Genomic DNA, 72089 nt, shown 5'->3' with positions numbered 1-72089 from the left:
TGCTGAGCCTTTCGCCAAATTAAATTCTTGAGGTAGAGTAACTCTGCAAGATCATGGTCGAACCAGGGGATGAACCTGTTTAAATTCAAATTTTCTTTCATCACTAATGTCATTACAGAAAACACCACACTGCTACCTATCAGGATTAGTTGTGAGGATAACATCAAGGAGAGTGGCCTTTTCTGTGTGTTTGGAGTCATACCTTGTGGGATTGGTAATAATCTGTGAAATATTTAAGGAGTCCCATTGCTTTAGGACTTGGTCAGGTGGTTTAATCATGTTCCAGTTTAAGCATGTCCCATATCCCACCTGGTAAAGATTGCCACTCCCCCACCTTTGGAGGATCTGTCTTGCCGAAAAAGGTTATAACCAGAAAGGTTAACATCACTTCCTTAACTTCGTCTCAGTAATGACCAACACATCTGGATTGGAGCTGTAAACCCACACTTTCAATTGATCCATTTGAGGTATTAAGCTTCTATTGTTAACGTGCAGAAAACACAGGCTTTACAAGAGCAGAAATCAGTGAAGCAGATATCAGAGCACAAGTCAAAATTGGGGCTAGCAGCAGTAGATGGGCCAGGGTGTCACAGGCAACATTCGCACTGAGCTAAAGGGTAGAGCTGCCGCTTTCAAGGTGCGGGACTCTAACCCGGAAGCTTACAAGAAATCCCGCTATGCCCTGCGACGAACCATCAAACAGGCAAAGCATCAATACAGGGCTAAGATTGAATCGTACTACACCGGCTCTGACTCTCGTCGGATGTGGCAGGGCTTGCAAACTATTACAGACTACAAAGGGAAGCACTGCCGTGAGCTGCCCAGTGACACGAGCCTACCAGATGAGCTAAATCACTTCTATGGTCGCTTCGAGACAAGCAACACTGAGGCATGCATGAGAGCATCAGCTGTTCCCGACGACTGTGTGATCACGCTCTCCGTAGCCGAAGTGAGTAAGACCTTTAAACAGGTCAACATACACAAGGCTGCGGGGCCAGACGGATTACCAGGACGTTTGCTCCGGGCATGTGCTGACCAACTGGCAAGTGTCTTCACTGACATTTTCAACATGTCCCTGATTGAGTCTGTAATACCAACATTCTTCAAGCAGACCACCATAGTCCCTGTGCCCAAGACCATAAAGGCAACCTGCCTAAATTACTACAGACCCGTAGCACTCACGTACGTAGCCATGAAGTGCTTTGAAAGGTTGGTAATGGCTCACATCAACACCATTATCCTAGAAACCTTAGACCCACTCCAATTTGCATAACACCCTAACAGATCCACAGATGATGCAATCTCTATTGCACTCCACACTACCCTTTCCCACCTGGACAAAAGCTCAGCGTTCAACACCATAGTATCCTCAAAGCTCATCACCAAGCTAGGAACCTGGGACTAAACACCTCCCTCTGCAACTGGATCCTGGACTTCCTGACAGGCCGCCCCCAGGTGGTTAGGGTAGGTAGCAACACATCTGCCACGCTGATCCTCAACACTGGAGCTCCCCAGGGGTGCGTGCTCAGTCTCCTCCTGTACTCCCTGTTCACCAACGACTGCATGGTCAGGCACGACTCCAACACCATCATTAAGTTTGCTGATGACACAACAGTGGTAGGCCTGATCATCGACAATGACGAGACAGCCTCTCAACGTAACCAAGACTAAGGAGATGATTGTGGACTACAGGAAAAGGAGCACCGAGCACGTCCCCATTCTCATCGACGGGGCTGTAGTGGAGCAGGTTGATAGCTTCAAATTCCTCAGTGTCCACATCAACAACAAACTAGATTGGTCCAAACACACTAAGACAGTCGTGAAGAGGGCACGACAAAGCATATTCCCCCTCAGGAAAATAAAAAGATTTGGCATTGGTCCTGAGATCCTCAAAAGGTTCTACAGCTGCAACATCGAGAGCATCCTGACCGGTTGCATCACTGCCTGGTACGGCAATTGCTCGGCCTCCGACCGCAAGGCACTTCAGAGGGTAGTGCGTACAGCCCAGTACATCACTGGGGAAAAGCTGCCTGCCATCCAGGACCTCTACACCAGGCGGTGTCAGAGGAAGGCCCTAAAAATTGTCAAAGACCCCAGCCACCCCAGTCATAGACTGTTCTTTCTACTACTGCATGGCAAGCGGTACCCGGAGTGCCAAGTCTAGGACAAACAGGCTCTCAACAGTTTTTACCCCCAAGCCATAATACTCCTGAACAGGTAACCAAATGGTTACACAGACTATTTGCATTGTGTGCCCCCTTCCCAGGCCCTCTTTTATGCTGCTGCTACTCTCTGTTTATCTTATATGCATAGTCACTTTAACTATACATTCATGTACATACTACCTAAATTGGCCCGACCAACCAGTGCTCCCACACTTTGGCTAGCCGGGCTATCTGCATTGTGTCCCACCACCCACCAACCCCTCTTTTTACGCTTCTGCTACTCTCTGTTCATCATATATGCATAGTCACTTTAACGATACCTACATGTACATACTACCTCAATAAGCCTGACTAACAGGTGTATGTACATAGCCTTGCTACTCTTTTTTTCAAATGTCTTTTTACTGTTGTTTTATTTCTTTACTTTACTTTACTTTACACACACACACACACACACACACATACACACACACACCTTTTTTCCCGCACCATTGGTTAGAGCCTGTAAGTAAGAATTTCACTGTAAGGTCTGTTGTATTCGGCGCACGTGACAAATAAACTTTGATTTGAATTGATTTGTGTACATGCATATTTCCAGATATCATCAACAGTAATACAATCAAGGCACAGGACAGGACAGGGAGAGATCTGCAGTGCTGATCTGAATGTGCATCAGATGGCAACAAGATCATATTGTACAGCAATTTCATCAGGTAACATGAATACAAAGCCGGTGAAAGGTGGTTAGAATAGGATGGAAGGCCAAAAGTGTGTAACCAATAGAGAGTCAGAGTCCCGAGTGTGGGAGCCCAACTTATAGCCCAACTAGTATCTTTCTTTTACAATTAAAAAATATTTAGCATAGACAATGTAATTGTTGCGCTAGTCTTAGACAAACCATCTTCGTTATCACAGTGGCACCTCCAACAGCCACTCAGACCTTCTGGGATTAAAGTATCTGGCATTGAACTTGGTAGTAGTAGTTGTACGTTTTAAATTTCCAGACATTTCACCACCTAGATTACAAGGTATCGGTCGACCGATTAATCGGAATGGCCGATTAATTAGGGGCGATTTCAAGTTTTCATAACAATCGGTAATCTGCATTTTTGGACACCGATTATGGCCGATTACACTGCACTCCACGAGGAGACTGCTTGGCAGGCTGACTACCTGTTATGCGAGTGCAGAAAGGAGCCAAGGTAAGTTGCTAGCTAGCCATAAACTTATCTTATAAAAAACAATCAATCTTAACATAATCACTAGTTAACTACACATGGTTGATGATATTACTAGTTTATCTAGCTTGTCCTGCGTTGCATATAATTGATGCGGTGCCTGTTAATTTATCATCGAATCACAGCCTACTTCACCAAACGGGTGGTGATTTAACAAGCGCATTCGCGAAAAAAGCACTGTTGTTGCACCAATGTGTACCTAACCATAAACACCAAGGCCTTTCTTAAAATCAATACACAAGTATATATTTTTAAACCTGCATATTTAGTTAATATTGCCTGCTAACATGAATTTCTTTTAACGAGGGAAATTGTGTAACTTCTCTTGCATTCTGTGCAAGCAGTTTGGCCCGCCAGGCTCGTTGCGAACTGTGAGAAGACCATTTCTTCCTAACAAAGACTGTAATTAATTTGCCAGAATTGTACATAATTATGACATAACATTGAAGGTTGTGCAATGTAACAGCACTATGTAGACTTAGGTATGCCGCCCGTTAGATAGAATATGGAACGGTTCGGTATTTCACTGAAAGAATAAACATTTTGTTTTCGAAATGATAGTTTCCGGATATGACCAAATTAATGACCTAAGGCGCGTATTTCTATGTGTTATTATATTATAATTAAGTCTATGATTTGATATTTGATAGAGCAGTCTGACTGAGCGGTGGTAGGCAGCAGCAGTCTCGTAAGCATTCATTCAAACAGCACTTTCCTGCATTTGCCAGCAGCTCTTCGCTGTGCTTTAAGCATTGCACTGTTTAGGACTTCAAGCCTATCAACTCCCGAGATTAGGCTGGCAATACTATAGTGCCTATAAGAACATCCAATAGTCAAAGGTATATGAAATACAAATGGTATAGAGAGAAATAATTACTAAAGTCCTATAATTACTACAACCTAAAACTTCTTACCTGGGAATATTGAAGACTCATGTTAAAAGGAACCACCAGCTTTCATATGTTCTCATGTTCTGAGCAAGGAACTTAAACGTTAGCTTTTTTACATGGCACATATTGCACTTTTACTTTCTTCTCCAACACTTTGTTTTTGCATTATTTAACCAAATTGAACATGTTTCATTATTTATTTGAGACTAAATTGATTTTATTTATGTACTACATTAAGTTAAAATAAAAGTGTTCATTCAGTATTGTTGTAATTGTCATTATTACAAATTAGTATATAAAAATCGTCCGATTAATCGGTATCGGCTTTTTGGTTCTCCAATAATCGGTATCGGCATTGAAAAATCATAATCAGTCGACCTCTATTACAGGGGTTGGATTTGCACTAAACAATTTCATATTAGAACAAGGCATTGACAAAATATAGTATAATAATTAGCCTCATACATTGTCTACTGGTATCGTTTTTAAATTGAGAACATATAACCGAACAATGTAAACAATGTGTGAGCTAAGCTATTCTCTACTTCAGATGCACAATGTCAAGGGGTGCATTGCACATGCCCATAAGGTTAATGCCATCATACTGTAGGCCAGTGGTTCCCAACTCCGGTCCCCAAGTACCCTCAACAGTGCAGTTTTAGTGTAGCCCAGGACAAACACACCTGATTCAACTTGTCAACTAATTATCAGGCCCTTAATGAGTTGAATCAGGTATGTTTGTTTTTCAAGATGAAAACTAGTTCAGCTTGAATAATAGTTAAGTTAACAATTAAGACAAGTTTAAAACACTTAACTTCAACGAATCAACACTATTTCATATAATGTCAAGGTGTACAAGAAAGCTAACTCACATGTAAAGGTTAGACATTTTAGTTACAAGTAGGCTATTACTAGTAAAGCATAATTTCAGGTGAACAAAAAAAGTCAATACCAGAGGTGGCCAACCTCACTCCACTGATTCCTGATCTACTGGGTAGGCAGACCTCCGTTCCAGCCCAGCAATAGCACACTTGATTATTAACTAATTAGGTTTGATACATTGAATCAGGTGTGTTAGTGATGCGCTGGAACAGAAGCAGGGTTGGCCTACTCCAGTTGTAATAGGTTTATACATTGTATATAACTTTTAAACTGTATTTTAGTTCACAAAATCTGCCAACATAGGTACACATATAATCCATGGTATACAAGAAGGTACCCTTATTCTCTTGGGACATTCATTGGGACCTCTTCATCTACAGCCAGGGTTTCACAGCTCTCTATCTGAGGACAGAAAACATCACAAAGAAACAGGCTGCATTATAGTAAAATTAGACAGCCCTGAATATTATGCTGCTCTATCCAGAGTAGCCTAATCTCCCTTCTCTGACAGCTGGAACTGCTAGATAATACTTTCACTCCCTTCCATGGTTGTTAGCTAGCTAACTACCTAGCTAAAGATGCATTTAGTTACAACAATAAGTACATCAATATTTTTATTTTATTTTTTATTTCACCTTTATTTAACCAGGTAGGCTAGTTGAGAACAAGTTCTCATTTGCAACTGCGACCTGGCCAAGATAAAGCATAGCAGTGTGAACAGACAACACAGAGTTACACATGGAGTAAACAATTAACAAGTCAATAACACAGTAGAAAAAAAGGTAGTCTATACACATTGTGTGCAAAAGGCATGAGGAGGTAGGCGAATGATTACAATTTTGCAGATTAACACTGGAGTGATAAATGATCAGATGGTCATGTACAGGTAGAGATATTGGTGTGCAAAAGAGCAGAAAAGTAAATAAATAAAAACAGTATGGGGATGAGGTAGGTAAAAATGGGTGGGCTATTTACCGATAGACTATGTACAGCTGCAGCGATCGGTTAGCTGCTCAGCTAGCAGATGTTTGAAGTTGGTGAGGGAGATAAAAGTCTCCAACTTCAGCGATTTTTGCAATTCGTTCCAGTCACAGGCAGCAGAGAACTGGAATGAAAGGCGGCCAAATGAGGTGTTGGCTTTAGGGATGATCAGTGAGATACACCTGCTGGAGCGCGTGCTACGGGTGGGTGTTGCCATCGTGACCAGTGAACTGAGATAAGGTGGAGCTTTACCTAGCATTGACTTGTAGATGACCTGGAGCCAGCTAACTAGCTAATGTAAACTCACCCCATTCCGTACAAATGTGCGCAACCGCAACATTCAAACGAGGCTACAAAGAAAACTAATGGGACTGTAGTGACTTTGTTGACTTCAAAATCTGGGGTGTGAACTACGTTGTGAACTATGTTTCTATTCAAGCGTTGATCAACATGGTAATGGCTCTATAGTATTGGAGAAAAGTTGCACGCATAAAGCTACTATTTCTGTCTTACAATCTCTCTCCACCAGGTGTAGCACTTCTCTCATCGTTTAAAAACAAGAAATGAACAGTGACGGGGGTAAGGGGGGGATACCTAGTCATCACTTTCAAAGCCGCTGTTTACTTCTGAAGATCACTTTAGCACCGCCCTAAAAAACAGATTCAAATTCGACACAAACCTTCAAATAGGTATGTAATGACACATTATATAAACTCTTTATAGTGTTTTATTTACACTTTAAAGGTGATAAGGTGATAAATTGGATAGATCGAGAGAGAAAAAAATCTCCTCTCCTTCTCACTATCGCGCATTAGTTTTGCTTCCCCACCCTCCATTTTTAAAAAGACCAGAAGGAGCTCATTGCCTTCTTGAATTTTGCAGAAACGGGCAGCGTGGAGGTCATGTCATTAATTTTGTTGGAAAGGGGAGAAATTGTGCTTTACAATGGTGTTGATCTGGAGGTATTACGTTTTTGGAGCACTAAAATAAGGTCAATTGTATGGACCAAGACGATGTACAAAAGTGAGTGAGTTTACGTTAATATGAAGTTAGCAAGCTGGTGATATTTAATTCACTTAGTTAGCTATGCTGTATGTAACGTTAGCTGACTACGGTAGCGATTTGACTTAGCCTGCACACTACGTTTCTGTAGCAAGCTAGCTAATACATTGTTTTTGATCATTTTCAAAATATATTAACTTACTCGAATAGGTTTTCTGGGTCCTTAGAAAAAATAACTAATGAGTAATCTTCCCGAAGTTTCTGGTGGTAGCAGAATGCAGCCAGCCATGTGAACGATTGGAGGCAGCCAACAGACTGACAGCGGTTTTCCAACGTGGCGTCTGGTGTTGTCACGCCCTGGTCAAAGTATTTTGTGTTCATCTTTATGTATTTGGTCAGGCCAGGGTGTGGCATGGGGTTTTTGTAATTGTGGTGTGTTTGTCTTGGGGTTTTGGTGGTGGTATTGGGATTGTAGCTTAGTGGGTTGTCTAGCAAAGTCTATGGCTGTCTGGAGTGGTTCTCAATCAGAGGCAGATGCTTATCGTTGTCTCTGATTGGGAACCATATTTAGGCAGCCATATTCTTTGAGTTTGTCGTGGGTGATTGTCCTTAGTGTCCTATGTGTACTCGTTGTTAGTTTGCACCAGATAGGCTGTTTCGGTTTCGTTTATTGTTTTTTGTAAGTTCGTGTTTTTTTGTTATATTAAACATGGATCGCAATCGACACGCTGCAGTTTGGTCCGACTCTCTTTCATCACCACTAGAAAACCGTTACAGAATCACCCACCACCAACGGACCAAGCGGCGTGTCAACAGGCAGGAGCAGCCGAAAAAGGAGATGCTCACCAAGGATTTCTGGTCATGGGAGGAGATCTTCGACGGGAGAGGACCCTGGGCTAAACCAGGGGAGTGTAGCCGCCCAAAGGAGCAACAGGAGAAGAGGCAACAGAGGCAGCAGCAGCAGGAGCAGCAGCAGCTACAGTGGGAGAGGTTGCACCACCTGGAGTTATGGACATGGGAGGAGGAATTGGACGGTAAAGGACCCTGGAATGAGCCTGGAGATTATTGTCGCCCCAAAGCCGAGCTGGAGGCAGCAAAAGCAGAGAGGCGGCATTATGAGGAGCTAGCACGGCAGAGCGGATGGAAGCCCGAGAGTCAGCCCCAAAAATTTCTTGGGGGGCTTACAGGGAGTATGGCTATGCCAGGTAGGAGACCTGCGCAAACTCCCTGTGCTTACCGGGGGCTGGAGAGACCGGGCAGGCACCGTGTTATGCTGTGGAGCGCACGGTGTCTCCAGTGCGGGTGCACAGCCCGGTTCGGTATATTCCAGCTCCGCGTATCGGCCGGGCTAGATTGAGCGTCGAGCCAAATGCCATGAAGCCGGCTCTACGCATCTGGTCCCCAGTGCGTCTCCTTGGGCCGGCTTACATGGCACCAGCCTTGCGCTCGGTGTCTCCGGTTCGCCTGCATAGCCCAGTGCAGGCTATTCCACCTCGCCGCACTGGCAGGGCAACCGGGAGCATTCAACCAGGTAAGGTTGGGCAGGCTCGGTGCTCAAGAGCTCCAGTGCGCCTGCACGGTCCGGTCTATCCAGTACCACCTCCACACCCCAGCCCTCCGGTAGCAGCTCCCCGCACCAGGCTTCCTGTGCGTGTCCTCGGTCCAGTACCACCAGTACCAGCACCACGCATCAGGCCTACAGTGCGCCTCGCCTCTCCAGCGCTGTCGGAGCCTTTCTCCTCTCCTGCGCTGCCGAAGTCTCCCGCCTATCTAGCGCTGTCGGAGCTTTCCTCATCTCCAGCGCTGCCGGAGTCTCCCGCCTGTTCAGCGCAGCCAGAGCTGTCAGTCCGCATGGAGCAGCCAGAGCTGTCAGTCCGCATGGAGCAGCCAGAGCTGTCAGTCCGCATGGAGCAGCCAGAGCTGTCAGTCCGCATGGAGCAGCCAGAGCTGTCAGTCTACATGAAGCAGCCCGAGCTGCCAGTCTGCATGAAGCAGTCAGTCTACATGGAGCAGCCAGAGCTGTCAGTCCGCATGGAGCAGCCAGAGCTGTCAGTCTACATGAAGCAGCCCGAGCTGCCAGTCTGCATGAAGCAGCCAGTCTACATGGAGCAGCCAGAGCTGTCAGTCTGCATGAAGCAGCCAGAGATGTCAGTCTGCATAGAGCAGCCAGTCTGCATGGAGCAGCCAGTCTGCATGGAGCTGCCAGTCTGCATGGAGCTGCCAGTCTGCACGGAGCTGCCAGTCTGCACGGAGCTGTCCGTCTGCACGGAGCTGTCAGTCTGCACGGAGCTGTCAGTCTGTAAGGAGCTGCCAGTCTGCAAGGAGCTGCCAGTCAGCACGGAGCCGCCAGAGCGGTCAGTCTGTAAGAAGCCGCCAGAGCTGTCAGCCTATATGGGGCAGCTAGTGCCGCCAGTCTGCCCAGCGCCGCCAGTGCCCCCAGTCTGCCCAGCGCCGCCAGTCTGTCCAGCGTCGCCAGTCTGCCCAGCGTCGCCAGTCTGCCCAGCGTCGCCAGTCTGCCCAGCGTCGCCAGTCTGCCCAGCACCGCCAGTCTGCCCAGCACCGCCAGTCTGCCCAGCGCCGCCAGTCTGCCCAGCGTCGTCAGTCTGCCCAGCGCCGCCAGTCTGCCCAGCGCCGCCAGTCTGCCCAGCGCCGCCAGTCTGCCCAGCATCGCCAGTCTGCCCAGCGCCGCCAGTCTGCCCAGCGCCGCCAGATCTGCCAGTCTGCCCAGCGCCGCCAGATCTGCCAGTCAGCCAGACTCTTCCAGATCTGCCAGTCAACCAGACTCTTCCAGATCTGCCAGTCAGCCAGACTCTTCCAGATCTGCCAGTCAGCCAGACTCTTCCAGATCTGCCAGTCAGCCAGACCCTTCCAGATCTGCCAGTCAACCAGACTCTTCCAGATCTGCCAGTCAACCAGACTCTTCCAGATCTGCCAGTCAACCAGACTCTTCCAGATCTGCCAGTCAGCCAGGATCTGCCAGTCAGCCAGGATCTGCCAGTCAGCCAGGATCTGCTGAGACCACCAGCCAGCCAGGAGCTGGTAGATCTATTTACCGGCCTGAGCTTCCTCTCACTCCTGAGCTTCCTCTCACTCCTGAGCTTCCTCTCACTCCTGAGCTTCCTCTCACTCCTGAGCTTCCTCTCACTCCTGAGCTTCCTCTCACTCCTGAGCTTCCTCTCACTCCTGAGCTTTCTCTCACTCCTGAGCTTTCTCTCACTCCCGAGCTTCCCCTCAGTCCCGAGCTGCCTCGGTCCCGAGCTGTCCTTCAGTCCCGATCTGCTCCTCAGTCCAGTGGGGTTCTGGGTGAGGACTACTAGGCCATGGTCGGCGGCGAGGGTGGACTATCCAGGGACGAAGGGAGAGGGGACTAAGACATTAAAGGAGTGGGGTCCACGTCCCGCGCCGGAGCCGCCACCATGGACAGACGCCCACCCGGACCCTCCCTATTGTTTTGAGGTGCGTTCGGGAGTCCGCACCTTAGGGGGGTTCTGTCACGCCCTGGTCAAAGTATTTTGTGTTCATCTTTATGTATTTGGTCAGGCCAGGGTGTGGCATGGGGTTTTTGTAATTGTGGTGTGTTTGTCTTGGGGTTTTGGTGGTGGTATTGGGATTGTAGCTTAGTGGGTTGTCTAGCAAAGTCTATGGCTGTCTGGAGTGGTTCTCAATCAGAGGCAGATGCTTATCGTTGTCTCTGATTGGGAACCATATTTAGGCAGCCATATTCTTTGAGTTTGTCGTGGGTGATTGTCCTTAGTGTCCTATGTGTACTCGTTGTTAGTTTGCACCAGATAGGCTGTTTCGGTTTCGTTTATTGTTTTTTGTAAGTTCGTGTTTTTTGTTATATTAAACATGGATCGCAATCGACACGCTGCAGTTTGGTCCGACTCTCTTTCATCACCACTAGAAAACCGTTACAGGTGTGATTGCTAGGTGATTTGTGACACAACACAAAAGTCCTCTATAGATAAGTACAATGCTGATTTGTCTGTTTTTTTTGTGGTATCGATGAAGGTATTTGATTGGGGAATGGGGATACATTTTCATGATGGGAATTTAATTAATCAATAAATGTGGGGAAACAGTGTCACGCCCTGGTCTTAGTATTTTGTGTTTATATATTTATTTGGTCAGGCCAGGGTGTGACATGGGGTTATTTTGTGTTGTGTTGTGGTATTGGGGGTTTTAGTAGGTATTGGGATTGTGGCTGAGTAGGGGTGTCTCGCATAGTCTATGGCTGCCTGAGGTTCTCAATCAGAGTCAGGTGATTCTCGTTGTCTCTGATTGGGAACCATATTTAGGTAGCCTTGGTTTCACTGTGTGTTTGTGGGTGATTGTTCCTGTCTTTGTGTTTGCACCAGATAGGGCTGTTTCGGTTTTCATTATTTCATTTCGTTAGTTTTGTAGTTTCTGTATGTATAGGTTTTCCTTCATTAAAATATATCATGAATCATCATCATGCTGCATTTTGGTCCGATCCTTGTTCTACCTCTTCGTCAGAGGAGGAGATAGAAGAGAGCCGTTACAGAATCACCCACCACACCCGGACCAAGTGGCGTGGTAACAGGCAACAGCGGCAGCAGGAGCAGCGCGACAAGAATTTCTGGACTTGGGAGGAAATCCTCGACGGGAGAGGACGCTGGGCTAAACCAGGGGAGTGTAGCCGCACCAAGGTGCAGCGAGAGAGGGACTGGACATGGGAAGACGAACTGGACGGTGAAGGACCCTGGGATCAGCCTGGAGAATATCGCCGCCCCCAAAGAAGAACTGGAGGCAGCGAGAGCCGAGAGGCGCTGGTATGAGGAGAAGCAACAGCGGCAGCAGGAGCAACAATATCAGGACTACACTACTTGGGAGGAAATAGACAGGTGGGCTGTCGACCCAGAGAAAGTGCCAGAGCCCGCCTGGGATTCGCTGGAGCAGTGCGAAGCAGGCTATAGGAGAATGGAGTTGAAGAGAAAAGCACGGCGGCGCAGAGGGAAACCCGAAAGTCAGCCCCAAAAATGTATTGGGGGGGGGGGCTCAGGGAGAGAGTGGCAGAGTCAGGAGTCAGACCTGAGCCAACTCTCCCTGTTTATCGTGAGGAGCCAAGGAGGAGACCAGAACCAGAGCCGGTGTTAGAGGTGAGCGAAGCAGAGACTGTGAAGGAGTTAATGGGGAAATTGGAGGAGAGAGTAATGAGGGAGTTGCTAGTTTGGTGCTTTAGATATGATATTCGTCCGACGGAGCGTGTCAGGGATTTGATGGCACCTGGGTCAGCGCTCCATACTCGTCCTGAGGTGCGTGTTAGTCGGCTGGTGAAGAGTGTGCCAGCCTCACGCATTAGGCCTCCTGTGTACCTACCTAGCCTTGCACGTCCTGTGCCAGTCCTGCTCTCAGGCTCTCCAGTACACCTTCACGGTCCGGTCCATCCAGTGCCACCTCCACACACCAGTCCTCCGGTGGCAGCTCCCCGCACCAGGCTTCCTGTGCATGTCCTCTACCCAGTGCCAGCACCACGCACCAGGCCTTCAGTGCGCCTCGCCTGTTTAGCGCCCCCGGAGCCTCCCGCCTGTTTAGCGCTGCCAGAGCCTTTCTCCTCTCTAGCGCTGCCGGAGCCTCCCGCTTGTTCAGCGCAGCCAGAGCCTTCCTCCTCTACAGCGCTGCCGGAGCCTCCCGCCTGTTCAGCGCAGCCAGAGCCTTCCTCCTCTACAGCGCTGCCGGAGCCTCCCGCCTGTTCAGCGCTGCCAGAGCCTTCCTCCTCTCTTGCGCTGCCAGAGCCTTCCTCCTCTACAGCGCTGCTGGAGTCTCCTGCCTGTTCAGCGCAGCCAGAGCTGCCAGCCTGCATGGAGCAGCCTGAGCTGCCAGTCTGCATGGAGCAGCCAGAGCTGCCAGGCTACATGGAGCAGCCAGAGATGCCAGTCTGCATGGAGCAGCCAGAGCAGCCAGAGCTGCCAGTCTGCATGGAGCAGCCAGAGCTGCCAGTCTGCATGGAGCAGCCAGAGCTGTCAGCCTGCAAGCAGCCAGAGCTGTCAGCCTGCAAGCAGCCAGAGCTTCCAGTCTGCATGGAGCTGCCAGTCTGCATAGAGCAGCCAGAGCTGTCAGTCTGCATGGAGCAGTCAGAGCAGCCAGATCTGCCAGTCAGCCAGACTCTTCCAGATCTGCCAGTCAGCCAGACTCTTCCAGATCTGCCAGTCAGCCAGACTCTTCCAGATCGGCCAGTCAACCAGACTCTTCCAGATCTGCCAGTCAACCAGACTCTTCCAGATCCGCCAGCCAGCCAGGATCTGCCGGAGCAAACTACCTGCCTGAGCTTCCTCTCAGTGCTGAGCTTCCTCTCAGTGCTGAGCTTCCCCTCTGTGCTGAGCTTCCCCTCAGTGCTGGGCTTTCCCTCAGTGCTGGGCTTTCCCTCAGTGCTGGGCTTCCCCTCAGTTCTGGGCTTCCCCTCAGTGCTGGGCTTCCCCTCAGTGCTGGGCTTCCCCTCAGTGCTGGGCTTCCCCTCAGTGCTGGGCTTCCCCTCAGTGCCGAGCTTCCCCTCAGTGCCGGGCTTCCCCTCAGTCCCGAGCTGCCCCTCAGTCCCGAGCTGCCCCTCAGTCCCGAGCTTCCCCTCAGTCCCGAGCTTCCCCTCAGTCCCGAGCTTCCCCTCAGTCCCGAGCTTCCCCTCAGTCCCGAGCTTCTACCTCAGTCCCGAGCTGCCCCTCAGTCCAGTGGGGTCCTTTGTGAGGGTTATTAGGCCTAGGTCGGCGGCGAGGGTCGCCAATCAAAGGACGCGTTACAGGGGGACTAAGACTTGGTTGGAGTGGGGTCCACGCGCCCACCCGGACCCTCCCCTATGGGTTTTAGTGTGCGGCCGGGAGTCCGCACCTTGGGGGGGGGGTTCTGTCACGCCCTGGTCTTAGTATTTTGTGTTTATATATTTATTTGGTCAGGACAGGGTGTGACATGGGGTTATTTTGTGTTGTGTTGTGGTATTGGGGGTTTTAGTAGGTATTGGGATTGTTTTATTGGGGCTGTTTCGGTTTTCATTATTCCATTTCGTTAGTTTTGTAGTTTCTGTATGTATGGGTTTTCCTTCATTAAAATATATCATGAATCATCATCACGCTGCATTTTGGTCCGATCCTTGTTCTACCTCTTCGTCAGAGGAGGAGATAGAAGAGAGCCGTTACAAACAGAAGACCTGCAAAAATAATATATTTTGTTTAAATTCCCTTGGTGCAACTGCATAGTATTTACAACTATAATGAGTCAAACAGGAAAACGCTCATAAAGAGACGGCACTGGGAACTTTAATACAGGGAAACTTAAGTTAGTTTTATCTAATTTCTATCAGCATGTTAAGTGTGCAACCAGAGGAAAAAAATTCTAGACCACCTTTACTCCACACACTGAGACGCACACAAAGCTCTTCCACCATTTGGCAAATCTGACCATAATTCTATCCTCCTCATTCCTGTTTACAAGCAAAAATTAAAGCAGGAAGCAGCAGTGACTTGGTCTATAAAAAAGTTGTCAGATGGAGCAGATCAATACATGACTAAGATCGAAATGATTATACATGCAATACATCATCCAAATTGCATGATAGCCCATGACTACTGTAAGTGGCTAAATGAACATTTTCTATTTTTTTTAAAATCCTAAAACAACACATTAGGCCAACCTTATTATAAATTAGGCCATTATCACAGTCAATCATGAATAGTAATAATTCTTCACATTTTACAGGTGAAACATCCATGCTGAATGCATGCTAACCATTTGATCCCAATCAGTTTCATGAGAATATGCCTTCTGGTCTTCTTGAAAGATGTAAGAGTGGCTAACCAGCTGAACTAACCAAATTTTAGAGCAGATTGAGTGAGACACATCCACCGCACGAGAAACAAAAAATCTACATTTAAGCACAATCATCCTAAATTGTCATAAGAAATGACATGGTGTTTTTGGTATAACAGTAGCCTGACATTATCATGCTATTCTATTCGGGTTGTTAAGTGGAATATGAAAGTGATTTTGTGAGACATAGCACCAGTGGCAATTTTAACATGTAAATCTTGGAGAGGCAAACACATTTTTTTTTTTTAGATGCATGACAGCAAAGCAACTACACAACACTAAACAATACATTAATTGCACTATAACGGTGACAAACGGTGCTCACAAACTGTTATGGCCTACATAAAGCTGACCCAACAGCAGAGTCCCAACCGCAGTCCCAACACCTTACCACTGCTACACCTGGCTATCAGCGGAGCCTTGTCTGGCAGCGAAACAGTTCATTTAGCCTCATTTACTGCCTTTTAAAAACCATAGCTGATATGGCTGACTTACTTAAACATGTGGTTTCTACTGGTAATTGAGATGTACAAACTATGGCATAAAGGGAAGACAAGCGGGTAAGAGGCAATCCGTCATTTCAATTAAGACTATGAGCAAGCAAGGACGGATGTAGTCAATATAACTATTTGTTCAGCACTTTTCAAATGTACAGTGACAGAATTCAGAACATGGGCCGTTCTTACATTATTCTCCATGTACACCAAGTCAGAACATTGGATGAATAAAGGGGACATATACGCAGACAATGACAGCGCTTACAATATTTAATAATGACTGTCAAGTGTCAGTGTAATGCGGGTAGGACAAAGTCAGGCGCAGGACACAGAACTGAGTAAAAACGTACTTTACTCTGAAAAATCACAAACTAGTTCCATACAGGGAAAAATATTCCAGCTCGACACAAAAGAGCGACCACTTTATACACCTGTTTTATACACCTGTCAGCAACGGGTGTGACTGAAATAGCCAAATCCACTCATTTGAAGCGTCCACATACTTTTGGCCATGTAGTGTATGTCTGGTGGAATGATGAAATAGTATTAATACATTTATCAAAGTAACGTTTTTAATGAAAATATGTCAATCATTGTTTGAATATGTCGGTAATATGTTGTATGAAAGTGATAATGCCCTCAAAGCCAGCGTTTTGGACGATTTATTGGCATGGTTTGCCGGCCTCAGACAAAAAACACCCATGCCAATATATCCTCCAAACTCCGTCCTCTCGGCGTGTTATCACTAAAATAAGAGTTCTGCATAATATGAAAATTGTGATCATGGCAAATCATCTCTTTCACAAAACAAAGAATTGTATTCAATTAAAACACTATATTTCCAGATGCCATATTTATCTAGGATGCAGTTAATCAGAGTACATATTTTTTCTCCATGTTTCAATAAAGTAGCTGATGTGCCATTTGCGGCCTGACAATGAGTGAGGCATCACAAACCAGATATGACAGCCTCACAAGGAAAAGCCCAAGCCCATACTTTCTCTTCCTTGCATTAACAAAGCCAATCCAAATCTTCCCCCAGATCTACAGCACCTGGCCTGTCCTCCCCCTCCATCTCCTCCCACGTCATTGATAACAATCCCTCATTTCCTGAATAGGACCTGCTCAGACAGAGTCTGGAATGCTGTAGTGCTCAATCATGCATGCAGTGCCAGGGCCCTTCGGATACCCTAAACAATTTTTGGGAAATGAGAAACAATCTATCATCACACCCATTCTAATGTGTGGTGTCTTGGATCTGGGCTATATAAGGAGAGGTGCAGAGGGCTTAGGGCAGTCAGACTTTCTCCTCTGCAGTAGAAGGTTACATTCATGGGAAGATCAGTGTTTACCGTGTTACAGACAGTGGCTGCTTTTGCTATTTGTATAGCAGCCCCTACTACAAGTCCAGATGTCACTCTGTCTTCAGATGACCTACAGGCCAGAGCTAAGGTAAACTATTGCTAATTACTGTAGTTCTATATGTGTTTGTATTATTTCATATTTACATATTGTGTACATATTTATCATTAAATGTTACGTTGTTTCTTTGACAACACAATGGAATGTACCAATTGAAACAAACAGTACAGAGATAAACTACCCACGGTTTGGTTGATGGACAATTGTGCATCAACCAAACCGTTAAACTGTACTCGACCACGGAACACTAACTGTCCATTTTTACAAGATTGACAGTTAGCTCTCTGTACAGGCCTATCTATCCCAGTTTTACTCGGTTGCTGGATCCACCAACTCCATCATGTCCAGGCGAGTGATGATGGACACCCCAGTGAACTCATTTGAGAGAGACCTGAGGAGCATGCAGGACTTCTTTGGGCTGGAGGTAACAGGCAGGCTGGACCCGAACACCCTGGAGGTGATGGCCAAGCCCCGATGTGGGGTCACAGACGTGGCCCGCTACGGACATTTCCAGGGCAAGCCCCGCTGGAAGCAGAGCATCGTCACTTACAGGTAGCCTAGATACCGGACAGAGACTTCAGAAATTACCAATTGAGTACAAACTACTTGAATCAACTTTGTTTCCACATCATGAAAAAACGTAATGTTTAAAAAAAAAAATTATATCAATGTGTTCGTGATGATGTTGAATCAACATGGAAATCTGAATGGATTTTTTAAAAGTCAGCAATGTAAAGACATTTCTGGAATTTTGTATTTTTTCACCTAAGCTTTAACCTAAATCCTACATGGTTCAAATGTTGTTGATTTCAAATCAAATCAAATTGTATTTGTCACATGCGCCAGGTTTAGACCTTACAGTGAAATGCTTACTTACAAGCCCTTAACCAACAATGAATTTAAGAAAAATAGATATGTAAAAAAAAATAAACACAGAGTAGCAGCAGTGTAAAAGAGGGGTGGAGGTGGGGGGGTACAACGCAAATAGTCTGGGTAGCCATTTGATTTGCTGTTCAAGAGTCTTATGGTTTGGAGGTAGAAGCTGTGAAGAAACCTTTTGGACCTAGACTTGGTGCTTCGGTACAACTTGCCTTGCAAATCTTTTCAGTCTCCTGAGTGGGAATAGGTTTTGTCGTGCCTTCTTTACGACTGTCTTGGTGTCCTTGGACCATGATAGTTTGTTGGGGATGTGGACACCAAGGAAGTTGAAGCTCTCAACCTGCTCCACTACAGCCCCGTCGATGTTAATGGGGGCGTGCTCGGTCCTCCTTTTTCTGTAGACCACAATCATCTCCTTTGTCTTGATCATGTTGAGGGAGAGGTTGTATCCTGGTACCACATGGCCAGATCTCTGACCTCCTCACTATAGGCTGTCTCATCTTTGTCGGTGATCAGACCTACCACTGTTGTGTTGTCGGCAAACTTAATGATAGTGCTGGAGTCATGCTTGGCCATGCAGTCATGGGTGAACAGGGAGTACAGGAGGGGACTGAGCACACACCCCTGAGGGGCCCCGTGTTGAGGATCAGTGTTGCAGATGTGTTGTTACCTACCCTTACCACCTATGGGCGTGTCCAGTTGCAGAGGGAGGTGTTAAGTCCCAGGGTCCTTAGCTTAGTGATGGGCTTTGTGGGCACTATTGTGTTGTATGCTGAGCTGTAGTCAATTAATAGCATTCTAATGTAGGTGTTCCATTTGTCCAGATGGGAAAGGGTAGTGTGGAATGCAATAGAGATTGCATCATCTGTGGATCTGTTAGGGTGGTATGCAAATTGGAGTGGGTCTAGGGTTTCTGGGATAATAGTGTTGATGTGAGCCATGACCAGCCTTTGAAAGCACTTTATGGCTACAGACATGAGTGCTACGGGTCGGTCGTCATTTAGGCAGGTTACCTTAGTGTTCTTGGGCACAGGGTCTATAGTGGTCTGCTTGAAACATGTTGGTATTACAGACTCAGTCAGGGACAGGTTGAAAATGTCAGTGAAGACACTTGCCAGTTTGTCAGCGCAAGCTCGCAGTCCTGGTTATCCAAAAGGAAACACTTTGACGTTTGTGGAAATGTTAAAGGAATGTAGGAGAATATAACACAATAGATCTGGTAAAAGATAATATGAAAAAAAATATATATATATTTTGTATTTTTTTTGTACCATCTTTGAAATGCAAGAGAAAGGCCATAATGTATTATTCCAGCCCAGCTGCAATTTAGATTTTGGCCACTAGATGGCAGCATTGTATGTTCAAAGCTTTAGACTGATCCAATGAACCATTGTATTTCTGATCAAAATGTTGTATCAAGACTTCCCAAATATGCCTCTTTTGTTTATTAATAACTTTTCATGTTCAAAATTGTGCACTCTCCTCAAGCAATAGCATGGTATTCTTTCACTGTAATAGCTACTGTAAATTGGACAGTGCAGTTAGATTAACAAGAATGTAAGCTTCATACCAATTTAAGATATGTCTATGTCCTGGCAATTTGTCTTGTTACTTACAACCTCATGCTAATCACATTAGCCTACGTTAGCTCATCCTTCCCGTGGAAGGGACACCGATCCCGAAGAAGGTTAAGGTCTTACTCATATCGGCTGCAGCGAGTGTGATCACACAGTCATCTGGAACAGCTAATGCGCTCATGCATGTTTCAGTGTTCCTTGCCTTGAAGCAAGCATAGAAGTTATTTAGCTCATCTGGTAGGCTTGTGTCACTGGGCAGCTCTTGGCTGTAATAGTTTGCAAGCCCTGCCACATCCGACAAGCGTCGTAGCCGGTGTAGTACGATTCGATCTTAGTCCTGTATTGATGCTTTGCCTGTTTGATGGTTGGTCGGAAGGCATAGCGGGATTTCTTATAAGCTTCCGGGTTAGAGTCCCACTCCTTGAAAGCGGCAGCTCAGCCCTTTAGGTCAGTACGAATGTTGCCTGTAATCCATGGCTTCTGGTTGGGGTATGTACGTACAGTCACTGTGGGGACGACGTCCTCAATGCACTTATTAATAAAGCCAGTGACTGATGTGGTGTACTCCTCAATGCCATCGGAAGAATCCCGGAACATATTCCAGTCTGTGCTAGCAAAACAGTCCTGTAGTTTAGCATCTGCTTCATCTGACCTCTTTTTTTATAGACCAAGTCACTGGTGCTTCCTGCTTTAATTTGGTCAGATTTGCCAAATGGAGGGCGAGGGAGAGCTTTGTACGCGTCTCTGTGTGTGGATTAAAGGTGGTCTAGAATCTTTCTCTCTCTGGTTGCACATTTAACATGCTGATAGAAATTAGCTAAAACTGATTTAAGTTTCCCTGCATTAAAGTCCCCAACCACTAGGAGCGCCGCCTCTGGATGAGTCTTTTCCTGTTTGCTTATGGCGGTATACAGCTCATTGAGTGCGGTTTTAGTGCCAGCATTGGTCTGTGGTAGTATGTAGACAGCTACAAAAAATACAGATGAAAACTCTCTAGGTAGATAGTGTGGTCTACAGCTTATCATGAGATACTCTACCTCAGGTCAGCAAAACCTCGAGACTGCCTTAGATATCGTACACCAGCTGTTGTTTACATATATGCATAGGCCCCTGCCCCATGTCTTACCAGAGGCTGCTGTTCTATCCTGCCAATAGAGTGTATAACCTGCCATCTGTATGTTCTAAATGTCGTTGTTCAGCCACGACTCGGTGAACCATAAGATATTAGAGTTTTTAATGTCCTGTTGGTAGGATATACGTGCTTTCAGTTACTCCCATTTATTTTCCAGTGATTGAACGTTAGCTAGCAGGACGATGGCAGATTTTGGCAGATTTTTCTGCGAAATTTCCATTTCCGTCTCCAGCGAATGATGGGGATCTGGGCCTGGTAGGGTGTTCCCCTGCAGCACCATCATATTATCCTTTCGACATACGCCTAGTTTCCTGAATCGGGTCACATTTCAGTGGACTTTTATTGTCCCCTGCACAAGGTGCATCTGTGTAATGATCATGCTTTTTAGTCAGCTTCTTGATATACCACACTTGTCAGGTGGATGGATTATCTTGGCAAAGGAGGAATGCTCACAACCAGGGATGTAAACAAATTTGTTCAAAATTTGAGAGAAAAAAGCTTTTTGTGCATATGGATTTTTTTTTCAGCTCATGAAACAACACTTTACATGTTGCGTTAAAATTGTTAGGTTTTTATTCAGTAGACATATGAGCACCAGTGGAATTAGAAAAAAACTGTTACACCAAATCCACACGGTTACACCAAATCCACCTATAGATATTGGTCTTGAAATTGGGGATCGGTATATTCCTACACTACTAAACAGAAGTGTGCTAAGATTTTCAAAACATAGCAAACATAATTGGATTTGCAAGTTATGACACATGGCAAACAAACAGGATGATGAAAAGCCACAACAAGTACATGATGGGCATTCGGATAACCAATACATAATACCATAGTTTCTCCTATTTATTTTCCCAGAATTACTGAGTACACGCATGACCTGAGTCGACGTGAGGTAGACTCCACCATCGCCCAGGCCTTCAAGCTCTACAGCGACATCATCCCACTGGACTTCAAGCAGATCTACAGTGACACCGCTGACATCATGATCCTGTTTGGAGCCAAATGTGAGTTCTGTTCAGTCACTCCCATTCAGAGATAGAGTTGATACCACAAGCATGTTTTGTATTTGTTAATTTAAGAGCAATTGTATTAAGAATACTGTTTCTTCCCTTTTTAAACCAGACCACGGTGACTTCTACCCCTTCGATGGGCCGAATGGTGTCTTGGCCCATGCAAACTCTCCAGGAGAAGGCGAAGGTGGTGACACACACTTTGATGAAGATGAGTCTTGGACTCTGAGCCAGAGAGGTACAGGATCAAAGAAACAACACCAATAAACCCTACAGTTGCTGTACTAAAATACTTCAAATCAATTCTAACAGTACCATCATAGTTTTTACCTAAGCATCTCTCTCTGACTCTACAACAGGGATAAACCTGCTTCTGGTGGCGGCCCATGAGTTTGGCCATGCTCTTGGATTGGCCCACTCACGAGACAGCTCAGCTCTGATGTACCCCACATATCACTTTGTGAACACAAAAGGATACAGGCTACCTGCAGACGACAGGCGGGGAGTACAGGCCTTGTACGGTGAGTGAGTGTTCAGCCCACTGTGAGAAGGTGGCGACAATTAAACATTAAACGGCTACATCAGGGCCCGTATTCATAAATTGTCTCAGAGTAGGAGTGCTTTTCTAGAATCTGGTCCCCCCCTCTTATTTATTCTTAAAGAGAAAACTGATCCTTCATCAGCTCTTCTACTTAGAGACACTTCGTGAATATGGGCCCTGAAGCTCACAGTACTAGGGAAAATGGTACTGTGTATTAACAGAATATCTATTTTCATAACCTGATATTTCATGTGGTCATTGAAACATTACTCTTCAATTTGTAAGGTGTCCGGACAACACCAGGTCAGCCGGAACCAACAAGACCCAAGCCTAAACCAAAGCCCAAACCAGAACCTAGACCAAACCCTCCAGAAAGATGCAACAGGAACCTTGTCTTTGATGCTGCCAGTACCATTCGGAATGAGCTGTACTTCTTCAAAGATGGGTGAGACGAACACACACTAACATTCTTTCAACACGTTTTCAAAGGGAAGGGTACACTGCCGCTACCTTGTTTTCCAACCAAGGTGCATGAATTGAGGAGCAAACTTTGTTTTCGTGTTATAATCCTGTGTATATTTTGAGGACCACAATGGAAATACTTTTTAAAACTTTTGTGTCATCCTTGATTAATTTACAGGCATTGTAAGGTATCCACATGTGTGGTTGTATTGTCTTTAAAAATGGCCAAATAAATAGATACAAATTTAAACCTGAGGTAAGAAGGAGATTCAGGAACACTTAGAGGACAATGTAATTAAATAAAAAAGCTTATTTATTACAACAAGTATAACATGTTTTTTTATATAGTTTTACAAGTTTAATCAATATCTTAGTATCATGCTGTAAGCACAATTTCTTTTGAAATGTAGATGCTTCATAGAAAGTGCTGTTGTATAAATCATAAAATGTGCAAGGAATCTTCCTATTGTTGCAATGCAAGCAAGCAAAGTATTGTCAAAATCCTGAAACACATTTTCGGTTTGTTTATCAGGTATTACTGGAAGAAGAGTGGCTATTGGAATGGAGTAATGACGAAGACAGTGAAGGGAACCTGGCCTAGCATTAGCCATGTTGATGCTGCATATGAATACAAGGGTCGAGACATCACCTTACTATTTGAAGGTACAGTATTAACCTAGCCTAGGCCCAGCCCAAGTTGCCCAACCCAGTAATCCAACAAGTGCACAGTTACAGTGCCTTGAGAAAGTATTCGCCCCCCTTGAACTTTGCAACCTTTTGCCACATTTCAGGCTTCAAACATAAAGATATAAAACTGTATTTTTTTGTGAAGAATCAACAACAAGTGGGACACAATCATGAAGTGGAACGACATTTATTGGATATTTCAAACTTTTTTAACAAATCAAAAACTGAAAAATTGGGCGTGCAAAATTATTCAGCCCCTTTACTTTCAGTGCAGCAAACTCTCTCCAGAGGTTCAGTGAGGATCTCTGAATGATCCAATGTTGACCTAAATGACTAATGATGATAAATACAATCCACCTGTGTGTAATCAAGTCTCCGTATAAATGCACCTGCACTGTGATAGTCTCAGAGGTCCGTTAAAAGCGCAGAGAGCATCATGAAGAACAAGGAACACACCAGGCAGGTCCGAGATACTGTTGTGAAGAAGTTTAAAGACGGATTTGGATACAAAAAGATTTCCCAAGCTTTAAAACATCCCAAGGAGCACTGTGCAAGTGATAATATTGAAATGGAAGGAGTATCAGACCACTGCAAATCTACCAAGACCTGGCCGTCCCTCTAAACTTTCAGCTCATACAAGGAGAAGACTGATCAGAGATGCAGCCAAGAGGCCCATGATCACTCTGGATGAACTGCAGAGATCTACAGCTGAGGTGGGAGACTCTGTCCATAGGACAACAATCAGTCGTATATTGCACAAATCTGGCCTTTATGGAAGAGTGGCAAGAAGAAAGCCATTTCTTAAAGATATCCATACAAAGTGTTGTTTAAAGTTTGCCACAAGCCATCTGGGAGACACACCAAACATGTGGAAGAAGGTGCTCTGGTCAGATGAAACCAAAATTGAATTTTTGGCAACAATGCAAAACGTTATGTTTGGCGTAAAAGCAACACAGCTCATCACCCTGAACACACCATCCCCACTGTCAAACATGGTGGTGGCAGCATCATGGTTTGGGCCTGCTTTTCTTCAGCAGGGACAGGGAAGATGGTTAAAATTGATGGGAAGATGGATGGAGCCAAATACAGGACCATTCTGGAAGAAAACCTGATGGAGTCTGCAAAAGACCTGAGACTGGGAGGTTTGGGAGATTTGTCTTCCAACAAGACAATGATCCAAAACATAAAGCAAAATCTACAATGGAATGGTTCAAAAATAAACATATCCAGGTGTTAGAATGGCCAAGTCAAAGTCCAGACCTGAATCCAATCGAGAATCTGTGGAAAGAACTGAAAACTGCTGTTCACAAATGCTCTCCATCCAACCTCACTGAGCTCGAGCTGTTTTGCAAGGAGGAATGGGAAAAAAATTCAGTCTCTCGATGTGCAAAACTGATAGAGACATACCCCAAGCGACTTACAGCTGTAATCGCAGCAAAAGGTGGCGCTACAAAGTATTAACTTAAGGGGGCTGAATAATTTTGCACGCCCAATTTTTCAGTTTTTGATTTGTTAAAAAAGTTTGAAATATCCAATAAATGTTGTTCCACTTCATGATTGTGTCCCACTTGTTGTTGATTCTTCACAAAAAAATACAGTTTTATATCTTTATGTTTGAAGCCTGAAATGTGGCAAAAGGTCGCAAAGTTCAAGGGGGCCGAATACTTTCGCAAGGCACTGTAATTCTCTTGCTTTAGTAATAGCAGTGGTTAGATACCCCAGGTACTTAATTTTCTGGCACTGGTTTGAGTGGGAATGATAGAGAACCTGCTCTCTCCCATATCTGTAATATACACTGAGTATACCAAACATTCCTAATATTGAGTTGCATCCCCCTCAAACATTTTGGATACTCAGTGTGTAACGATCCTAATCTTTTCTCCAACATTTCTTCTCACAGGAAGAAGGTACTGGGGCACCAGAGGCCTTGCTGTCCTATCAGGTTATCCCAAATCCATATACAACTTTGGCTTCCCCTCATACGTAACCAAGATAGACTCTGCAGTTCATGTGGCATCCACAGGGAAAACCCTATTCTTTGTGGGAAACAAATACTGGAGGTGTGTGACAGTCAGGCACTAAATGTGGCTAAATATCTTATTAACTAATGGTCTCCTATTGTATTCAAACTCATATTGAAACCAAATGTACTGCAGTATCCTAAATGTGTTCCGATCTATACCACAGCTTCAATGAAAGGATGAGCACAATGGACCGTGGCTACCCCAGGAGCATCTCCCAGGATTTCCATGGTATTGGCAGGAAAGTTGATGCTGCTTTTGAAAACCATGGTAGGTGGTGGTGACACTGAAGACACAATACAATCAACCTACCTCAAGCCTTGACATGTTGCTAATACATCTTCTGTGTTTTATCATTCAGGTTACCTGTACTTTTCAGATGGCCCCAGGCAAACCGAATACCACTATCCATCAAAGAAGGTGAACCGTGTCTTGTTGAACTATGGATGGCTGGACTGCTACTAAAAAGAGAATCATTCATCATTTTCAGCTGTACAAAGTATTTATGTTGTCATCAAGAGCTGTGACTACACCCAATTAGCAATATAGTATTTTTCTAGATATATGCACTTTCAAAGATGACTTTACTGATACCAGTTTTTGAACAAGTGCTCAATTTCATCAGAGAACATTATCAGGATGAGACCCAGATGCAGAAACAGGAGGCAGATGGTTGAAGTCTTATAATGTTTAATAATCTAAAAGGTGTAGGCAAGAGAATGGTCATGGACAGGCAAAAGGTCAAAACCAGGAGTCCAGGAGGTACAGAGTGGCAGAAAGGCTCATGGCCAAGGCAGGCAGAATGGTCCGGTAGGCGGATACAGAGTCTAGAACAGGCAAGGGTCAAAACCAGGAGGACTAGAAAAAAGAGAATCACAAAGGCAGGCGTACAGTGAAAAAAACACGGGTTTTCTTGGAACATAGAAGACGAACTGACACAGAAAACACAGGGATAAATACATTGTGGAAAACAAGAGACACCTGGAGGGGGTGGAGACAATAACGAGAACAGGTGAAACTGATCAGGGTGTGACAACATGTCTGAATTTATTGAAATATGTTGAAAATATCTTTCTACAACTTGGGAGTGCATGGAGTTTATTGAGGAATATGTGACAGACACAGTCTATTTCATATATTCATAGTGCATTTGCTATGAACAATTGTTATTGGAAATTATGGGAAATTACTATCCTTCTTTGCGGAGGATTTGAATGGGTGAGGGAAGCCTAGATCTAGAACATTTCACATTAATTTAAACTATGTGACTACGTCATTAAAACTATCATGTATTTTTTTACTGAAAGATACTGTTGTAAACAGGCCTTCAGGCAGGGAATCTACAACAGTTTGTAAAATGGTGGACGCATTCAAACTAGAATTTCTGTCTATGGCGCTTCCTCACTCTCCAACCCATGGAAATATAATACATGTGCTTGACTTGTGGAGCAAACTGACATGAATAGAACATTTAGCAACTCTTTATTGCTTCTTTATTGTTGTTAAACCAACAAGTTTAGTCCAACTGGCCTTTGGCCTTCCTAAGGGTCTTTACTGACTGACCTATGAAAGATAATTTTATATGTTTTCAAAATGGGACCAATCACAATATTGACAATCTATCGGTCAGTTCAAAAACCCATTGCCCAGATTTTTGATCCTTCATGTCTGTTGTAAACCCTGATGGGGGCCCAAAGGTGTTGATAGCCTAACAATGAAGAAAACAATTTTATCTAGGCCCTACTTCCACTGTCTTCGAGTTGCTGAATTTTCTTCACTGCTGTCTATAGTTGGGAAGAACTTTTGATAGCTTTTGATAAACATTCGGATGAGGATTGTAACTCTTTGAGCGGAGTGGCAGATTCAAGATCATCTCTCTCGGGGGCCAAGGAGCTGTGACTTGTCTATAACTCTGCACGGATCATACAGGGCACCTTTTTTTATCCGCACCTGGTTAGCTAAAAAAAATACAAATTATAATATTTTTTGTTGTTGCCTGTTTTGCATGTTATTTTGGCATTAATACGTGTGTCACACATCAGTTTGCAAACAATAAAGCCGCATACAAACATGGTCTCTGTTTTGCTTTCTTGAGTAAGGCAGCTCCAAAATGCAGGTGTTTCAGCCTAGCTTAGTGCTCTCTGTGGTGGTGGGGCAGCCAGCAGAAAATACAGAGTGTAGGGGTTGGTAATGTTCTCTAGCTGCGCCGTAATTGGCTCAGTGTTCTGTCACTCATGGGGACACTACGTTTTGAATGGTCATCCAACTCAAAATTCCAAGTCGGGAACTTGGGCCTCTTTCTAGAGCTCCGACGTGAATTTCACTGACGTCATGATTTCAACCTTGTTATTTTGAGAGTTGAGCCTTTAAAAAGTCAGTTGTCTTGAAAAAACTATAAATCAAGAGAATGTTAGACTTATGCAATATGCCAGATATGTATACTGTAGCTAAGAAAGTAATACAAAGTGTATGTTGTTTAGTAAGCTGTTAGTAGCCCATGTGCCTCACCATAATAATTTGGTCCCTTTCCCCCTCAAAACTTAGCCTACTGTTCCGACTTGGTGGTGCACATGTAGCCTATAGCTTGTTTTAGAGAAATGTCATCATCGAATAGTGTAAGAGCTTTCATTGTCTGTTTAAATGCTCCCTTTCTTTATCCACCTGACTTGGTGTACAGGGAGAATATTGTAAGAACGGCCCATGTTCTGAATCCTGTCGCTGTACATTTGAAAAGTGCTGAACAAATAGTTATATTGACTACGTCCGTCCTAGCTTGCTCATTAATATCTTAATTTAAATGATGGATTGCCTCTTATCCACTCGTCGTCCCCTTATGCCACAGTTTGTACATCTCAATTGTCAGTAGAAACCACATTTGTTTAAAAGGCACATTTGTTTAAATGGCAGTAAATGAGGCTAAATTAACTGTTTTGCTGCCAGACAAGTCTACGGTGATAGCCAGGTGTAGCAGTTGTAAGGATTCACTCCATGGTGCTGAAAAGAAAGCTCTGTGTAGGCCCTAACAGTTTGTGGGCACCTTTTGTCACCGTTATAGTGCAATTAATGTATTGTTTAGTGTTGTGCTTTTGCTTCGCTGGCATGCATTTAAAACCTTTGTTTGTTTGCCCCACCAAGATTTACAACCTAAAATTCCAATGGCACAGATATCATTAATATAATAATATTATTTAAGTAAAAGTCAGGAGAGACTTTGCATTGAATGAATGGCAAAGGAATAATGTTCATGAATCATGTCCATTCTTGTTTACTTCAAATGTCTAAAAGAGAGCGCTTTCCTTAACGTGGAACGTTTCTAGAACTACAAGTCTACAGTCATATTTTACATCGTCTACAACATCACTGACTACAATGACCACAATGCACATTGACATAACACATTTTCCATACACACCTCTCGCCCTGATTGGTCCATTGGATTGGCTCTGACCTTGGTCGAGTCCCTTGCCGGTGTGTCGTGAGCAACAACAGTGGAACGAGGGTGCCCAGTCCGGGGCCCGAGACGAGGGTGCCCAGTCCGGGGTTGGCGACGAGGGTCTTGAATGATTTAGTGCAATCCTTGCTCCTGTTGTTCGAGACCTTAAAGTGTTAGAGAGTGATGGCATTGTGGTTCCTTTATGCAGTGATCATGTTCGTGGCAGTGTGGTCCATAATAATCTGGGCCTACATAGTTTGTTTGGCATGGTGGAGTCTTTTAGGTATTGCTGTAGGTTCGGTCTTGCAGAAAAAGATGAATTCTCTGAAGATTGTGTTGCGAACTAAATAAATGCACACTGCTACTCTCAGGAAATTAATAGGAATTTTTGGTGTGAAGCGTTCGTATTTATTAAACTCGTTGAAGTATTTTCACACAATTGAGAACTTCTCAGTTGATGTGATGCATGATGTTTTAGAGGGTGTGGCCCAGTGCGAGTTGAAGCTATTATTTCTTTATCTGAAAGAAAAACATGTAACATCTGCAGAATATTGTTCTCTGTGTTTTCTTTAGGCACACACACACATTCCTCTCTTCCCCAGTCCAACCTAGTTGGAGTTATGTTTAATATTTTAATTATTCCTTATATATGCTACCTAACCTATAATCCCTAATGGTTAAGTTTCCGGGTAGAATTATTTAGTCATGATCTTTAACCTTGTAAGTTATTTGATCAGACTGTCATTCATATTCCATTCACCCAATTCAATGTAACATCGATTGGTTTAGGCTAATACATGATACTCAAATTTTTCCTACAGTATACCCATCATGAGGTTGCTACAACCTAGCCTATGCATGAAAGTTTACAAGATAGGTGCACACAGGTTGAGATACATTTTTTAGATGACAGACAGTGGCACATGGACCGACAGGTATGTTTATCCCTGTTTTGTTCTGTTTTATAACCATTTTAACAGAATCGGCAGAATGAATAAACCTATGATTACGCATAAACACAGTTCACTTTCATAGCAGCAACATTGTATTCCTTCTCGTATCTTCTCATCTTCTCATTTGTGGACTTCAATGCACAACACATCAGCTGTATGTGACTAGGCGAAAAAACTTTCCAAGTCAAACCATATAACCGCTACACACAGGATACATCGTTGTCACCATATTAGCTAAAGTAATGTCATAGTCACCACAGCTAATAGAACTAAAGCATTAGTAAACCCGCTACAGTCATGCAGTAACATTACAGTGTAGAGTCAGTAAGCAGTTTAGCAGTTACACCGGCAGACCCTGGTGGAAATAAATTAGTCAAATGAAAAGCTTACCTTGACTTGGAAGAGTTCCAGTATTGTGTTGGCCAGCTAGCTAACATAGCATCCCTGTGAGCATGGTGTTTAAGTAGGCTAAACTAGCTAGCTGCATTTGCTAGCTAAGTAAGTGAAAGTGAAAAAAATGACCAACTCTATCTCTATCTTGTTCAAAACCGTTAAACTATTGTCTTTATCCTTGAGTCAACTACTCATCACATTTTATGCACTGCAGTGCTAGCTAGCTGTAGCTTATGCTTTCAGTACTAGATTAATTCTCTGATCCTTTCATTGGGTGGACAAAATGTTAGTTCATGCTGCAAGAGCTCTGATAGGTTGGAGGACGTCCTCTGGAAGTTGTCATAATTACTGTGCAAGTCTTACGGAATGGGGTAAGCTGTCCTCCGGCTACACAATGGCGCTACCCTATAGGAGTGCTGTTGAGGCTCCTGTAGACCTTCATTGGAAAACAATGTTTTTTATTCAATTATTTGGTGACGTGAATATACACTGCTCAAAAAAATAAAGGGAACACTAAAATAACACATCCTAGATCTGAATGAATGAAATATTCTTATTAAAAACTTTTTTCTTTACATAGTTGAATGTGCTGACAACAAAATCACACAGACATGTATCAACCCATGGAGGTCTGGATTTGGAGTCACACTCAAAATTAAAGTGGAAAACCACACTACAGGCTGATCCAACTTTGATGTAATGTCCTTAAAACAAGTCAAAATGAGGCTCAGTAGTGTGTGTGGCCTCAACGTGCCTGTATGACCTCCCTATAACGCCTGGGCATGCTCCTGATGAGGTGGCGGATGGTCTCCTGAGGGATCTCCTCCCAGACCTGGACTAAAGCATCCGCCAACTCCTGGAGCGAGACATGATGTCCCAGATGTGCTCAATTGGATTCAATTGGATTCAGGTCGGGGGAACGGGCGGGCCAGTCCATAGCATCAATGCCTTCCTCTTGCAGGAACTGCTGACACACTCCAGCCACATGAGGTCTAGTATTGTCTTGCATTAGGAGGAACCCAGGGCCAACCGCACCAGCATATGGTCTCACAAGGGGTCTGAGGATCTCATCTCGGTACCTAATGGCATTCAGGCTACCTCTGGCGAGCACATGGAGGGCTGTGCGGCCCCCCAAAGAAATGCCACACCATGACTGACCCACTGCCAAACCGGTCATGCTGGAGGATGTTGCAGGCAGCAGAACGTTCCTCCACGGCTTCTCCAGACTCTGTCACGTCTGTCACATGTGCTCAGTGTGAACCTGCTTTCATCTGTGAAGAGCACAGGGCGCCAGTGGCGAATTTGCCAATCTTGGTGTTCTCTGGCAAATGCCAAACGCCCTGCACGGTGTTGGGCTGTAAGCACAACCCCCACCTGTGGACGTCGGGCCCTCATACCACCCTCATGGAGTCTGTTTCTGACCATTTGAGCAGACACATGCACATTTGTGGCCTGCTGGAGGTAATTCTGCAGGGCTCTGGCAGTGCTCCTCCTGCTCCTCCTTGCACAAAGGCGGAGGTAGCGGTCCTGCTGCTGGGTTGTTGCCCTCCTACGGCCTCCTCCACGTCTCCTGATATACTGGCCTGTCTCCTGGTAGTGTCTCCATACTCTGGACACTATGCTGACAGACACAGCAAACCTTCTTGCCACAGCTCGCATTGATGTGCCATCCTGGATGAGCTGCAATACCTGAGCCACTTGTATGGGTTGTAGACTCCGTCTCATGCTACCACTAGAGTGAAAGCACCGCCAGCATTCAAAAGTGACCAAAACATCAGCCAGGAAGCATAGGAACTGAGAAGTGGTCTGTGGTCACCACCTGCAGAACCACTCCTTTATTGGGGGTGTCTTGCTAATTGCCTATAATTTCCACCTGTTGTCTATTCCATTTGCACAACAGCATGTGAAATTTATTGTCAATCAGTGTTGCTTCCTAAGTGGACAGTTTGATTTCACAGAAGTGTGATTGACTTGGGGTTACATTGTGTTGTTTAAGTGTTCCCTTTATTTTTTTGAGCAGTGTATTTAATGTAGTTTTATCGAAAAAGATAACTTTTAAAAAATCTAATCAAATGTATTTATATAGCCCTTCTTACATCACCTGATATATCAAAGTGCTGCACAGAAACCCAGCTTAAAACCCCAAACAGCAAGCAATGCAGGTGTAGAAGCACGGTGGCTAGGAAAAACTCCCTAGAAAGGCCAAAACCTAGGAAGAAACCTAGAGAGGAACCCGGCTATGAGGGGTGGCCAGTCCTCTTCTGGCTGTGCCGGGTGGAGATTATAACAGAACATGGCCAAGATGTTCAAATGTTCATAAATGACCAGCGTGGTCAAATAATAATAATCACAGAAGTTGTCTAGGGTGCAACAGGTCAGCACCTCAGGAGTAAAAGTCAGTTGGCTTTTCATAGCCGTTCATTGAGGGTATCTCTACGGCTCCTGCTGTCTCTAGAGAGTTGAAAACAGCAGGTTTGTGACAGGTAGCACGTCCGGTGAACAGGTCAGGGTTCCATGGCCGCAGGCAGAACAGTTGAAACTGGAGCAGCAGCACGGCCAGGTGGACTGGGGATAGCAAGGAGTCATCATGCCAAGTAGTCCTGAGGCATGGTCCAAGGGCTCAGGTCCTCTGAGAGAGAGAAAGAAAGAAAGAAAAAGAGAAAGAGAGAATTAGAGAGAGCATACTTAAATTCACACAGGACACTGGATAAGACAGGAGAAATACTCCAGATATAACAGACTGACCCTAGCCCCCCGACACATAAACTACTGCAGCATAAATACTGGAGGCTGAGACAGGAGGGGTCAGGAGACACTGTGGCCTCATCCGATGATACCCCCAGACAGGGCCAAAGAGGCAGTATATAACCCCACCCACTTTGCCAAAGCACAGCCCGCACACCACTAGAGGGATATCGTCAACCACCAACGTACCATCCTGAGACAAGGCCGAGTATAGCCCACAAAGATCCCCGCCACGGCACAACCCAAGGGGGGGCGCCACCCCAGACAGGAAGACCTCGTCAGCAACTCAACACACTCAAGTGACGCACCCCTCCTAGGGACGGCATGGAAGAGCACCAGTAAGCCAGTGACTCAGCCCCTGTAATAGGGTTAGAGGCAGAGAATCTCAGTGGAGAGAGGGGAACAGGCCAGGCAGAGACAGCAAGGGAATGTTTTAATGAAATTCACTAAGGAGAATGATCCTCCTCTTCCTCTGAGGAGGAGCCTCCACTGGATGACAACTACTGTAACATTTGGCCACCACTTCTCTCCAAATGATGTAAAGAGAATCTGTCTGTTGTTATCAAGATTGCCTCAAAAGCCAAGGCGTTCCAATAGTTGAGTCAATGAGACAAGTTTTGGAAGGATGGAAGCGAGATAAGTGGCCCAGTGTTTCTTTTTGGGGTTCCATGCGTGGTCATCTTGCCATAGGGAACTTAGGACTGACTTGCTGTCAGTAAAAACGTTTATTTTATTATCTCAGTCACCTCTCATCCATGGTTTAATTAAATAAAACAACCAGTTGATTTAACTGAAACAAGAAAGCAAATGTTCATCCCACCAATGCCAAAGATATGTCAAGTTGTTCTGTCCAATTAGGCCTATATATTGTTTCCCCTTCTTTCCAGGCAGAGAACTTAGTCATAGTTAAATATTGACTGAGTACTTAGGTAGTGTATCAAAGTCCTGAGGCCATAGAGTTTCCGTGTGTAGACATTTCAAGGGCCTGTTGTGTGTAGCTATCCTCTCAAGAACCTGGTCATAATGCCTTGCCTGGTTATTGATTAACAGCCAAGAAGACTTAACATGTCCAGAGAACCCGGGGCCTTTGTATACACAGTAAGAACAACTATTTCACCATCTTTTCACGTCATTCTATTGAATTTATTAGGTCATGTGGGAATGTACTTAGGTAATTGCGGTCCTATGTGGCTCAGTTGCTAAAGCATGTCGCTTGTAAAGCCAGGGCTGTGAATTCGATTCCCATGGGGATCAGTATGAAAAGAAGTGTGAAAAATGGATAAGAACGTCTGCTAAATGACTAAAATGTAATCTAAGAAGGAGAGGTTTTTATGTATATAATAATTGTATAATATATATTCTTTTGTAACTTATGTATTCTTTTCAGTTAGAGTGTAAAAAATATATTGCACGTGATTTCATACATTCAAACGGTCTTTTCTCAATTACATACACCTCGCGTCCACTCTCCTCATCTCCTTTTCAAAACCCAATGGAGGGGAAGGTCAGAGACGGACCTCTGGCATTCTCATCCAATGCGTTTTGAGATGGAGACGAGGAGAGAGGATGCGTGGAGTGTGCAATTGAGAAAAGGCCCACGTATGGTCATTGGGGAGACAGGTGACCGCCTACTTCCGGTCCTAGACAACAGTGTGTTAGTGCTATCGTTTTCATTGGTCAGAAGCTTATTGGTCTCGTCATTTCCTTTGGCCACCATGGAGTCTTCCAATAAATGAGATTAATTTAACATACAATGTAATGACCTTACTTGTAGAGTTTGTAATATACGGTAATGTAAATGAATTGGAGCAGGTGTGAGGGTGGAAGATTCTGGCAATATAACCTACAAAATCTACAAAAGCACACAAATATAATCTAGGCTACTGCCCAGTTAAATATTTTTTTATGCATTATTGTCACAATGTTATTTAATTTTGAAGGTTGGTCTTTAGGGAGCGGCAGGTAGGTAGCCTAGTGGTTAGAGTGTTGGGCCAGTAACCGAAAGGTTGCTAGATTGAATCCCTGAGCTGACAAGGTAAAAATCTGTCGTTCTGCCCCTTAACAAGGCAGTTAACCCACTGTTTCTAGGCCATCATTGTAAATAAGAATTTGTTCTTTACTGACTTGCCTGGTCAAATAAAAAAATAAGTGTGCAGGTTTCACAGGTCTTTTGGATGGTTGTCTAGTTATTATTCACACATGACCTGGCAGAGATGACAATTAGATTGTTAGGGGAGATTGCCATGCATTGAGAATCCAAACGTCCTATAAAGAGAGGAACAACATGGTTATGAAATGATTCTGTTTTCATAGAGACATTTTATACTCCCTTCTCAGAGTTAGCCACAATACAGTATACTGTGTATTTCAATCCCACAGAAGTGATCATAATGCAAAACCTACCCCTAAAAGCAGATGTGTGTCATGACTGTCCTGTAAGGATCCAAATAGGTCAGATCAGCTTTGCAATAAGGTGGGTGAAGGGAACTGGTCGGGGGTTGACAGCTCACTCCCTGTTGTAAATCAAGAACAGAGCATTCAGCTATCTCCCTCTCCAAATTCACCCAAGGAATATGTCTTTGTCTCCACAGGCATTTTCCCGACGAAACTAACACGTTCTAAAGCGAATGCTGGAACAATATTTCCAACATAGAACGTGGGGAATGAGCAGAAGTCACCTAAAATAACACTGTTGTCAGTTTGGTTATTACTTTGTGATATCATTAAAAAATGTTAAAGGAAATACTGTAACAAACTATACAGCACCAGTACCGGTTTTTCTTTATTTTGACCATTTCTACATTGTAGAATAATAGTGAAGACATCAAAACTACGAAAACTAGATAATCCGTTCACCTACTCTCACAAAGACACAGCGGTTGGAACTAAGAATCTCAAATTTGGACTCATCAGACCAAAGGACAGATTTCCACCGGTCTAATGTCCATTGGTATTGTTTCTTGGCCCAAGCAATTCTTCTTATTGGTGTCCTTTAGTAGTGGTTTCTTTGCAGCAATACAACCATGAAGGCCTGATTCACGCAGTCTCCTCTGAACAGTTGATGTTGAGATGTGTTTGTTACTTTAACTATTAAGCATTTATTTGGGCTGCAATCTGAAGTGCAGTCAACTCTAATGAACTTAGAGGTACCTCTGCAGCAGAGGTAGCTCTGGGTCTTCCTTTCTGTGGTGGTCCTCATGAGAACCAGTTTAATCGAAGTGCTTGATGGTTTTTGCAACTGCACTTGAAGAAACTTCAAAGTTGTTGAAATTTTCCAGGTTGACTGATGACTCATTGCTTAAAAACATCTTATGGCTGCAATCCCGTTAACGTGAACGAAATGACAACAGCCAGTCAAAGTGTCGGGCGCCATTTTCAAAACATCAAATTTCTCATAATTAACCATCCTCATACCATTGTAAAGCTATTCTTGTTGTTAATCCCACCACAGTGTCCGATTTCAAATATGCTTTACAGCAAAAGCACCACAAACGATTATGTTAGGTCACCACATATTGCCACAGAAAAGCCAAAGAGAGGAGTTTCAAAAAGCAGACATAAAGTTACAATTAATCACTAACCTTTGATGATTTTCATCAGATGACAATGATAATAGATGATAATGATAATAGAACTTCATGTTACACAATACATGTATGTTTTGTTTGATAAGGTTCATATTTATCAAAATATGAGTTTACATTGGCGGGTTACATTCACTAGTTCCAAAAACATCCAGTGATTTTGCATAGCCACATCATTCAACAGAAATACTCATCATAAATGTAGATGATAATACAAGTTATAAACATGGAATTATAGATATACCTCTCCTTAATGCAACCGCTGTGTCTGATTTCAAAAAAACTTTACGGAATAAACTAGCCATGCAATAATCTGAGACGGTGCTCAGAAACATTTGTCACAATAGCCGCCATGTTGACGTCAACATAAACAAGAAATCACATGATAAATATTCCCTTACCTTTGATGATCTATATCAGAAAGCACTGCAGGAATCCCAGGTCCACAATAAATGTTTGTTTTGTTCGGAAATGTCCGTTATTTATGTCCAAATACCTTCTTTTGTTAGCGTGTTTGGTATACATATCCAAACGCTCATTCTGGTCAGCATTACATCGGACAAAAACTTCAAAAAGTTATATTGCAGGTCAAAGAAACATTTCAAACTATGTGCAGAATCAATCATTAGGATGTTTTTAACATATACCTTCAATAAAGTTCCAACCGGACTATTACTTCTTGTCTTCATGAGCCATGGAACGCAAGTGACTACCATGAGAAATAAGCATGATAAGATATTGGCTGACTGCCAGACACCTGACTGATTCTGCTATCATTCACTCCCACAACACCATAGAAGTCTCATTATAATTTATATTGATGGTTGACATCTAGTGGAACCCATAGTCAGTGCAACATCATTAATATCTCAAGGGGATTTCATTGGGGATTCTGGTGAATACATACAAAGCTCAGATTTCTCACTTCCTGTTTTGATTTCTCCTCAGGATTTTGCTTGCCATATGAGTTCTGTTATACCCACAGACATCATTCAAACAGTTTTAGAAACTTTAGAGTGTTTTCTATCCAATACTAAAAATAATATACATATATTAGCAACTGAGACTGAGGAGTAGGCCGTTTATTTTGGGCAAAGTATTCATCCAAGCTACTCAATACTGCCCCCCAGCCATAAGAAGTTAAGTCACTTTAAACAATGCCACTCTAAATAATGCCACTTGGTAATACTGTTTGCATATCTTACATTACTCATATGACATGAATATACTGTATTTTATACCATCTACTGCACCTTGCCTATGCCGCTCGGCCATCGCTCATCCATATATTTATATGTACATATTCTCATTCACCCCTTAAGATTTGTGAGTATTAGGTAGGTGTTGGGAATTGTTAGATTACTTGTTAGATATTACTGCACTGTTGGAACTAGAAGCACAAGCATTTCGCTACACTCACACTAACATCTGCTAACCATGTGTATGTGACCAATACATTTTGATTTGATTTGATTTGTTGTTATATCTTTACAACTTGTACCGCCCTACAGGTCAGGCTGTTCACAGAAACTAAGGTGTGGTCATGGCCGTTTATTGCAAGGAGTAAAGAGAGAATGGACTGAGTTAGAGGGAGAGAGAATAAGAAGAAGGGACGTCAAATCAGTGTTCAAAAGCAACAGTTGAACTAATCCAAGGTAAATCTGGTGAAGGTAAAAGGTAAAAACTCAAATTGAATCTTCTGTACAAAAACAAAAGGTTTTCTAAGCTTTGAGGTACATTTATATAACTTTGTTGTTGTATTAACTTGATAAAAAAAATGTTTTACTGTGGCTAAAATCAGAAGTTTCTTCAAACTTTTTCAGATTTGATAATATCTCATCGGAACATTGAAAGTGGTGTCGACATGAACAATAACCAGGTAACTTCACCCCTTGACTTGTTCCACATTTTGTTACATTCCAGCCTTATTGTAAAATGTATTAATATAGATTTTTTTCAATCAATCTACAAACAATACCCCATAATGACAAAGCAAAAACAGGTTTAGAAATTTTTGCAAATGTATATAAAAAAATGAAATATCAAATTTAAATAAGTATTCAGACCCTTTAGTCAGTACTTTGTTGAAGCACAATTGGCAGTGATTACAGCCTCGAGACTTCTTTGGTAATGATGCTACAAGCTTGGCACACCTGTATTTGGGAGTTTCTCCCATTTCTCTCTCCAGATATGATCAAACTTTGTCACATGTGCCGAATACAACAAGTGTAGACCTTACCGTGAAATGCTTACTTACAGGCCATTAACCAACAGTGCAGTTCAAGAAGAGTTTAAGAAAATATTTACCAAATAAACTAAAGTAAAACATTTTTTTTTAAAGTAGCCATAACGAGGCTATGTACAGTTGAAGTCGGACATTTACATACACCTTAGCCAAATACATTTAAACTCAATTCCTGACAATAAATCTGAGCATAAATTCCCTGTCTTAGGTCAGTTAGGATCACCACTTTATTTTAAGAATGTGAAATGTCAGATTAATATTAGAGAGAATTATTTAGTTCATCTTATAGTTCTTTCATCACATTCCCAGTGGGTCAGAAGTTTACATACACTCAATTACTATTTGGTAGCATTGCCTTTAAATTGTTTAACTTGGGTCAAACGTTTAAGGGTAGCCTTCCACAAGCTTCCCACAATAAGTTGGGTGAATTTTGGCCCATTCCTCCTGACAGAGCTGGTGTAACTGAGTCAGGTTTGTTGGCCTCCTTGCTCACACACACTTTTTTAGTTCTGCCCACAAATTTTTTATGGGATTGAGCTCAGGGCTTTGTGATGACCACTCCAATACCTTGACTTTGTTGTCCTTAAGCCGTTTTGCCACAACTTTGGAAGTATCCTTGGGGTCATTGTCCATTGGGAAGACCCATTTGCGATCACGTTTTAACTTCCTGACTGATGTCTTGAGATGTTGCTTCAATATATCCACATAATTTTCCTGCCTCATGATGTCATCTTTTTTGTGAAGTGAACCAGTCCCTCCTGCAGCAAAGCACTCCCACAACATAATTCTGCCACCCACGTGCTTCACGGTTGGGATGGTGTTCTTTGGCTTGCAAAAGTCTCCCTTTTTCCTCCAAACATAATGATGGCCATTATGGCCAAACAGTTCTATTTTAGTTTCATCAGACCAGAGGACATTTCTCCAAAAAGTACAATATTTTTCCCCATGTGCAGTTGCAAACTGTAGTCTGGCTTTTTATGGTGGTTTTGGAGCAGTGGCTTCTTCCTTGCTGAGCGGCTTTTCAGGTTATGTCGATATATGACTCGTTTTACTGTGGATATAGATACTTTTTTGCTGTTTCCTCCAGCATCTTTACAAGGTCCTTTGCTATTGTTCTGAGATTGATTTGCACTTTTCGCACCAAAGTATGTTCATCTCTAGGAGACAGAACTTCTTGAGTGGTATGACGGCTGCGTGGTCCCATGGTGTTTATACTTGCGTACTATTGTTTATAATTGCGTACTATTGTTTGTACAGATGAACCTGGTACCTTCAGGTTTTTGGAAGTTGCTCCCAAGGATGAACCAGACTTGTGGAGGTCTACAATTTGTGGAGGCTGATTTCTTAGATTTTATTCCCTTGAAAAAAAGGCACTAAGTTTGAAGGTAGGCCTTGAAATATATCCACAGGTACACCTTCAATTGACTCACATGATGTCAATTTGCCGAATTATTTAGGGCTAGGGGGCAGTATACTGAATTTCTGCCTGACTGACGTGCCCAAATAAAATGGTCTCTTACTCAGGCCCAGAAGCTAGCTAATTGGTAGAATTATATAGAAAATACTTTGAAGTTTCTAAAACTGTTAAAATAATGTCTGTGCGTATAACAGAACTGATATGGAAGACAAAACCAGAGGAAAATCAATACGGAAATTTTGCCTTTCCAATGCAGGTCAATGGGTCTATATATAAAAATTAATCCCAGAATATTCCAAGCGGTTTAAAGGCACAGTCAACTTAGTTTATGTAAACTTCTGACCCACTGGAATTGTGATACAGTGAATTATGTGATAAAGGGAAATAATCTGTCTGTAAACAACTTTTGGAAAAATGACTTGTGTCATGCACAAAGTAGATGTCCTAACCAACTTTCCAAACTACATCTTGTTAACAAGAATTTTGGGGAGAGGTTGAAAAACGAGGTTTAATGACTCCAACCTAAGTTTATGTAAACTTCTGACTTCAACTGTACAAGTGGTACCGTTACCAAGTCACTGTGCGGCGGTACTGGTTAGTTGAGGTAATTTGTACATGTAGGTAGGGGTGAAGTGACTATGCATAGGTAATAAATGGAGAATTGCAGCAATGTACAAAAAAAATTGAGGGGGGTCAATGTAATTGTCAGATGGTCATTTGATTAATTGTTCAGCAGTCTTATGGCTTGGGGGTAGAATCTGTTACTTCTCTAGGATAGGGGGCAGCATTTGGAATTTTGGATGAAAAGCATACCCAAATTCAACTGCCTGCTACTCATCCCCAGAAGGTAATATATGCACATTATTAGTGACTTCGGATAGAAAACACTGTGAAGTTTCTAAAACTGTTTGAATCATGTCTGTGAGTATAACAGAACTTATGTAGCAGGTGAAACCCAGAGGACAAAACATTCAGAATTGTTTTTTTGAGGTCACTCTTTTCATTTGGAATCCAGATTTCTAAGGGACTTGATTGCAGTTCCTACCGCTTCCACTCGATGTCACCAGTCTTTAGAAATTGGTCGAGGTTTTTCCTTTGTGTAATGAAGAAGTAGCCCTGTTAAAAACGAGCTCACTTCATGTGTACTGTTTGAGAGAGGCACGTGACCATAAAGCTAGCGTCAATTTGTTTTCTTCCTGTATTGAACACAGATCATCCTGTCTTCAATTTTATTGATTATTTACTTTAAAAAATACCTAAAGTTCTATTACAAAAGTAGTTTGAAATGTTTTGACAAAGTTTACAGGAAACTTTTGAGATATTTTGTAGTCACGTTGCGCAAGTTGGAACCAGTGTTTTTCTGGATCAAATGTGCCAAATAAATGGACATTTTGGATATATATGGATGGAATTAATCGAACAAAAGGACCATTTGTGATGTTTATGGGACATATTGTAGTGCCAACAAAAGAAGCTTGTCAAAGGTAAGGCATGATTTATATTTTTATTTCTGCATTTTGTGTCGCGCCTGCAGGGTTGAAATATGCTTTCTCTCTTTGTATACGGAGATAATAGCATTGTTTGCTTTCGCCGAAAAGCCTTTTTGAAATTTGAGATGTTGGCTGGATTCACAACACGCGTAGCTTTAATTTGGTATCTTACGTGTGTGATTTCATGAAAGTTTGATTTTTATAGTAATTTACTTGAATTTGACGCTCTGCATTTTCACTGGCTTAGTATCCCATATATCCCAGAGGGGTTTTAAGGAGCCTTTTGATCCTAGAATTGTCGCTCCGGTACCACTTGCCGAGCAATAGCTGAGAAAACAGTCTATGACTTGGGTGACTGGAGTCTCTGACAATTTTATGGGGTTTCCTCTGACACCACATATTATATAGGTCCTGTATGGCAGGAAGATTGGCCCCAGTGATGTACCTTCTGTAGCACCTTACGGTCAGATGCCAAGCAGTTGCCATACCAGGCGGTGATGCAACCGGTCAGGATGCTCTCAATGGTGCAGCTGTAGAACTTTTTGAGGATCTGGGGACTATGCCAAATCTTTTCAGTCTCTCGAGGGGGAATAGGTTTTGTTGTGCCCTCTTCATGACTATCTTGGTGTGTTTAGACCATGATAGTTTATTGGTGATGTGGACACCAAGGAACTTGAAACTCTACCCGCTCCAATACAGCCCCGTTGATGTTAATGGGGGCCTGTTCGGCCAGCCTTTTCCTGTAGTCCACGATCAGCTCCTTTGTCTTTCTCACATTGAGGGAGAGGTTGTTGTCCTCTGACCTCATACCTATAGGCTGTCTCATCGTTGTCGGTAATCAAGCCTACCACTTGTGTCGTCAGCAAGCTTAAATGGTAGTGTTGGAGTCGTGATTGACCACGCAGTCATGGGTGAACAGGGAGTACAGGAGGGGACTAAGTACACACCCCTGAGAGGCCCCAGTGTTGAGGATCAGCATTGCAAACATGTTGTTGCCTACCCTTACCACCTGGGGGCGGCCCTTCAGGGTCCTTAGCTTAGTGATGAGCTTTGTGGGTACTATGAGGTTGAACGCTGAGCTGTAGTCAATGAACAACATTCTCACATAGGTGTTCCTTTTGTCCAGGTGGGAAAGGGCACTGTGGACTGCGATTTAGATTGTGTCTTCTGTGGATCTGTTGAGACGTTATGCGAATTGGAGTGGGTCTAGGATTTCCGGGAGGATGCTGTTGATCCCCTCAAGCTCTGTCAGGTTGGATCTGGAGCGCGCTGCACAGCTATTTTCAGGTCTCTCCAGAGATTTTCAATTGGGTTGAAGTCCGGGCTCTGGCTGGGCCACTCAAGGACATTCAGAGACTTGTCCCGAAGCCACTCCTGCGTTGTCTTGGCTGTGTGCTTTGAGTCATTATCTTGTTTGAAGGTGAACCTTTGCCCCAACCTGTGGTCCTGAGCACTCTGGAGCAGGTTTTCATCAAGGATATCTTCCCCTCGATCCTGTCTAGTCTCCCAGTCCCTGCCGCTGAAAATCATCCCCACAGCATGCTGTCACCACCATGCTTCACCGTAGGGATGGTACCAGGTTTCCTCCAGACGTGACGCTTGGCATTCAGCCCAAAGAGTTCTATCTTGGTTTCATCAGACCAGAGAATCTTGTTTCTCATGGTCTAAGAGTCCTTTAGGTGCCTCTTGGCAAACTCCAAGCGGGCTGTCATGTGCTTTTGCTGAGGAGTGGATTTTGTCTGGTCACTCTACGAATAAAAGGCTTGATTGGTGGAGTGCTGCAGAGATGGGAGAACCTTCCAGAATGACAACCATCTCCACAGAGGAACTCTGAAGCTCTGTCAGAGTGACCATTGGGTTCTTGGTCACCTCGCTGACCAAGGTCTTTTTCCCCTGATTGCTCAGTTTGGCCAGTTGGCCAGCTCTAGGAAGCGTCTTGGTGGTTCCAAACTTCTTCCATTTAAGAATGATGGAGGGCACTGTGTTCTTGGGGACCTTCAATGCTGCAGACATTTTTTTGTACCATTCCTCAGATATGTGATTTGACTCAATACGGTTTCGGAGCTCTACGGACAATTCCTTCAACCTCATGGCTTGGTTTTTAAAATGACATGCGCTGGCAACTGTGGGACCTTACATAGACAGGTGTGTGCCTTTCCAAATCATGTCCAATCAATTGAATTTACCATAGGTGGACTCCAGTCAAGTTGTAGACATATCTCAAGGATGATCAATGGAAACAGGATGCACCTGAGCACAATTTTGCGTCTCATAGCAAAGGGTCTGAATACTTGTGTAAATAAGGTATGTGTTTTTTTAATGTATTTTGTGTGCAAATGTGTCTCAAGACTTGTTTTTGCTTTGTCATTATATGGTAGTGTGTAAATTGATGAGGGACATTTTATATTTTATATTTTTTTAAATAAGGCTGTAACGTAACAAAATGTGGAAAAAGGGAAGGGGTCTGGATACTTTCCCGAATGTACTGTATATCTGTCAGATTCTAATTTTGTTTTACCTGTGGGAAATGGACTGCTACATACAGTACATTGCAATACCAATCATTGAAGTTTAGTGGTAATTACATGATAAACATGACACTTTGGTTGTAATGTGTATTGTATGTTACCAAGTCAAAGTGCTCCAATGTATCAAATAATGCATTGATTTCTCTCATTGTAATTAAATGGAAAATCATTCTCCTCGCCGCTTTCCCCAGACATCAGGTCCCCAGTATGTGAACTATGGATTTCAAGAGGGGGCCGGAACTGAGGGAAGAGCCTCTGCAAATGCTTCTGCCCCGCAGATGCCCAACGCCCCCCTCTCTATTTACCCTCAGTACACCCCTCAGACCATCAACACCCACCACACGTTCACCCCTGGATTACCACATCCTGTCCCAGTACGAAAAGGTACAGTATTTACCCTTCTGCTGATATTCCTCAATTGATAAACAATGCCAATATATATATGCAGTATAAGTTTCATACACTGTTGTTTTTTGCCTTCTATTGTTTATTAAAAACATTGTCTGAGCAGCTTTGAGGTGTTCCATTTGGTCTTCATATCTGTTTTGCATGGGATGTCTTATCTTAATCTCTGTTTTGTCATATGCTATTATAAGGTTTACAGTGCCATCAGAAAGTATTCAAATCAAATCAAATCAAATCAAATTTTATTTGTCACATACACATGGTTAGCAGATGTTAATGCGAGTGTAGCGAAATGCTTGTGCTTCTAGTTCCGACAATGCAGTAATAACGAGCAAGTAATCTAACTAACAATTCCAAAAAAAACTACTGTCATACACAGTGTAAGGGGATAAAGAATATGTACATAAGGATATATGAATGAGTGATGGTACAGAGCAGCATAGGCAAGATACAGTAGATGATATCGAGTACAGTATATACATATGAGATAAGTATGTAAACCAAGTGGCATAGTTAAAGTGGCTAGTGATACATGTATTACATAAGGATGCAGTCGATGATATAGAGTACAGTATCAACGTATGCATATGAGATGAACAATGTAGGGTAAGTAACATTATATAAGGTAGCATTGTTTAAAGTGGCTAGTGATATATTTACATCATTTCCCATCAATTCCCATGATTAAAGTGGCTGGAGTAGAGTCAGTGTCATTGACAGTGTGTTGGCAGTAGCCACTCAATGTTAGTGGTGGCTGTTTAACAGTCTGATGGCCTTGAGATAGAAGCTGTTTTTCAGTCTCTCGGTCCCAGCTTTGATGCACCTGTACTGACCTCGCCTTCTGGATGGCAGCGGGGTGAACAGGCAGTGGCTCGGGTGGTTGATGTCCTTGATGATCTTTATGGCCTTCCTGTAGCATCGGGTGGTGTAGGTGTCCTGGAGGGCAGGTAGTTTGCCCCCGGTGATGCGTTGTGCAGACCTCACTACCCTCTGGAGAGCCTTACGGTTGAGGGCGGTGCAGTTGCCATACCAGGCGGTGATACAGCCCGCCAGGATGCTCTCGATTGTGCATCTGTAGAAGTTTGTGAGTGCTTTTGGTGACAAGCCAAATTTCTTCAGCCTCCTGAGGTTGAAGAGGCGCTGCTGCGCCTTCCTCACGATGCTGTCTGTGTGAGTGGACCAATTCAGTTTGTCTGTGATGTGTATGCCGAGGAACTTAAAACTTGCTACCCTCTCCACTACTGTTCCATCGATGTGGATGGGGGTGTTCCCTCTGCTGTTTCCTGAAGTCCACAATCATCTCCTTAGTTTTGTTGACGTTGAGTGTGAGGTTATTTTCCTGACACCACACTCCGAGGGCCCTCACCTCCTCCCTGTAGGCCGTCTCGTCGTTGTTGGTAATCAAGCCTACCACTGTTGTGTCGTCCGCAAACTTGATGATTGAGTTGGAGGCGTGCATGGCCACGCAGTCGTGGGTGAACAGGGAGTACAGGAGAGGGCTCAGAACGCACCCTTGTGGGGCCCCAGTGTTGAGGATCAGCGGGGAGGAGATGTTGTTGCCTACCCTCACCACCTGGGGGCGGCCCGTCAGGAAGTCCAGTACCCAGTTGCACAGGGCGGGGTCGAGACCCAGGGTCTCGAGCTTGATGACGAGCTTGGAGGGTACTATGGTGTTGAATGCCGAGCTGTAGTCGATGAACAGCATTCTCACATAGGTATTCCTCTTGTCCAGATGGGTTAGGGCAGTGTGCAGTGTGGTTGAGATTGCATCGTCTGTGGACCTATTTGGGCGGTAAGCAAATTGGAGTGGGTCAAGGGTGTCAGGTAGGGTGGAGGTGATATGGTCCTTGACTAGTCTCTCAAAGCACTTCATGATGACGGATGTGAGTGCTACGGGGCGGTAGTCGTTTAGCTCAGTTACCTTAGCTTTCTTGGGAACAGGAACAATGGTGGCCCTCTTGAAGCATGTGGGAACAGCAGACTGGTATAGGGATTGATTGAATATGTCCGTAAACACACCGGCCAGCTGGTCTGCGCATGCTCTGAGGGTGCGGCTGGGGATGCCGTCTGGGCCTGCAGCCTTGCGAGGGTTAACACGTTTAAATGTCTTACTCACTTCGGCTGCAGTGAAGGAGAGACCGCATGTTTCCGTTGCAGGCCGTGTCAGTGGCACTGTATTGTCCTCATAGCGGGCAAAAAGTTATTTAGTCTGCCTGGGAGCAAGACATCCTGGTCCGTGACTGGGCTGGGTTTCTTCCTGTAGTCCGTGATTGACTGTAGACCCTGCCACATACCTCTTGTGTCTGAGCCGTTGAATTGAGATTCTACTTTGTCTCTGTACTGGCGCTTAGCTTGTTTGATAGCCTTGCGGAGGGAATAGCTGCACTGTTTGTATTCAGTCATGTTACCAGACACCTTGCCCTGATTAAAAGCAGTGGTTCGTGCCTTCAGTTTCACACGAATGCTGCCATCAATCCACGGTTTCTGGTTAGGGAATGTTTTAATCGTTGCTATGGGAACGACATCTTCAACGCACGTTCTAATGAACTCGCACACCGTATCAGCGTATTCGTCAATGTTGTTGTCTGACGCAATACGAAACATCTCCCAGTCCACGTGATGGAAGCAGTCTTGGAGTGTGGAGTCAGCTTGGTCGGACCAGCGTTGGACAGACCTCAGCGTGGGAGCTTCTTGTTTTAGTTTCTGTCTGTAGGCAGGGATCAACAAAATGGAGTCGTGGTCAGCTTTTCCGAAAGGGGGTGGGGCAGGGCCTTATATGCGTCGCGGAAGTTAGAGTAACAATGATCCAGGGTCTTTCCACCCCTGGTTGCGCAATCGATATGCTGATAAAATTTAGGGAGTCTTGTTTTCAGATTAGCCTTGTTAAAATCCCCAGCTACAATGAATGCAGCCTCCGGATAAATCGTTTCCAGTTTGCAGAGAGTTAAATAACGTTCGTTCAGAGCCATCGATGTGTCTGCTTGGGGGGGGATATATACGGCTGTGATTATAATCGAAGAGAATTCTCTTGGTAGATAATGCGGTCTACATTTGATTGTGAGGAATTCTAAATCAGGTGAACAGAAGGATTTGAGTTCCTGTATGTTTCTTTCATCACACCATGTCTCGTTAGCCATAAGACATACGCCCCCGCCCGTCTTCTTACCAGAAAGATGTTTGTTTCTGTCGGCGCGATGCGTGGAGAAACCCGCTGGCTGCACCGCTTCGGATTGCGTCTCTCCAGTTAGCCATGTTTCCGTGAAGCAAAGAACGTTACAGTCTCTGATGTCCCTCTGGAATGCTACCCTTGCTCGGATTTCATCAACCTTGTTGTCAAGAGACTGGACATTGGCAAGAAGAATGCTAGGGAGTGGTGCACGATGTGCCCGTCTCCGGAGTCTGACCAGAAGACCGCTTCGTTTCCCTCTTTTTCTGAGTCGTTTTTTTTTTTGGTCGCTGCATGTGATCCACTCGGTTACACTGGTTGTAAGGCAGAACACAGGATCCGCATCGCGAAAAACATATTCTTGGTCGTACTGATGGTGAGTTGACGCTGATCTTATATTCAGTAGTTCTTCTCGGCTGTATGTAAAGAAACCTAAGATGACCTGGGGTACTAATGTAAGAAATAACACGTAAAAAAACAAAAAACTGCATAGTTTCCTAGGAACGCGAAGCGAGGCGGCCATCTCTGTCGGCGCCGGAAGACACTGGTATTCACACTGGTATTCACACCCATTGACTTGTTCCACATTTTGTTGTGTTACAGCCTGAATTTAAAATGTATTAAATTGAGATTTTGTGTCACTGGCCTACACACAATACCCCATAATGTCAGAATGGAATTATGTTTTTTTAGAAATGTTTTCAAATGAATTAAAAATGGAAAGCTGAAATGTCTTGAGTCAAAACGTATTCAATCCCTTTGTTATGGCAAGCCTAAATCATTTCAGGAGTAATCATTTGCTTAACAAGTCACGTACTAAGTTGCATGGACTTTTGAATGACTACCTCGTATCTGTTCCTCACACATACAAGTATGTGTACACTCTTAGGAAAAAAAGATGCTATCTAGAACCAATAAGGGTTCTTTGGCTGTCCCCAAAGGAGAACCCTTTTTGGTTACTATTTTGCATGTAGAACACTTTCCACAGAGGGTTCTACATAGAACCCAAAAGAGTTCTCCCTGGAACCAAAAAGGTTAGCCTATGGGGACAGCCAAAGAACCCTTTTTTCTAAGAGTGTAAGGTTCGCCAGTCGAACAGTGAATTTCAAACACAAAGACCATGCAGGTTTTCCAATGCCTTGCAAAGAAGGGCACCTGTTGGTAGAGGGTACACAACAAAAAAAGCAAACATTGATTATCACTTTGAGCATACTGAAGTTATTAATTACATTTTGGATGGCGTATCAGTCACTGCAAAGATACAGGCATCCTTCCTAACTCCGTTGCCGGAGAGGAAGGAAGCCGCTCAGGTAGTTGACCATAAGGCAAGTGGTGACTTTAAAGCAGTTACAGAATTGAATGGCTGTGATAGGAGAAAATGGATCAACATAAGGATGGATCAACATTGTAGTTACTCTACAATACTAACATAAATGACAGAGTGAAAAGAAAGAAGCCTGTACAGAATAAATATATTCCAAGAACATGGATCCTGTTTGCAATAAGGCACGAAAGTAAAACTGCAAAATATGTGCAAAGAAATGAACTTTATGTCCTAAATACAAAGTGTTATGTTTGGGGCAAATCCAACACAACACATTTCTGAGTACCATTGTTCATATTTTCAAGCATGGTGGTGGGTATGCTTGTCATCGGGAATGATGGGTATGCTTGTCATTTTTAGGATAAAAAGAAACGGAACAGAGCTAATCACAACATCTTTGAGAAAAACCTTGTTCAGTCTGCTTTCCAACAGACACTGGTAGACAAATTCACCTTTCAGCAGGACAATAACCAAAAACACAAATTGTTTACCAAGATGACATTGAATGTTTGTGTGGCCTAGTTACAGTTCTGACTTAAAACGGCTTGACAATCTATGGCAAGACTTGAAAATGTCTGTCTAGCAATGATCAATAACCAACTTGACAGCTTGACAAATGTGTGTAATAAAATTGTGCAACATTGTACAATCCAGGTGTGCAAAGCTCGTAGAGCAGTGTTTCCCAAAGGTAAGCACGTTTTGGTTTTTTCCCTAAAACTACACAGCAAAGCTTGATGATAAATTGATTATTTGAGTCAGCTGTGTAGTGCTAGAGCAAAAACCAAAATGTGCACCCCTTGTGGTCAGGAGGACTGAATTTGGGAAACCCTGTCTTAGAGACTTACCCGGGAAAGGTGATTATAATGGGTGCGAATTTTTTATGTATTTCATATATTACTGTATTTCATTTTCAATACATTTGTAAAAATTTCTACAAACATGTTTTCACTTTGTCATTATGGGTTATTGTGTGTAGATGGGTGAGAAAACAATAACAATTTAATCAATTTGTAATTCAGGCTGTAACACAACAAAATGTGGAATAAGTCAAGGGGTTTAAATACTTTCTGAAGGCACTGTATAGCGTGTTAAGTAGTACTGTTTTCACCTAGTAGCAGTCAACATCTGTAGTCACACAAATGCAAAACAAGCCTTTCCATGTTTCCAGGTTGACAAAAGTAACCAATGGTCAAATGATATGTAAATATCTAGGTCTTGGGTTGAGAGTTCTATGTTAAAAAGTAGAACAAGAGAGCCTCTAGTTGTTTTTATTTTAAGTGTATTTTAAGTGTTGTTTGTTTCTAATCTCTTTCAGTGGTGAAGAAAAGTCGCTGTAAATGTATTGTGGCCTTAATTCTAAGTGTCTTAGTTCTCCTTGGGGCAGCTGGAGCGTTGGTTTGGTATTTCTGTACGTACAGTCTCCTTTCATACAGTATCTCCATTGATGCTCTTGACATAAGCTGACATATTAATAATTTTGACATTATTTATATGCTTTTTATAAAAAGACTAGGTTGACATAAGCAAATTCAACTTGCGAATTCATCTTGCTATCCAAATACACAGTTGTCTACGTAGTTTATAGGTGTATCTGGAAGCAAAGGAAAATTACCAAGTAGTTCTTAATCATTGAAAAGGCCAAGAAGAGCAACCTTATAGTCATGGTCAGAGCTGTGATGCCTTGTCTTGTGTGTGTGTGTGTCCACAGTGTCCTACCAGTGTGTGTTGGGGAGGTCCTGTAGCGAGGGAGGTGTGTGTCTGAATGCCTCTCAGTGGTGTGATGGCATCAGAGACTGTCCAGGAGGAGAAGATGAGTCACAGTGCCGTATGTCTCCACTCAATCATGTTAATCATTATAAACTCAGCAAAAAAATAAATGTCCCTTTTTCAGGACCCTGTCTTTCAAAGATAATTTGTAAAAATCCAAATAACTTCACAGATCTTCACTGTAAAGGGTTAAAACACTGTTTCCCATGCTTGTTCAATGAACCATAAACAATCAATAAGCATGCACCTGTGGAACGGTTGTTAAGACACAAACAGTTTACAGACGGTAAGCAATTAAGGTCACAGTTCTGAAAACTTAGGACACTATAGAGGCCTTTATACTGACTCTGAAAAACACCAAAAGAAAGATGCCCAGGGTCCCTGCTCATCTGTGTGAACATACCTTAGGTATGCTGCAAGGAGGCATGAGGACTGCAGATGTGGCCAGGGCAACATATTGCAATGTCCGTACTGTGAGACGCCTAATACAGCGCTACAGGGAGACAGGACGGACAGCTGATCGTCCTCACAGTGGCAGACCACGTGTAACAACACCTGCACAGGATCGGTACATCCGAACATGACACCTGCGGGACAGGCACAGGATGGCAACAACAACTGCCCGAGTTACACCAGGAATGCACAATCCCTCCATCAGTGCTCAGACTATCCGCAATAGGCTGAGAGACGCTGGACTGAGGACTTGTAGGCCTGTTGTAAGGCAGGTCCTCACCAGACATCACAGGTAACAATGTCACCTATGGGCACAAACCCACCGTCGCTGGACCAGACAGGACTGGCAAATAGTGCTCTTCACTGACGAGTTGCGGTTTTGTCTCACCAGGGGTGATGGTCGGAATCGTGTTTATCGTCGAAGGAATGAGCGTTACACCGAGGCCTGTACTCTGGAGCGGGATCGATTTGGAGGTGGAGGGTCTGTCATGGTCTGGGGCGGTGTGTCACAGCATCATCGGACTGAGCTTGTTGTCATTGCAGGCAATCTCAACACTGTGCATTACAGGGAAGACATCCTCCTCCCTCATGTGGTACCTTTCCTGTAGGCTCATCCTGACATGACCCTCCAGCATGACAATGCCACCAGCCATACTGCTTATTCTGGGATTTCTTGTAAGACAGGAATGTCAGTGTTCTGCCATGGCCAGAGATGAGCCCAGATCTCAATCCCATTGAGCACATCTGAGACCTGTTGGATTGGAGGGTGAGGGCTAGGGCCATTCCCCCCAGAATTGTCCGGGAACTTGCAGGTGCCTTGGTGGCAGAGTGGGGTAACATCTCACAGCAAGAACTGGCAAATCTGGTGCAGTCCATGAGGAGGAGATGCACTGCAGTACTTAATGCAGCTGGTGGCCACACCAGATACTGACTGTTACTTTTGATTTTGATCCCCCCCCCTTTGTTCAGGGACACATTTTTCCATTTCTGTTAGTCACATGTCTGTGGAACTTGTTCAGTTTATGTCTCAGTTGTTGAATCTTGTTATGTTCATACAAATATTTACACGTTAAGTTTGCTGAAAAGAAACACAGTTGACAGTGAGAGGACGTTTCTTTTTTTGCTGAGTATACATACAGTATGCTGTTGACCGACACTGTATTCAGGAACCCACTGTTAAAATAAATGTAGATATGGGGGTTGTTCACACTTTGCTATGGTTAATTATATGATTTTTGTTTTCATGCTTTTCTCCCTGAACTGAACGCTGTTCTAACATCAGTCTCTACTTTCCAGTACGCCTTCATGGGTCTGGTTTTGTGCTGCAGAGTTACTCATCAGACAGTCAGATGTGGAAGCCAGTGTGTGCTGATAACTGGAATGACAACATTGGCAGGGCCACCTGTCAGCAGATTGGATACAGCAGGTGGGTCACCAGGAGATATAGGATCACATACTATACATATCATAGAGTATCATTTGTGATCACGTTCAAATAAAATCTTATTGGTTACATTCACGTGGTTAGCAGAGGTTAATGCAAGTGTAATGAAATGCTTGTGCTGCTTGTTTCCGACAGTGCAGTAATATCCAACAAGTAATCTAACAATTCCCCAACAACTACCTAATACACACAAATCTAAAAGGGATGAATGAGAATGTGTACATAAATATATGGATGAGCGATGGCCGAGCGGTATAGGCAAGGTGCAACAGATGGTGTAAAATACAGTATATACATATGATATGAACAATGTAAGATATGTAAACATTATTAAAGTGGCATTATTTAAAGTGGCGTTGTTTAAAGTGGCCAGAGATTTTGTCTCCATGTGGGCAGCAGCCTCGATGAGTTAGTGATTGCTGTTTAGCAGTCTGATCACTTGTACAGAAGATTATATTATATTCTGTGCTAAACATTTTGTACATAACATAAATAATATTTGAGGGGCTGACCATACCTATCTCTGTTTCCAAGTGGGTCCTATGTTCGGTTCTCACAAAGAAACCCAGGCTCCTTGGCCGTTGATGGCTATATGAAGCTGTCAGGCTTTGACCCTCATTCCCTTCTACAGGGGCAGCTAACCAGCAGGTGACGAGAACATGAATACATCTCATTCAGTCCAGCCTTTTTTTACAGTATAAATACAGAGTAAATATACATATTATATTATTTACAGAGTAAATATACCAGCATTTAAAAATATAAAATACCTTTTTTGAGTGGTGGGGAATAAATAAAAATAGTCTTCATGTATTGAATTTTCTGTTTTTACATACAGAACTTCTGTAAACCTTTATATGACTCTCATGATGTAATTTCCTCCTGCAGTCCCTACTGCTCATTACAAGCAGTCTCCCTGCAGTGTATTGGTAAGTCATTACTTTACCTTAACACGGATTCTCTGCACAGACACAGCTGACCTTCAGGTTAGGACAAAGCTTATAGAAACTCAGTCAGGAAGGGGAACTCAACAGAAGGAGTTATTTGTATTATAGGCAGCAGCTACTCTTCCAGGGGTTCAGCAAAATTAAGGCAATTATACATTTTTTTAAACATTACAATACATTTACAACAGATTTCACAACATATTAAGCATTTGCCCTCAGGCCCCTACTCTACTACCACATATCTACAACACAAAATCCATGTATACGTGTGTGTATAGTGCGCATGTTATCGTGTGTTTGTATGCATGCGTCTGTGCCTGTTTGTGTTGCTTCACAGTCCCTGTGTGTCTTTTTATGTTTAAAAAATATATAATTGTACTGCTTGCATGAGTTACTTGATGTGGAATAGAGTTCCATGTAATCAGGGCTCTATGTAGTACTGTGCACCTCCCATCGTCTTTTCTGGACTTGGGGACTGTGAAGAGACCTCTGGTGACATGTCTTGTGGGGTATCCGAGCTGTGTGCTAGTAGTTCAAACAGACAGCTCCATGCATTCAACATGTCAATATCTCTCACAAATACAAGTGGTGATGAAGTCAATCTCTCCTCCACTTTGAGCCAGGAGAGATTGACATGCATATTATTAATGTTAGATCTCCGTGTCCATCCAAGGGCCAGCTGTGCTGCCGTTTTCGGAGCCAACTGCAATTTTCCTAAGTCCCTCTTTGTGGCACCTGACCACAGGACTGAACAGTAGTCCAGAACTAGGGCCCAAAAGACCTGCCTTGTTGATAGAGCTTTTAAGAATGCAGAGCAACGCTTTATTATGGACAGACTTCTCCCCATCTTAGAAACTGTTGTATCAATATGTTTTGACCATGACAGTTTGCAATCCAGAGTTACTCCAAGCCGTTTAGTGGCCTCAACTTGCTCAATTACCACATTATTCATAAAAACATTTGGTTGAGGTTTAGTGAATGATTTTTCACAAATACAATGCTTTTAGTTTTTTTTATATTTAGGACTAACTTATTCCTTGCCACCCATTATGAAACTAACTGCAGCTTTTGTTAATTGTTGCCGTCATTTCAGTCGATGTGGTAGCTGATATGTATAGTTTTGAGTCATCCGCATACATAGACGCTTTACTCAGTCAGTGGCATGTCGTTAGTAAAGATTGAAAAAGGTAAGGGGCCTAGACAACTGCCCTTGGGAATTCCTGATTCTACCTGGATTTGTTACTTTACTGACTTTATTGTCCCCATGGGGAAATTGTGTTGCAGTGCCATGTATACGTTTAAAGTGGCGTTTAAATACAAAACAAATTGACAATACAACTTTCATAAGTTACATACCAATAATAAATGACAAGCCTGCTGGCCTTACTGGGTCAATAGGAACATTAGCTTGAGCTATTTAGAGTGATATCTCACCTGGCACAAATTATTGACTAGTTCTGTTTTCCTGCCGAGGCGTGCCCTACTCCTAGAGGGGAGTAAGTTCAAAGTCTGGGTACAGGGGGTGGCTTGGGTCTAAAATGATTTTTGTAGTCTTGTGGAGGGCCCTGACCTTAAAGATCTCATCCAGGCCTGTCTGTTTGACTCCATGTACCTTGCTTGCTGTGGTGATAATCCTTCTCAGCATATTTCTCTGGCTGACGGTGGCATTGCCAAACCAACAAATACAAAAAGTTTAAATACTCTCAATGAAAGATTTGTAAAATAGAGTCCGTATAGTACAATCAATATTTTTATCAGCCCAGAATTATGAGAAAGTACAGTTTCTATTGACTCTTTTTGTAGATCAGGTCTGTACATTTACTCCACTGAAACTTATTGTCCAAGAGGATACCCAGATATTTGTATTCCTCTACAATCTCTATGTTCTGACCACTGATAGATGTTGCAAAGGTAGGTGTTGTACACTTCCTGAAGTATATGCACATCTCTTTGGTCTTGTTGGTATTGAGGACCAAGTGTGATTCGTCACACCACTTTACAAAGTAATTTAGGACCGGGCCATGGTGTTCCTCATCATCATGCAACAGGCTGATCAAGGCAATTTCATCCGCAAACTTAACGAGGTGTCTGTCAGGATGGGAACTAGTACAACTATTAATGTACAAGATGTAGAGGAGTGGGGACAAAACACATCCCTGAGGAGATCCTGTGTTGGCTTACTTTGACCCACTGTGATCTCTGGCTCAGGAATTCCAACAGCCACAAAACCAGGAGAGGCTTCCATTAAAGAACACCCTCTGTGTTCTGTTAGAAAGGTAAATCTTTAACCACAATATAGCACGGGTGTAAAGCCATAACACAAGGTTTTCCAGCAACAGACTATGAACGATAATGTCAAAAGCCGCCCTGAAGTCTAACAAAACAGCCCCCACAATCTTTTTATCATCAATTTCTCTCTGCCAATCATCAGTCATTGTGTGTAAGTGCTGTGATTGTTGAATATCCTTCCCTACAAAACGTGCTGAAAGTCTTGTCAATTTGTTTACTGTAAAATAGCTATGTATTTGGTCAAACACAATTTCTTCCAAAATTTTACAACGGATTGCTGATTGGTCGGCTTTTTGAGCCAGTAAATGGGGCTTTACGATCCTTAGGTAGGGATAATAACTTTTGCTTCCCTCTAGCCCTGAGGGCACACACTTACTAGTAGGCTTAAATTGAAGATATGGCAAATAGGAGTGGAAAATTGTCCACTATTAGTCTCAGTCATTTTCCATCAAGTTGTCAGACCATGGTGGCTTGTCATTGTTGATGGACAACTATTTTTTCATCTCTTCCACACTTTACGGAATTTAATTTGGTCAGATATACTTGGATGTATAGTGTCATTGTTTGTTGCTGGCAGTCACATGATTTCTGAATTTGCAGTACGTTTGCCAACGGTTGTACAGACATACCTATTTGCCATTTATTTTGCCTCATCCTTCTCAACCATACAATTTTTCAATTCCTAATCAATCCACGGGGATTTAACAGTTTTTACAGCCATTTTCTTAATGGGTGCATGCTTATTAGTAACTGGGATAAGCAATTTCATAAATGTGTGAAGTGCAGCATCTGGTTGCTCCTCATTACACATCATGGACCAACAAATATTCTTTACATCAACATAGGAATCACTACAAAACGTATTATACTGTATATTTGGCCCAGCCTTTGGAACTTTGTTTTTTCTAGATTTTTCTACTATATTGTGATTACTACATTCGATGGATTTGGATACTGCTTTCAAACACATTTCTGAAGCATTAGTAAAAATGTGATCAATACATGTTGATGATTTCATTCCTGTGCTGTTTGTAACTACCCTGGTAGATGAATTGATCACTTGAACCAGGTTGCAGGCGCTAGTTACAGTTTGAAGCTTTCTCTTGAGTGGGCAGCCTGATGAAAGCCAGTCAATATTTAAATCACCCAGAAAATATACCGCTCTATTGAAATCACATGTATTTCACACGTCATCCAGATGCTTACTGTTAGCACTTCCCACAAGAATGGGCTTTAGGTGAGGCAGATGAACCTGTCACCATATTACTTCAACAGTATTTAACATGAGATCCTCTCTAAGCCTTACAGGAATGTGGTTCTGAATATAAAACAGCCACACCTCCACTTTTGGCATTTCTGTATTTTCTGTAGATCTTATAACCATGCATTGCTATCAATGCATCATCAAATGTATTATCTGAGTTTCAGAAATTGTCAGAATATGAATGTCATATTTCATGAACCTTGTTTTTAAGCTGTTAATGTGGGCTATTTTTAAACACTTTTCTGGGAAGCTTTAATGTTTTTCTTGCTTTACTGGAAGCATAGCAGAGGTAGACATGCTTTGGTTATTTACAGTATGTTAGTGCAGGTTTTGCTCCTCACAGTGGAGATTCCTGCTTGAGCAGACCACCTCAGTGTTAACAGTATAACTCTGGTTCATAGGCATATGATTACTGCATACAATAGCTGTAGAATGAGCAGAGGCATTCAGGGCAGTGAGGAACATAAATAAGTTACTTACATTGTGTCTTCCAACGCCCCCAGAATAATGTACATTTGCTGAAGCATTATGACAACTCAGCGACACAATGGTTGATAAGTCATTGTCTCAATGCAGCCTCATAATGCTGTGAAAGGATACAGGAACCCAAATGATTTGGGTGGATCCCATCCTCATTATTGACAGGAGATTGACAACCTTCACATTTAGATTATCAGTGTTATATGTAGCTGGTTTACTACTCTGGTCTATATCTTGACCAGGCACTTTGGGTTGGCTGTGGAAAAATGAAGATTATATAGTTTCTTAAGTAGACAACCAAACTGAAGTAAAAATACTAACTCTAAAAGTGCCATCTGGTGGAAATGTTGACCCCCTCGAAACCCTATTTTTGATCGTTCTGAAATTGTAGGCCTCTGTCAAACAACTAGTTAAAGACAAAAAAACATGTACGATTTCTGTGTCAATATGGGGGAAAGGAAAATACTCTTTTGAATTCTAGTGGGTAGGCTAAACTGAAAATGTTGACTCAATCATGCATTTTGTGATAAATGCACAAAATTTGGCACAGACATTTGGCCTGTCTACCCATCCACATCGCTCCGGCCGAACACTCCCGCTATCGTTTCTTCTTCACGATGACACTGGATTTGCTTTCCTCCCTGACATCTTATTGAATGCAAACAAATTCTGCCCATTCTGATTGGTCCCAGATACAGATGGGTTGGACCAGAGCTGGGGCCAGAGCCATCAATGGCTTTGATACTCTAATTGGTTAGAGACGATCTAAACGCTGATTGGTTTTGTACAATGCCCAATCGCTTTAGGGTTATAAATATGTTGGCGCTTTTAGGGTTAAAACCCTCTTATCCACCAGAGAAGTGATCCCTGTTTTGTTCAGTTTGAACCAGACTGGCTACCCCTCTTTTCCCTACAGTAGCTTGTGACAGCCTTAAAGACTAGCTGAGATTTGGCTCTGGGTGCCCAGATTACTTTACAGTTAATCTTGGAAATTAGAAAATTGGGTTAGATTCTGTAATGTTTCTCTGTGTTATTGTCTTGCTTCCAGACTGTGGTGTGAGTGTCGCGCCCACTAGGAGCCGTATTGTAGGAGGCGACATTGCGCTGAGCGGGGCTTGGCCCTGGCAAGTCAGTCTGCACTCCAACTACCAGCACCAGTGTGGAGGCTCCATCATCAGCCCTGAGTGGATCATCACTGCAGCCCACTGTGTAGAAACGTGAGTGTGACTCAATCTAACCTCGTACCAAAGCTAATGTATTACTTACTAATAAAGACAGAGAGCCGGGTGGTGGACGAGACTAGACTCAATAATTTGTTCCTCTCAGAGGAGATTCCTCAAGGGAGGTAGAGGAATATTATAGTCCTCAATTTTTTAGGAAAAAACATACAAAATATAAACTATTTTAAAAAATCCTTGTGAATTAAACTCCAGCATGATTTTGTTGTGGGAGCACTACAACAATGAAACCAGCAGAGGGACTTACTATTGTCTGTTTCCTCTGCGTCCTTCTATATGAATTAAATAATTTTCTGACTGAACCCATTTCATTTAAACAAAACCTTCCATGCATGTTTACCCATGGTAGTAGTGGTCAAAAAGCTACTTTTTTGACCGGATTGCCTAAAACAGTGGTTCCCAAACTTTTTAATAGTCCCGTACCCCTTCAAACATTCAACCTCCAGCTGCGTACCCCCTCCAGTACTGGGGTCAGCGCACTCTCAAATGTAGTTTTTTGCCATCATTGTAAGCCTGCCACACATACACACTATACGATACATTTATTTAACATAAGAATGAGTGTGAGTTTGTCAACCGGCTCGTGGGAAGTGACAAACAGCTCTTATAGGACCAGGGCACAAATACTAATAATCAATAGTTTTGCTCTTTATTTAGCCATCTTACATAAAACCTTATTTGCTCATTAAAAATTGTGCATAACTCACCACAGGTTAATGAGAAGGGTGTGCTTGGAAGGATGCACATAACTCTGCAATGTTGGGTTGTATTGGCGAGAGAGTCTCACTCTTAAATCATTTTCCACACACAGTCTGTGCCTGTATTTAGGTTTCATGCTAGTGAGGGCTGAGAATCCACTCTCACATAGGTACGTGGTTGCAAAGGGTATCAATGTTTTAACAGTGTGATTTGCCAAGGCAAGAAACTCTGAGCGCAGCCCTAACAAGAATTCTGGCAGTGACTTCTGATTAAATTCAATTTTCACAGAACCGATTGTTTCAATTTCGATGAGGCTCTCATTCAGATATCAGTAAATGGGCTGGAGGCATGAAAGGGATAAAGAATCTAATTGTTTGTGTCGTCCATTTCGGGAAAGTACCTGCGTAATTGCGCACCCAGCTCACTCAGTTGCTTCGCTATAAATCACGTTTGACATTGTCCATAAGCTTTACCTTTATTTGCACACAAAAAAAATCATACAATGACGGAAAGACCTGTGTGTTGTCCTTGTTAATGCAGACAGGAAAGAGCTCCAAATTCTTAATCATAGCCTCAATTTTGTCCTGCACATTGAATGTAGTTGCAGAGAGCCCCTGTAATCCTAGATTCAGATCATTCAGGTGAGAAAGAACATCACCCAGATAGGCCAGTCGTGTGAGAAACTCGTCATCATGCAATTGGTCAATCATGCAATCTCTCAATTAAAAAAATTTGTCAATACTTTGCCTCTTGATAACCAGTCCACTTCTGGATGTTGTAAAAGCGTTACATGGTCGCTGCCCATATCATTGCATAATGCAGAAAATACACGAGAGTTCAGGGACCTCGTGAACCATTTTCACTGTAGTGTCCATAGTTACCACTCCACTATGTCTCCCTGTCATGGCTTTTGCGCCATCTGTACAGATACCAACACATCTTGACCACCAAAGTCCATTTGATGTCACAAAGGCATCCAGTACTACAAAAATATCCTCATGTTGTCCTGGTTTCCAGTGGTTTGCAGAAGAGGATGTCTTCCTTAATTGACCCCCCATAAACATAATGGACATATACCATGAGCTGTGCCAGGCCTGACAAGTCTGTTGACTCATCCAGCTGTAATGCATATACAGTGCCTTGCGAAAGTATTCGGCCCCCTTGAACTTTGCGACCTTTTGCCACATTTCAGGCTTCAAACATAAAGATATAAAACTGTATTTTTTTGTGAAGAATCAACAACAAGTGGGACACGATCATGAAGTGGAACGACATTTATTGGATATTTCAAACTTTTTTAACAAATCAAAAACTGAAAAATTGGCCGTGCAAAATTATTCAGCCCCCTTAAGTTAATTCTTTGTAGCGCCACCTTTTGCTGCGATTACAGATGTAAGTCGCTTGGGGTATGTCTCTATCAGTTTTGCACATCGAGAGACTGACATTTTTTCCCATTCCTCCTTGAAAAACAGCTCGAGCTCAGTGAGGTTGGATGGAGAGCATTTGTGAACAGCAGTTTTCAGTTCTTTCCACAGATTCTCGATTGGATTCAGGTCTGGACTTTGACTTGGCCATTCTAACACCTGGATATGTTTATTTTTGAACCATTCCATTGTAGATTTTGCTTTATGTTTTGGATCATTGTCTTGTTGGAAGACAAATCCCAGTCTCAGGTCTTTTGCAGACTCCATCAGGTTTTCTTCCAGAATGGTCCTGTATTTGGCTCCATCCATCTTCCCATCAATTTTAACCATCTTCCCTGTCCCTGCTGAAGAAAAGCAGGCTCAAACCATGATGCTGCCACCAACATGTTTGACAGTGGGGATGATGTGTTCAGGGTGATGAGCTGTGTTGCTTTTACGCCAAACATAACGTTTTGCATTGTTGCCAAAAAGTTCAATTTTGGTTTCATCTGACCAGAGCACCTTCTTCCACATGTTTGGTGTGTCTCCCAGGTGGCTTGTGGCAAACTTTAAACAACACTTTTTATGGATATCTTTAAGAAATGGCTTTCTTCTTGCCACTCTTCCATAAAGGCCAGATTTGTGCAATATACAACTGATTGTTGTCCTATGGACAGAGTCTCCCACCTCAGCTGTAGATCTCTGCAGTTCATCCAGAGTGATCATGGGCCTCTTGGCTGCATCTCTGATCAGTCTTCTCCTTGTATGAGCTGAAAGTTTAGAGGGACGGCCAGGTCTTGGTAGATTTGCAGTGGTCTGATACTCCTTCCATTTCAATATTATCGCTTGCACAGTGCTCCTTGGGATGTTTAAAGCTTGGGAAATCTTTTTGTATCCAAATCCGGCTTTAAACTTCTTCACAACAGTATCTCGGACCTGCCTGGTGTGTTCCTTGTTCTTTATGATGCTCTCTGCACTTTTAACGGACCTCTGAGACTATCACAGTGCAGGTGCATTTATACGGAGACTTGATTACACACAGGTGGATTGTATTTATCATCATTAGTCATTTAGGTCAACATTGGATCATTCAGAGATCCTCACTGAACTTCTGGAGAGAGTTTGCTGCACTGAAAGTAAAGGGGCTGAATAATTTTGCATGCCCAATTTTTCAGTTTTTGATTTGTTAAAAAAGTTTGAAATATCCAATAAATGTCGTTCCACTTCATGATTGTGTCCCACTTGTTGTTGATTCTTCACAAAGAAATACAGTTTTATATCTTTATGTTTGAAGCCTGAAATGTGGCAAAAGGTCGCAAAGTTCAAGGGGGCCGAATACTTTTGCAAGGCACTGTAATTCACTAGCTTGTATGCGACGCAGGATTTTTTTCAAAACATCTCCTGCCATATCACTGAGGCGTCCTGAAACAGTGTTGTTTAATAAAGGCATAAGTCCTCCGCAATAGTATGATGCTTGCCTGTCCTAGCCACTCGGTAGCTCACAATATAAGACGTGTCTAGCGCCTTCTTATTAAATGGTATCTGTTGCTTTTACACGTCTTACTACTTGAAAGTCATCTATATTCTCGCTCAAAAAACTTGTGGCTTATTTTTGAAATTGTCATGTTTAGTTTCTAAATGTCTGAGCAAGAGTGAAGGTTTCCCACCAGAGAGTAACGATTAATGTTATTGGATGTTAATTATTTGACAAGGCTACCTGTATTTGACATTGTGTTGTTATTTCGCTGAACACTAGAATTTTGTGACCTTAGAGCCTTTTTATTCTCTATTTTGGTTAGGTCAGGGTGTGACTAGGGTGGGTAGTCTAGTTTTTTTCATTTCTATGTTGGCCTGGTATGGTTCCCAATCAAAGGCAACTGTCTATCGTTGTCTCTGATTGGGGATCTTATTTAGGCAGCCTTTTCCCACTGGATTTTTGTGGGATCTTGTCTATGTATAGTTGCCTGCAAGCACTACATTGTCTTCACGTTTCGTTTTTGAACTTTATTGTTTTCTGTGAGTTTCATCAAAATAACATGTGGAAATCTGTGCTCGCTGAGCCTTGGTCCATTAATTCAACCAATGTTCGTGACAGGTTTTTATTTTTGGCTGTCAAACGAGGTTATTCATGCAAGGGGGAAAAAAACTCAAACCCAAATGTGTAGCCCCGTTTGATAATATAAATGTACTGTTTGAAAATGTGAAGACATTTTTTTATAATGTAACTTACAAACAGGTTTGTCCAACTATTCTGATTTCTTGAAAAAAAAACTAAAAAATAAATGTCTAGCCTTTAACGTCAATTATTTAAATATGTTTAAGTTAAATACACATTTTCACAAATGTTGTAGCTTAGACCCTATTTTATATAAACTGAGTTCATCGTTTGAGACATAGCATACTCTTGAATACAGGGTGGGAGTTTACGCATTTTTAGACAATGTTAAAAGGTAAAAAAAATATATATATATATAATTAAAAACATTAAATAGTTTGACAACCCTGTATGTACGCTTTCAAATGTTATCACACCCAATACATTTTTCCCACTGATGAACACATGGATGTCTCACCTCTATCTCCTGAATATTTTGACAGTCAGGTCCAAAAAGTCACTTTCTGACCACTTCAACCATTGGTAAAGGTTTTGTTAAAAGGGGTGCAGTCAGAAAGTTATTGAAATCATATGGATCAACCCCTCTGTCATTTTGTATGGTAGGCTATCACAGCCCAGTCAGTGGACGGTGTATGCTGGCTATTTGATCCAGATACAGATGGCTTATGCCACTGGCAATTCAGTGAGACGCATCATCTCTCACGAAAAATACGACAAGCAGACTAAGGATAATGACATCGCTCTTATGAAACTCAACACACCCCTCACTATGTCAGGTAAGTCACTGGTCGATTTCAAACATTTGAAACACATGTTCCAATGGCAAATTACATTAGGGGGTTTGGAAAAATAACAGTATGATGTGAATTAATACACATGCATAGTAAAGTTGCATTCAACATTTTCAATGTTGTGAAGGAGCCCTAACGGTTAATATTATATATTTTTTTAATGTGTCAATGTTTTGGAAGTCATATTGGAGTACAACACTCCAAGCCAGTCTTAAATGTTTTGTGTTGTAGATAAGGTGAGACCAGTGTGTCTGCCCAACTTCGGAGTGAATCTGACTCCCCAGCGAGAAGCCTGGATCTCTGGATGGGGGTCCATTAGGAGTGGTGGCAAGACAACTTTTATTACAGGACCAATGACTGTCATTATTAAACACAGGTCATCAGAATAAAATCTATTTGTTGTATTAAATCTTTATGCTTGACAATCATTGCGATGACTCCAGGGTTGGTGTCAGAAAACCTGCGTCAGGCCCGGATCACCATGTACAGCAGACACACATGTAACGCACAGTTGGTGTACAATGGACGTGTCACCACCTCTATGATCTGTGCTGGGACACTGGCAGGAGGAGTGGACTCATGTCAGGTCAGATTCACACTTAAAATATTTTGTAATAGATATTCATGGGAAGTTTTTTTACTATCTACTTGATGCTACATTTATTCTTTCTTATTTGATATAATCTTTTGATTTGCTGTTTTCTTATTGTGTTCTGATAGAGCGGATGGTGGTAAAATGAAGAAATGAACATACTCTGGAATGTATAAAGTTATGATCCCATGACGTAATGCTAACTTGGGGGGTAACTTTTGTGTCTTGCAGGGGGATAGTGGAGGACCCATGGTGGCCAAGGAGGGTTCATTATGGTGGCTGGTAGGGGACACTAGCTGGGGTATAGGTTGTGCTCTGAAGAACAAGCCAGGAATCTACGGCAATGTCTCCCACTTCCTTCCCTGGATATATGAACAATTGCAGGTAGGTACTAACAGTAACTAACATTTGATTTATTGTATGATAAGAAAATATAGCATTTTATTGTCTCTTTTCATATACATCTGTTTTGCATAACTCCATACAGGACATAAAACGTACATAAAGAGGGCAAGGGGCTATACAAATTATACAAATTATGTGGATTATTACGTGGATTATTACCTTTTAACATGTTTTATCCACTTTGAATTTCCTTGCAGAAAAATTGATGGAGATACCAATGATGATGGCCTCTTTTGCTTATCAAATTCACCTGTCTGAAACGTGGCTTCTGAATAAATGACACGTACACTGCTTTCAGGGATGATTTTGGTGCCTGTTGATTTATAGGCAAAGGGTGGCTACATTGAAGAATCTAAAATATATTTTGATTGTTTAACACTTTTTTGGTTACTACATGATTCCATATATGTTATTTCATAGTTTTGATGTCTTCACTATTATTCTACAATGTAGAAAATAGTAAAAATAAAGAAAAATCCTTGAATGAGTATTTGTGTCCAAACTTTTGACTGGTACTGTACATATGATACACACAAAATGCTAGCAACTGCTTATATCTGTGATTAATAAGGGAGTGACTGTTTTATGTGAATTCATTTCCTGGAGCTGTCTTTGTATGGGACACAAAGACATGACTGCTTCCTTATGTGCTCATGTGCCAAGATGTGCACTGGGAGTGACTCAGCTTAGGTTTGTGATACCTCCCTCTCAGACCATTGCTTTGGAAGTGTTTTCTTTTCACCTACTGAAGGGTAAAAGTCCAGAATGTGTTTCTGTGGAAAACATTTATTGAACGTATAGCTGTAGCCAGCCTCTAACTCAGTGCTTCCCAAACTCGGCCTTGGGAACCCCTAAAACATATTGTTTTTTGACCCAGCACTACATGGCTGACTCAAATGATCATAGCTTGATGATTAGTTGGTTATTTGAGTCAGCTGTGTGGTGCTAGGAGACACCCCTTGGGATCCCCAGAACAGAGTTTGGGAAACCCTCTTCTAGCTGTAAAATTCTACATTTTATTGTTACAGTTGAAGTCGGAAGAGATTAACGTACTTTCGTGCGAAAAGTGCGAATCGATCCCAGAACAACAGCAAAGGACCTTCTGAAGATGCTGGAGGAAACAGGTCCAAAAGTATCTATATCCACAGTCAAACGAGTCCTATGTCGGCATAACCTGAAAGGCCGCTGAGCGAGGAAGAAGACACTGCTCAAAAAACACCATAAAAAAGCAAGACTACGGTTTGCAACTGCACATGGAGACAAAGGTCGTACTTTTTGGAGAAATGTCCAGTGGTCTGATGAAACAAAAATAGAACTGTTTGGCCATAATGACCATCGTTATGTTTGGAGAAAAAAAAGGGAGGCTTGCAAGCCAAAGAACACCATCCCAACCGTGAAGCACGGGGGTGGCAGCATCATGTTGTGGGGGCGCTTTGCTGCAGAAGGGACTGGTGCGCTTCACAAAATAGATGGCATCATGAGGCAGGAAAATTATGTGGATATATTGAAGCAACATCTCAAGGCATCAGTCAGGAAGTTAAAGCTTGGTTGCAAATGGGTCTTACAAATTGACAATGACCCCAAGCATACTTCCAAAGTTGTGGCAAAATGGCTTAAGGACCACACAGTCAAGGTATTGGAGTGGCCATCACAAAGCCCTGACCTCAATCCTATAGACAATTTGTGGGCAGAATTGAAAAAGTGTGTGTGAGCAAGGAGGCCTACAAACCTGACTCAGTTACACAAGCTCTGTCAGGAGGGATGGGCCAAAATTCACCCAACTTATTGTGGGAAGCTTGTGGAAGGGCACCCGAAATGTTTGACCCAAGTTAAACCATTTAAAGGCAATGCTACCAAATACTAATTGAGTGTATGTAATCTTCTGACTGGGAATGTGATGAAAGAAATAAAAGCTGAAATAAATCACTCTCTACTATTATTCTGACATTTCACATTCTTAAAACAAATTGGTGATCCTAACTGACCTACGACAGAGAATTTTTATTAGGATGTCAGGAATTGTGAAAAACTGAGTTTGTTTAAATGTATTTGGCTGAGGTGTATGTAAACTTACGACTACAACTGTATATTTATCAATAAGATTAAGTACACAGACCAGGGACTGGACCGTACGGAGAGTGCTATGATCAGGTCCCCCCTGTCCATGTAATCTTATAAATTATAATTAGGCAAAACTGATCCTAGATCAGCAACTATGCTGAGATGGTTTATGAATTACGGCCATGGAGTATTGGATAAAATAGCAAAAGATATAGGCCTACATTTCCTGATCTCACCTCAGGGTGGTGCTCCAACATCTACACCAGGAAACAACATTTGATTTTGCAGTGCATACCACCAAGTCAACCCCCGAGCCCTGTATTGTATTCTGTTGACTTAAATATTTCTCACTTATTCCTGTCTTTCTCTAATCTCCCCCTCCCCTTTCTCTCTCTCTCCACTCTCTCCTCCCTTCCACTTTTCTTTATCCCCTCTCCTTTCTCTCCTCCCCTCTCTACCTGCTCTCCTCCCCTCTCTCCCTCCTCAGCATGGCTGCCTAATCACAGCTCATTGAGGCTGGCTTGCTAATTGGAAGATGCTCAGTCACAGAGGCTCAATCTGCTACCTGTTTGTACCAATTAACAGGCCCATGACACAGCACTGACACCTCTTCAATGGGTTAACAGATGCTGCAATTAGACACTAATTTGAATGGCCGCCCGTTTAGCATGAGGGCCCTTGTTGGCACTGTTCTCTCTCTCTCTCTCTCTCTCTCTCTCTCTCTCTCTCCGTGGGAAGGGAAACCCTGGTGCGTTAACAAACACTCAGTGGACATCTCGAGTGGCGCAGCAGTCTAAGGCACTGCAGTACTAGAGGCGTCATTACAGACCCTGGTTCGATCCCAGGTTGTGAAACAACCGGCCGCGACCGGGAGACACATGAGGTGGCACACAATTGGCCCAGCGTCGTCCAAGTTAGGGGAGGGTTTGGCTGGGCTGGGATGTCCTTGCCCCCATTGCGCTCTAGAGACTCCTTGTGGCGGGCCCGGTGCATGCAAGCTGACTTCGGTTGTATGGTGTTTCTTCCAACACATTGGTACGGCTGGCTTCCGGGTTAACGAAGCAGTTGGCTGGGTTGTGTTTTGGAGGACGCGTGGCTCTCGACCTTTGCCTCTCCCGAATCCATACGGGAGTTGCAGCGATGGCACAAGACTAACTACCAATTGGACATCATGAAATTGGGGAGAAAAGGGTTCAAATGTACAACAACAACAAAAAATGCTCAGCAATGAGCTAAATGTGCCCTCTCCTTGTTGTGTGATACTCAGTGACTAAGAGGTGACTGGCAAGTTAGAAAAGGGGTTATGTATACTGTTAGTTTGGGTAGGTAGATAGAATCATGACTATTGAGTCTTCAGTTCATTGTTTGCAAGGTAGGGGAGGGGGGTCCTGCGTGCTCTGGGCATTATTGACTCAAATGAACAAAATTAGTCGGTAGATTTGTTCTTTTGACTGAAAAAGTCAAAGATCAGTGTCAGTAAAAGAGCCAAATGTCTCATCACTACTGTATATCCAGTTTACCGTTTGTCTGTATACTTATCGTGGCAGCACCATTTCACCAAGTCAAATGCCTGTACATGCAAATGTATTGGCGAATAAAGGTGATTCTGATTTGGAAGGCAAGAAGGGATTCAGAACCCTTCTGAATCTGAATAAGCTTATTTTATTGTTGTCGGTCTTTCTTTTAAATAGTGCTTGAACAGTATGTTTTTTTCAACATCAGGAGTTTGAGAAATCTGACACATTTAAAAATATAGGTGTGATAATGTTTTAAACCATATCTACAGTATATGGGAATATTTGTGCATGCACCTAGTATTCCCTTAATCATTTCACATATACAGTACTGACATAGTTGCCATGATTTCTGTCTTTGAAGTTAGTATTTTCTGTGATTTGATTGAGCAGAGAGCAGGAGAATAGAAGGGAGTATGAGTGAACCAGCAGTATATTGTTAGGTACACAGCAAATCAGCCAGTTTTACCTAGTGTTGATTTTCCAGTGTAACATTTCTAGTGTTGATTAAATTGACTTAACACTTAGTCATGTAAAATAACCCCAGTTCTGGTGTTAATAACCAGAGTTGATTGTGGCTGTGTCATTTTTACTCTGTGTAGGCTAAAACACACAAAACCATGCCCATCATTATCATATTTCCCAGCATGCTCTATTGCATGTTGATTTGAGAATTGTTTGTTTTAATATCTGTGTTTTGCATGTACATTGATTGGTCGATTAATCTTTTGCTACACTAAGATGCATAATATACATTTTCTAAACTAATCCAATATGTTAATAGATGGACTAGTTGCACCCCTTACTGAAATGGTTGTTCCAATTAAGTGAGTTAGGTAGTCTCAACCAATCTACATGTTATAAACCAATAACTTAAAAAATACCTAACATTTTAATGCACCTTTTATTTTTCTATGTTATTGTGTCCACTGGAGGCAACCCTTTTAAACCGTTTTACTTTCCTATGCTAAAGGTGGTTTTTAAGACATTTTAAGTGGAAATGGGCAGACCCCTTTTAACCCCTAACAAAGTCTATCCTGCTTATGGCAGTGGCGGGGGAGTCTGGGCCCTGTGAGGGCACTGGCTGCCTATGTGGAGCGGACACTCTCAGAGAAAACAGACCAGCTCCTTGTCTGCTATGGTGAGAGTCCTGGGAGCTGGGCTTATCAAAGCAGAGGCTCTCACTGGATCGTGGAAACGATTACGACAGCATACTGCCTGGCTGGCATTCCAGTGCTGGGATCTGTGGTGGCACGTTCAACATGAGGTGTGGCTACGTCCAGGTCTCTACTGAGAAGAGTGCCCCTCGGTGAGATTGATCCAATATAGTGAAACATAACGAAGGTTACGTATGTAACCACGGTTATGTGAGCTATATGGATCACTCCAATCCACTACGGTGCTAGAGGCGCCTCAAAAATGATGTCAAGAACATGTCGCGGCCATGGGTTCTATATATAGAGGCGGACCCCAGCCATGACACAGGTACACAGGAGTAAATCTGTAAATCCTCACCTCGGATGTATCCCTCTGCCGCGGTGTGATACCAATATATTAGAGTGATCCATATAGCTCACATAACCGTGGTTACATACTGTCAGAGTTGTGTGTATAGGTGGCAGGGAAGTCAGGCGCAGGAGAATCAAACGTAATGAAATGGAGTTGTTTAATGACTGTAAACAAAACATAACTCCAAAACTATGAATAATGTAAAACAAAGTGGGTACGAGGACCTGTCTCGCACCAATACAAACAACACGAAATCTGAACAACAAACAATCTCTGACATAGACATGAGTGAAACAGAGGGTTAAATACATAATAGGTCATGAATGGGATTGAAACCAGGTGTGTAGGAAGACAAGACAAAATCAATGGAAAATGAAAAATGGATCAATGATGGCTAGAAGACCGAACAAGGAGGGGCATTGACTTCGGCAGAAGTCTTGTGGGGCAAAAAAGTATTTAGTCAGCCACCAATTGTGCAAGTTCTCCCACTTAAAAAGATGAGAGAGGCCTGCAATTTTCATCATAGGTACACTTCAACTATGACAGACAAAATGAGAAAAAAATCCAGAAAATCACATTGTAGGATTTGTAATGAATTTATTTGCAAATTATGGTGGAAAATAAGTATTTGGTCACCTACAAACAAGCAAGATTTCTGGCGCTCACAGACCTGTAACTTCTTCTTTAAAGGGCTCCTCTGTCCTCCACAGGTCTGTGAGAGCCAGAAATCTTGTTTGTTTGTAGGTGACCAAATACTTATTTTTTTTACCTATGATGAAAATTACAGGCCTCTCTCATCTTTTTAAGTGGGAGAACTTGCACAATTGGTGGCTGACTAAATACTTTTTTTGCCCCACTGTAAGTGAAATTACAACATTTAACAGTGAACCAGAATATTTTTGTATAAAAGATCTAAGAATTGAATGATTGCTGTTTAGAATTACTGTTAAGTTTGTGTGGGAGAGGTGGAATAACTATTGTTTTTCATCAAAAATGATAAGCTACCAGGTATAGACAATCGTGATGAGAAACTCTTGAGAATTGTAATAGTGTATTGCTACCCCTATTTCCTATATCTATAACTAAATCGTAAAGGAGTGTGTGTCCCTACAGGTGATTTGATTTGAAGGAAGCTAAAGTCATTTCACTGACTAAAAGTAGTAAAGCACCCTTCGCTGGCTCTAACAGCCGCCCAATCAGTGTTCTGTCTGTTTTTTGAAAACTGATGGAGAGAATTGTTTGACCAAATACAATGGTATTTTTCTGAGAACAAGTTAAGTACAGACTTTCAGCATGCATATAGAGAAAGGCACTCAACATATACAGCACTGTCTCTGATGACAGATGATTGGTCAAAATAAATGGATAATAAGATGATAGTTGGAGCTGTATTTCTAGATTTCAGTGCAACCTTTGATGTTATTGGTCATAAATTGTTATTGAAGAAACTCACATAACCTGCCATCACATGGTTGGAGTTATTTATCCAATAGAATCCACAGAGTGTTCTTCAATGGAAGCTTCTCTAACATCAGATATGTACCATGCGGTGTCCCTCAGGGCAGTTGCCTTGACCCATTACTCTTCTCCATTTTTACAAATGATTTGCTACTGGTCTTACACAAAGCTAGAATGACTATGTATGCGGATGATTCCAAACTCTACATGTCAGCATTTTTTGTTTGTTACAGTCAGTATCAGAATGGGTGATTAATAATGACCTACATCTAAAACTAAAAACATTGTATTTGGTTCTTAATATTCTATAAAAACCTAAAGCTCAGCTGGAGTTGTGTATAAAGGGTGTGTGACCATTGAGCAAGTTGAGGAAGCTAAACTCCTAGGTATAATATTGGATGGTCAATTATCATGGTCAAGTCATATTGACAAAGTTGTTGTGAAGATGGGGAAGGGTATGTCTTTTTATAAAAAGATGTTCTGCATTTTTGACACAAATCAAATGTACTAGTGGTTGAGGCTCTGGTCTTGTCCTATCTTGATTATTGTCTGATAATATGGTCAAACGATATCATAACCGCCATCGTTAAAAGACAGTACTGTGCAGCCGTCTTCATCAACCTGGCCAAGGCTTTCGACTCTGTCAATCACTGTATTCTTATCGGCAGACTCAATAGCCTTGGTTTTTCTGACGACTGCCTCACCTGGTTCACCAACAGAGTTCAGTGTGTCAAAACGGATGGCATGTTGTCTGGACCTCTGGCGG

General features: G+C 42.8%; 2 protein-coding genes across 4 annotated transcripts; both read left to right on the top strand.

Moving 5' to 3' along the window:
• The first annotated feature begins 16670 nt into the window (after positions 1-16670).
• On the top strand, positions 16671-27263 carry mmp30 (matrix metallopeptidase 30). The gene is made up of 10 exons (XM_024431668.2): positions 16671-16922; positions 17185-17444; positions 21345-21493; positions 21612-21737; positions 21859-22020; positions 22326-22485; positions 23035-23165; positions 25090-25249; positions 25377-25480; positions 25572-27263. The coding sequence occupies exons 1-10, from the start codon at positions 16803-16805 to the stop codon at positions 25673-25675; spliced, it is 1476 nt and encodes a 491-aa protein (XP_024287436.1). The 5' UTR covers positions 16671-16802; the 3' UTR covers positions 25676-27263.
• Positions 27264-33730: 6467 nt separating this feature from the next.
• On the top strand, positions 33731-65181 carry LOC112257807 (transmembrane protease serine 2). 3 transcript variants are annotated; one of them, XM_024431665.2, is made up of 15 exons: positions 33731-33832; positions 37830-37973; positions 38142-38197; positions 44190-44382; positions 50209-50301; positions 50602-50718; positions 52410-52539; positions 53092-53205; positions 53446-53486; positions 58586-58754; positions 63597-63769; positions 64016-64111; positions 64228-64370; positions 64608-64760; positions 64979-65181. In XM_024431665.2, the coding sequence occupies exons 3-15, from the start codon at positions 38183-38185 to the stop codon at positions 64985-64987; spliced, it is 1446 nt and encodes a 481-aa protein (XP_024287433.1). In that variant the 5' UTR covers positions 33731-33832; positions 37830-37973; positions 38142-38182; the 3' UTR covers positions 64988-65181. The 3 variants fall into 3 exon arrangements, with proteins under 3 accessions (XP_024287433.1, XP_024287435.1, XP_024287434.1); XM_024431667.2 differs by having other exon boundaries at positions 37830-37988; XM_024431666.2 differs by having other exon boundaries at positions 37830-37995.
• The last annotated feature ends 6908 nt before the right edge of the window (positions 65182-72089 follow it).

This window comes from Oncorhynchus tshawytscha, linkage group LG09 (assembly GCF_018296145.1).
Source record: "Oncorhynchus tshawytscha isolate Ot180627B linkage group LG09, Otsh_v2.0, whole genome shotgun sequence".
Classification (NCBI taxonomy): Eukaryota; Metazoa; Chordata; class Actinopteri; order Salmoniformes; family Salmonidae; genus Oncorhynchus; species Oncorhynchus tshawytscha.
The sequence above is the reverse complement of the archived record's forward strand: the minus strand, read 5'-3'. Positions and strand labels throughout refer to the sequence as shown.

Coding starts and splice junctions, on each gene's coding strand:
- mmp30 (XM_024431668.2), top strand. CDS start 16,803: ATGGGAAGATCAGTGTTTACCGTGTTACAGACAGTGGCTGCTTTTGCT. Junction 16,923..17,184: donor ACCTACAGGCCAGAGCTAAG/GTAAACTATTGC, acceptor CTCTCTGTACAG/GCCTATCTATCCCAGTTTTA. Junction 25,250..25,376: donor GTGGGAAACAAATACTGGAG/GTGTGTGACAGT, acceptor TCTATACCACAG/CTTCAATGAAAGGATGAGCA.
- LOC112257807 (XM_024431665.2), top strand. Junction 53,206..53,445: donor CAGGGGCAGCTAACCAGCAG/GTGACGAGAACA, acceptor TTCCTCCTGCAG/TCCCTACTGCTCATTACAAG. Junction 63,770..64,015: donor CACACCCCTCACTATGTCAG/GTAAGTCACTGG, acceptor TTTGTGTTGTAG/ATAAGGTGAGACCAGTGTGT.